The following is a 67,420-nucleotide window of genomic DNA, read 5'->3' as shown; positions in this document are numbered from 1 at the left end:
CGAAGAATTAGAGATGCTATAGCTGTTCGAGGAGGACACACACGATATTAGGGCACGGTTTCAAAACTGCTGCCATTTCAACTTGGGTACTACCAATCCTGACCTAGCGAAGTGACCTTTTCTTAAAAATCTCAAAACATTTAGAGGATGTTACATCAATATTCAATATTAACTATTACATATGAAATTTAGACATAATGCTCACAAGTATTATTTTATTAAACCTACAATTTGAAGTTGCGTTTCTTATTCGTTTCAGTATATATGTACATGGTATACGAATCGTAAAAAGGATGTATATTAAACACGGGTACAATGTTGACGGGACGTATTTATATATAACTCTCAAGGCATGTCTTCATCTTGCCACGTTTGACTAAATATTTCATCACCTATATGCCGATTTCTTTTGGAACCTCATGCGTGCCCTTAAATCTCTCGTACCTTCATTTCTAAACAGAGATAATAAATATTGACACCCAGCATATCTACCGGTGGGCAAGGTACGTATAATTGACAATTACGGATGAAACATTAGCAGTCCATACAACATTGAGAGGATGTAGAATTGGCCAAAAGATATTTAATCATGTTTTTTGTATCTTTGTATCAGTTAAGATAAAAATGGTTTTCTATAACCCGATCCTAAATCCTTGATGTTAGTATCAAAGATAATTAAGTTAAACTTCATATATTTTTACAACACTTCCGCAACATCACATACTGTTTGTGTCAATCACTCTTGTTAGCGCGGACGTAAGAGCACGAGAAGTCTGTGAGAGGAAACTGGAGTGACCAGGAAAGATCCACATGGTCGGGCAGGTGACCTATTTTCACGTCCGTTCGGAGATTAGAACTTCTAGTTGAAAGGCGATTGTGTAACCACTTTGCCGCCAAACTATCCAATTAGATAATTAAGTAACTGGAAAAAAATGAACACATTTCTACATAAAAGTCTTATTATATCAACATATCAGACATATTCATATCACAGGCGTAATTGATATTCTTAATCCATTTTCTATAGACTACAACACCATGCTTTCCTTGACGATTATGATACTGGCGGTTACCTTCCATACCAGTGTCTCAGAAAGCATGATGTCGGTGAAACGTGAGTCAAACTTCGATCATCTGTTACGCACCGATATTTGTATTCCGTCGGTTATAACTTACCCTATTAACAGTGCAATAACATCTATTTCATAAGATTTGTTATGACTGTGCAGAAGCAGAGCTGACAGATTCCATTTATTCCATTCTCACGTCGTGGCTTTAGATGCATTCTACAAGTATACCATCCCCCTATAAACAACTAAACCACAGATAAACAATCTCCGAGAAATATAGTTAGAATTCAATGTAAGTGTATATAAGATATGAATTAAGTCAATAGAACTACTTGCTAATTATTCAAAACGATGCTTTGTACATAAATTATATCACTATCATACTATTTGTGAAAAAAGAGTTTCATTAGAGGAACAGTTTTTTTCAAGACGTTGAAAAATATTGATTTCTATGACATAATACCAGGTGTAACGTTATATCAATCATTCGCTTGTTTGACCAGGAATGAATGCTTTCGAATCGGTTTCTGTTAGATCATCGGGACCACCCTTGCATCAGGACATGTGAAGTTAACTCTCCCATGTTCTGTGAATATGATTTCCAAGCCGAAACCTTCTATACTCTGACCAAGGCGTGCCGTGACTGTCCTCACAACATCACGGACTGTTACAGACCCGGGTGTATCCCAGCCGACGGTAATTCCCGGGCAATCCTTGTCGTCAACAGGATGTTGCCGGGACCAGCCATACATATCAAGCAGTGTATACGTATGGTTGTCTACTTGCTTTATGGATCTTTGCTACAATTGTATCTCTTCATCTGTTGTCTAATGATATGATCTAAATTTATAAAAAAAATAGTTGAGGTGAGGTAATAAAATATTAGAAAGATTAAAAACACTGTCAGCCCTTTCAGAAATTTGTTATACAAAACATTCAAGTGTAATGAAGTGATACAAAAATACACTCTTCCTTTTGCAAGTAATATTTATTGAAATTACGAATAGGAATTGATTGTTTAAACTTCTGGTACAAATGTTTTATTGATTTGTGCCAATATGTTTCCGTGCTGTCGTATCGACCTAGAACTCGATCAAATTGTCTTTACGTATGGCTGTCTATCAACTTAGTCCCCATATTTGTCGTATCGACCTAGAACTCGATCAGATTGTCTTTACGTATGACTATCAACTTAGTCCCTTTATGTCAATTTATTTATCTAGAAATCATCATATTTAACAGACTCACTATAAAGTTCATGTTATGTTGAAGGTTTGTGAGGGAGACACTGTAATGGTTAATGTTCATAACAAAATGAATGGAATGGGTATGTCAATTCATTGACACGGTATCCTACCGCGAGGCAGCCCTCACATGGACGGGGTTGGTATGCTTACCCCAGTGCCCCATACACGAGAATGCGATATCATTTTCTTGGATCTACCAAGTTTTACAGATGGCAGGTGTCGATAAAGTAGAAGACGGTAACTCTTTAAGAATACCTGGTCTTATTTTCCTAGTGTTTTTTCAGAAGTCTCCGTTTTGTTAATGTGTTCCCATAGTTTTTTTTCATTTTAGATTTGAAGATTATGGAAAAAATTGGAATTTTAAAAAAAATCATTATGCTATTGAACATGGCGATATGTTTTCGTGACATTTTTCAATAAATTGTAATCGTTCACAAACTTAAGTTAAAAGTTATGCAACGATCAAATTTATAGCTGAATTGTATTTCATTCTACAGATTTACAGTTAGCGGTCCTGGAACCCACTTTTGGCACGGACATTCAGGACAACATCGCTCTGATGTTGTTCGACAAGCTTCAGAACGCGAGTTCCATCACGGTGTCTATGACTAAGACTTACCCGAACATACCATGCTCGTCAACGATTGGTTGATGGAATTAACTCTAGATCGTTTTGCCAACCATCATCAAGCTCACGGTGACAAAAGCCGGCGTCAATTCTCATTAATGGTTATTCCAGTTATTACTTCATTCAATTGCCTTTAAAATATCTCAAAATATTGTTACCATTTTATTTTCCTAATAGAAGTCATTAATCCAAAAAATTGCATTATAATTTGCATTTTCTACTCATGAACATTAAAAAATGAAGGTGTTCTAAATATGTTAATGTATAATGATGCATTATTTTGAAATCTTGTGTGTAATCGAATTGAAACATGTAATGATAAAATATTAATACCTTATTCGATTTAGCGTATATATATATATATATATGTATATATATAATATCACTCTTCAGTCCGTAGACAAATATGCAAAAGCACAACCACAAAATGAGAGAACATGGAAAAGGTGTTTCAATGTTCAATATAATATTATTCACTATTTAGGAAATTAATGTTTGATGTATTTGACAATTTCGGGTGCTTACATGGCGTGTATTGGAGATCAATAGAATAAAACATGATTATGTTGGTCCATTATTGTGGAATAATGGATATTCTACTCGAACATTGTTCAAACGACACACAAGTGAATGGAACTTACTTATGCAAATTTAGAGATAGACAGAGTAGAGCCAAACACTGAGTGAAGCTATCATACAGTTGTTTCATCCGTCTAGGACTGGTCAGTGATGTTAGGGCCTAAATTTCAAAGCCAATGAGAAAATTGAGGAAAACCCAAAGCCCCATTATTCAATAAATTTCATAATTATCATGTATTAGAACAACGTAAAGTACGTGTATATTTTTTACCGTGCCACTATTCGAATTAATTCAAACATGGCATGCAGGATTTGGCAAACCTCGGGACTAAATGTCTACCAGCAGGGTCTACCAAGAGTGTATAAAAGACACACAAGTAAATGGTACATTTTAATGCAGTTGGAGTTAGATACGGTGAAACTAAACAATGAGTTAAACTTCATCATACAGCTATTTCGTCTTTCTATGCTAAAGCTTTGCCTCGGTTATGAATCCAAATTCTATACCCAAAGGTAGATTACCCAACATCCCACATATCAATATATGGTTGACTGTTTTTCTCCCATCTCTTACACAAATATTTGATAATTTGAAAAAAATACACAATGTTTTCTAAACAACTGCTGTGCTGGATATAGTATGCTTTCTCTTACATACATAGAAGGTAAAGCCATATTAGAAAAAAACACACACACAGGAACTTGTGTAATGACTTATTTTGTTTATGAGATGGAGATGACAAATCGTCATAACCAAGCAAGCAATAATAGGACAGGATTATGATTTTTGACGTCATAATGTGACTTCTCATGTCATTGTGACATCAGTATGGCAAAGTGGGTGTTCACATGAGATATACGTATTTCACATAGGTAGAGATAGGAGCGTAATAAATCCTTTCTTTTATCGACCATAATAGTTACGTTCATATTGCTATTTTCAATATCGAAAGAGTACATAAATAGATATTAATATTTCGTCTTTATTAATTATTCTATTAAGGAAGAGGAGCTCATCGTGTTTTCTACAACAGTGAACGAAGTGAGAACATCACAACACCATATGAAGTGTTTAATGTTGAGCACGGGCGGCGCTACAGGTTCCGGATAATAAGCAATGGTATATTTAACTGTCCAATACAGTTATCCGTTGACAACCATACACTTCGCGTTATCAGCAGTGACGGTAATCCATTCCAACCTATCGACGTTGAAAGCATCAATATTTTCGCCGGTGAGCGTTTTGATGTGGTCATTCTAGCCGATCAGCCTGTGGACAATTATTGGGTCAGGGCGCGGGGACAAGCTGGTTGTATTGCAAAAAGTGTCTACCAACAAGCTATCCTCCGTTACAGTGGTGCAGTCGAAGAGTTTCCGACTCGTCCAATAGGACACCAGTTTGGAGACCGAGAAGGAAAGGTGAAATCATGTCCATTAAACAACTAATGATAAGGAAAATATATCTTATTTATAAAGATTATTTCCTGCCATGGACAGTTAGAATCAAGCTTTTTTTCAAATTCTTTTATTATCAACAATCACATTGGATACTAGACAAAAGCACCTGCTTCTCTTCCTTTACTTTTCCCCCCTTGTCTTACTTCAATAACAAGTTATCATTATTACGAAAAAATAACATCAGATAGTAAGAGCTTTGGAATCTCGCATATTGCTATATTTATATATATACAAATTAGGTTAATTAACTTAAGAATATGTCAGTAGTATTGTTCTTAAATTTGTGAATGGTCTGTCCTATTTTCAGAAACTCAATCCATGGAATAAAAAAGCAACAGATATGCTGGTACCAGTAACGCATCTTGACAATATGCGTCCTTCAAACAAAGCACTTCAGGAAACACCAGACAAGAAGTTCTACCTCACAATGGACTTTAACAACATCGACAACTATAACTTCTATGTAGGGTCTGAATATGTTTCCCCTTCCACTGTCGTGGAGGCATACTACCACTTATTGTCACCGCAGATAAATCATATCAGCAATACCCTGCCACCTTCCCCTCCTCTGACACAATTCCATGACATACCACAGGTACGCAGTTACCAACTCTGACGCTAGGGTTATATATTTTTTTCTATTTATTTTTGTCTAATCATTTATCAATTTATTTATATTCTTTGTAATTCTTTATCGAAATTCTACGACATACGATGAGTACGGAGGGGTGAGAGAGAATATTAATATTGGAATTATCATTTGATACATCACAATAATCCTGATTGTAAAATGTAATATTAAATGAGGTATACATTTTCTTAATATCATCATCGGGATACTAAGTATCTTTTCACGATTAATTATATCCTTTTCTTCGGAAAAAACCATATAGATATATATTCTTGTTGGTTTGATCAATGACATTGTCGTTAAAGTTTATACAAAAGATTCATAAATATACAACATCTTTCAACAGAAATTTAGAATGGATTATATGTTAGCAAATAGCAACTTAATCTGCATCATACAGCTGAACTCGTCATAGCTGGTATTGGCATGCAGGCTCGGAAAGTTGAGTTCATCAGTAAAGCTAACCATCTACCAGTCTCAAAAATTGTACTAGGCACACAAACGAGCGACTCTTCAATAAAAAGTTAGCCATGCAATTTATTTATATAAATGAGGTTGTATATAGAATAGCCAGTGCGAAATCGTTTCAATTTACCTTCCACCTAATATGAAGTACATGAAACTTGTTGAAATTTTATTCGTTCAAATTCGGTTTACTGTTACATTCAACAGTGTTTTCGTTTTAGCTATGTTTTTCACAACAATCAAGTCACTGATTTTATTCTAAACGGAGGAAACCTAATCGCACTTAATATGTTATCATTACCATGACAAACGTGACAAAATTATTTGGTTAACTCTGTACGAATGCATGACCAGGTATGTAGGTTTATGATAGTTAAATTCGCATTAAGACCTGGAAGGACTCAATTGTCAAGGTGTGATCGTTATTGTGTTAAGATGTTTTAAATAACCTATTGACCCGTGAACATTAGTAAACATATAGTAAAAAAGTTGTTTACTCTATCTGTAGGAGATGTTCTGTAATGCTGACACTGTGAAAAGGAATTGCTCCGAGGAATTTTGTAAATGTATTCACACACTAAAGGTGGACCTGGATGACACTGTAGAGTTTATAGTTATCGATGAAGGAAAGATCTGGGATGCCAATCATCCAATGCATCTTCACGGTCATAAGTTTAGGGTGATAGGCATGGACAGGGTGTGTATATCAACACAGTATAAAATGTAAACACACGTGTATCTTTACCTGTATCACAGAATATTGTCTATGTTCAAAGTGAACCACTTAACAATAAAGGATGTTTTACAAAATTATTAGCTAATAAACACAATCTAAACCACTATCTAATTACATTTTAAATCAATATCCTTTCTGTTTTGTTTATATTAAGGAAAATTAATAACATTTAATGAAATTTTTAGTCAGCAAGGTTTCGTAATTTTGGTTGTAAATGAAAATCTGACGCATCATAATATTTTTTTCATTTCTTAAGTATTTATCATTTTACATCAACAATGTTTATGTTGTAAATTATGTACTTTCCGGCTCAGCAAGTGTACGACCCTTGAGGAGGTGAAACGTAACTTTTGGTTGTAAATGAAAATCTGACGCATCATTATATTTTTTCATTTCTTAAGTATTTATCATTTTACATCAACAATGTTTATGTTGTAAATTATGCATTTTCCAGCTCAGCAAGTCTACGACCCTTGAGGAGGTGAAACGTCTGGACAATGAAGGAAAGCTGATCAGAAACTTGACGTCTCCTGTTGATAAAGACACAGTTACCGTTCCAGATGGTGGTTATGTCATCCTCCGAGTCCATGCCAACAATCCAGGTACTCATCCCACTGATCAGCAAAAATGTGAAATAATAAAGGGGTCATTGATTTATCAATTTTAAGTATTCTCTCAGTATTAGCAAAGAAAACACATGAAGTTTTTGTTTGACGAATTCGATGGAACAATTTTCGAATAAACACGTTCATTTACAGATTTAAAACAAAATAATTGTCAGCATTTCGAGATGTTATTGTTCATATATAAACAAAGACTTTTAATTGATAGGTTAGCAAAGTCTGTGTCATACTTAAAATGTAGCTTTACCAAAGTAGTGTCATGTAAATGTTCTTTTGATGGCAATTTCATTACTTTCTGACAAACTTTAATTTTGTTATAGTAATACTATAGAGAATATATGGTCAGTGTCTTTAAATATAAGCTGTATTTTGCCGCGAAAGGAAGAAAGACTGAAGGAAGTGGTCAGCCTTTGTGGAACCACTTTTGTCTTTCTCTCCCGAGCCAAAATGCAGCTTATATTTTTAGACACTGGCTTTGTATTCTACTTATCCTGCAACACTTCTTGAAAATTCAGACTATAATTAGTTTGTTAGGACTATTCAATATTTGTTTACCTGACGTTCACGTAACCCTGAATGGTGCCTGATGACAAACGTCAAAATAATTGCTCTGTACGTAAATCTAGTTACACAATTTAATGGATATAAAATGCAAATTTATTATTTTTTGTGAAAAAAGCCGTCTTTGATACAACAAATACAATCGCTTATTTGATCTGTTATTTACATTTTCAAATGAAATATCTAAGGTAATCAGAAAACAAATTAATGCCGAATACCGCAAAACAACTTGCATTTCGGCAAAGGAAGAGCAGTTGCAAGATAAGATTGAATACATTCTTGAATCGAACCAAATTTAAACTAAAGTGATAAACTACGACTCTATCAAAAGGCAATTTCTCTATTTCAGGATTTTGGTTTATGCACTGTCACATTGAGTTTCATGCCAACATTGGAATGGGAGTTGTGATTCAGGTCGATGATTTCGACCAGATACCCTCCCCTCCCGCCAACTTTCCCCGGTGTGGGAGCTGGTCATATACATCGGCAACACCTGTACCTCCTGTTACAGGCGTTGCATCCTCTGTCAATTTCAGTCTTGCGAGTGTGATGACCATGCTCTTGTTTGAGCAAAAGTACCCTATACTGGGCATCATTCGTCCCAGTTGTTTTCACCCTCTTCGTTCAGGTTTTTAATTTTGCATAAGATTCATTTTTGACTAGTTTTTCATTCACCCTAAAAACTTGCATTTAAATTCTAATTCTACTGTTTCAGAACGTTTTTGCCCAATAGAGAAAGGCAGGTAATGGGTGAAAACTAAATTTCTGTGGAGGTCTCCGAGTACATAGTATATACTTACTAACAAAGTGCAATTTCGTTTGTTTACTGATACAAGGTCCGATTTATGTATTTGAAGTTTGCTGATTTGTATATCATTATCTATCTTTTTATAAAAGGTCAATATTCACATGAGCTTTTCTGTCTCATATTGTGATACATTTGATGGTAAGCGCAGCGGTGATATATTTTTATTTCTTACTTTGATAAAGTACTTGTTCCGTTATAAAATAGTTGCTGTTAAATAATGTTTTCAGAATCCATTTGAGAACAATTTTGAGATCTGATTTGTTAAAATGTTAAGAGTCATGGCTTGTGGATCATTATGTATGAAGTTATGACACGTGATTCACCAGTAATACAGTAAATCATGACATCTTTGCTGGGTATACATGTCACGTGACGCCGTATTATGACATTGCTGTTCTGTAGATTTTGAGAAAAAATATCTTCCAAATGACTAAGACTTTATGAACTATAACCTCAGCTCAGTAGCTTGTTGATCATGCTGAACTACATTGATTTGTTTAAAAATTAATAATTCAAAGCTTCACTTCTAACTTTCTAACGTGAATTTATCGTGAACGGTGCCATCTTAAGTTTGTATTTTAGAATCCACAAAGTTTTAATTGGTTACACGAGCTATTAGCAGAATGTATGAGATGTATTTATAGTCAATGATTTCGGAAATTGAATATACGAAATACTTGACGATAGTATTTTGGCTTACATCGGTGTATATGTGTAATGCAGTTTAAGCATGACTCCGTTCTCTTGTGTAATTGGTGTAATATTAACAGATAAATTTGATAAGGCAGGTTGTTGTTAACCGATCTGGAATTTATTTAACTTATGTTATATTTGAGTATCTGTTAAATTTGGTTAAGTTTATTTCTATATATATAACCAGTATGTTAGAATGACATTTATTTTTAATACTGTATTTTTTTCATTTTCCTTGGAAGTCAATCCTTTAAACTCCTGATTGATATATCATTATAGATTATAGATATAGCCAGTGATTATTTTATGTAACGTCTTAACACCTACTGTCGGGGTTTTTTGTTCCTGTTTTTGTTTTCAAATGCACCCCTATATCAGGATCAAATACCAATACAATATACTGAAATATCTTGAATATACATATATCTATATATAAATGGAGACACACATTTTTGAAACAAACCGACACTTTGTTCATTCTTTGTATGAATTTTAATTAACTGTATTTTTAGTTCATATTTTGTTGAATACAGTTTAAATGCCTGTATTTCTTTTATCAATATGGTTTTTATTTGTTTCCAAAAACAACTGTGAATACCAACAAAGACATAGGATGTAATTAGTTACATTTTAGAGGGTTTTTAACAGGTTTAATTATAAATCATAACAAATAATGTGATATGAAAGTAACATACTGTACATATTTTAAAACATTTTTTTGTTTTTATCTTACATTAATATATTTTCTCATTTGTCTTAAAAAGAGAATGACCCTATTACTATACCAATGCAATAGGTGGAGCGAAATAAAGCAAAAATTTTAAAATTCAATTATCATCAGAGAACGATATTACTTGATTTAGCCCTATACATATTTTCCATTGGTGCATCGTCAATGAGTTTTAGGCATTTTTTTCTATAATTATTGAAACTTGAAATTGATTCAGAATCAGATAATTAAATAGTATTAATAACATTTGTACATCATGTTGGAAGCAAATCGATATGCAACACGTGTCATGGTCACAGTTCATACCACCTCTTCAAGTAGCAAGGTGACAACATTTGTCGAAGCAATTAGCTAGTATAGTCGGAAAGCGTCTAGTGTTTATTTATTGTCACACGCTGCAAATGTGTCAGTAATCAGATCTTTGTTATAAGTCATGTTGATTTTTGCATATATATTGTGCATTACAATACAAATCGACTGTGTGAGGTATCAGGATTTTATGTTTGGTCATTAGTTTAATATGCTAATACCTGTGTGTTTATTTATACGGAATCATTTTTGACTACTAATAATGAAGAAGGACGTCATTAAAAATATAACAAATAAAGGTTGATGTAAAATTTATGTCTGTCAAGATATACATTTTTTATCAATTGTATTTTGGTTTTTAAGATGAATATATATATATGTACATGTATGTAACATAACCCGTGATATACATCTATGTCTTTAAGTACAAGATTTACAACGGCCAAACCCAAACTGATTCAAAAAGTCATATAGAGACTGAAGCTACCTGGAAACAATCTGTTCTAATATTAACCGTGAATCCCCCAACGAAGTATGTAGTTTTTCAGTAGTATGTAAAACATTTACAGAAACAGAAACGACACACTCCTTAGTTATCCATATAAGATATCATCAATATGGTCAACAACCGTGCTACAGATTGTGTTTATACCGAATGTTATTTGTCACTGATACCGGTGTATTCAGATATAAGTACACCGCATGTATTTCAGTAAACTGCGACGAGTGTACAAAAGAAACACAAATAAATGACACTTTATAATACAACTTTATAGTTAGATACAATAGAGCCAAAAATAGAATAAACTGCATCATTCAGTAGTTTCGTCCTCCTAGGACTCGTCCGTGATGCTAAGTCGAACGTTTGAAGCCAAGAAGGCGACTAAGGAAAAACTAAAGTAATCGAAAAAATACACTATTGCAGTAAACACAACAGAGCGTTTCAGTCGGGTAATTCAATCTTAATTTAATGTCAGTGACCCCGATGTTTACGTTTAAGATTACTTCTGATCTGCTGGATAATGTTTGCGCCTACACGTATACTTATTTAGAATCACAATAAAGCTAAATATGTACATGTATTGTTACAACTTGGGAATTTATATTTAAATGTTAGGAGTGACTGGTACACAGAATAAGACGTGGTACTTACAACTCTTTTCTATATCACCTGTACAAAAATCATCAAAAAAACAGAATTAAAATGGTTGTTATCCACATCCCAGATTTATATGAATTTTACCCGTTTTTCCAGTTATGACCTTTGTAACGAATACCCTTATAATATACTGACATAAGTCTTCCAGCAAGCTAATGACTATTTTATTTCAGCTCTCACAATCTATCTATCAATATACATCAAACATTTTAAATAATAAATGTAAGAATAATATTTTAAATTATGTCAAGACAAAATGTGTTGTTACCATATTCACTGTTAAAATATTAAATATTATAGCTTTTTCGAACCATTTTTATTGGTATCATGTCACCATAACCTGTACAAAAAATTTAATAGTGAAACGTCCATTATAAAACGTATTCATTTTGTACTACCATATCGCGTTGAAAAAATATATGTCAAGATTTTTTATAGTCTACATATTTTGTTAGATATAAAGAAAAGTCGCCATCCGTTCCCCCATTACCATTTGTTGCGTATTGTGTCGTTAACATATTAACTTATTTTATGGTAGTTATAATTACAACACATGACGAAAGTAACAGTATTAAAAAAACAAAACCAAAATAGACAAAACACAAAACAAAAATAAATAAAAAAAAAACAATTAAAAAAATAAAACAATGTTTTATTTGGTAAAATTTATTCAGATTGCAAACATATTATTACCTGTAGTTGATCTTTTTCCCATTTTCATTTCTTGCCAGTGACAATACACATTCAACTTTGCAAAAAAAACTAACTACCTTACTTTGCTCTTTAACACCACGAAAACGTTTCAAGAATGCATTTAAATATGTCTGCTCCTATACGTCTAACCACGTGGTATTATACTGTTCTTTAAGGACCATAACTTGAAAACATTGTGACATAAAAACATCTTAATATATTCAAAAGATCAAAAACGTGTTGAATTAGTGCACGTGATTATTTATCCTCATTGTGATTACTAATCGCTATAGGACGGCGATTGAGGAAAACTCGATCGAAAGAAAAGACAAAATCTAGATGAGAAAATGCACAAGCACCAATATTCAATAGATTTAGCAATTTTATATCAGGTAACTCTAGAACAACATTTTGTGCATGCGTATATTCCGAACCGTGCCAATGAGTGAATTAAAACGTGGTATACATGTTAAGATTATGAAAATAACGGGGGTGTAGAAACGATAAAGATCCTTTAAGGTAAAATCTAGCCATACCAAGACACTGACGGCAATGTTGGTGTGATATCGATTACAGGAATACATATTAATTAGGATTGTGTTTCACACTGCTACATTTTTACATTTTTCGAGATCAAGTACAGAGTTACAGATACATATTTGTTTTATTCATTGTCTTACAAAAGTCAATTTTATGTCTCCGAGCGAAATCGATGTATATGGTGGAGATGGCTGTCTTATTCCTTGAGCAGGTTCGGTCATACTTAACCCTAGCGTTTATGTGAAAGTCTAACTGAACAGAAATCTGTAACGTAGGAAGTTGGTAAATGACAAATCGTTGCCTTGGTGTTAACAATGGTGTTTGATGACGGAATTTAATTAGTATGTCTGTTATATAATTCTGGAAATAACTTTTTCAGTTTGTGTATTTGCGGACTTGTGTATTATGTATATAATACACTGCATGAATTCTAGCACTAACCCCAGCATAATCAGTATTGACAGTTTCTCACCATGTGTGACTTTACCCTGTGACAATCTCCCTTCGGTCTATCATGCCTCATTTCTAGAGAATGGAGGGCAATATAAACTTCGCCATCAGCTATAGGACACGTCCTGTCCCGATTTCCTATCCACCGACCTGCACTTCATGCCTCCGACATGAAAACTTTGTCAATCACTAACTGCATCGTGGGGTTAGTGAACTAAAAGGAAAATGTTTGTAATCGTTTTTGTCAAATGAAAATAAGCGTGTGTGCTTTAGGCGACTGATTGTTGAGATATTGTTCTTAGTTTGAAACACAATTTCGGAAAGGGTTGATTTTCCACGTCTTCAATTCATTCTTATCTGACTGTGCGATTGAAATATTGTGGTTTGATAATAAACGAAGCATTTAGGCAACATTTAATGAACACCCTCTTCCCCCTTCTATATCATTTCATTATGAAGACCAATGTGAATGACAATTGTAACGGGAATGTATCATTGTTGAGTACTTTTCAGTTATCATTATTTTTATTTCAGAAGAAAAGTCGTCTACAGTCCTCTAATAATGAACCATGCATTAGGAAGCAGAGTGAAATGAGAAGGTGAGAAGTAAAGTGTAAAAGACCATAAATCATCTGATTACATTAAAACTTAGGTATGTAAAATGATGTTTCAATGCCGAATCAGGAAACTTCACGTACGCATTTATAATATAGATGATAGATCATCACTTATTTTCAATATTTCCTAGTAATTATAACCAGTAGCCATACTGATTTCGTTTTTGATGAGTAATAAAACGAGAAGATTAATTAAAAATAAAAGTATCACAGTAGCTTTTAACCTTCTAACGGTTTTATCACGATTACCCTTGCCCAGTAATAGTCTTATCACAGTAGCTATAAACCTACTAACAGTTTTATCACGATAACCCTTACCCATTTATAGTCTTATCGCAGTAGCTGTAAATCTATTAACGGTTTTATCACGACAACTCTTACCCATTAATAATCTTATCACAGTAGCTATAAACCTACTAACAGTTTTGTAACGACAACTCCAATACCACCATTAATGAATGACATTAAAAGACTGTCTCGACTTTAAACCCAAATCCTGCAACTAACTTTAAATGACTTCATGTCAAATGCCTCCATAATATATTGTACTCTTTAGCTGTTGCTCTCAAAAGTACCTTTGGCTTGTGTATTAATGTGCTACTAGATGTCGTGTAAATAGAAAAAGATTATCAATGCTAAGAGTAATTTTCACAAGATAATGTGACATGCACACTTATAGACAAAGGTAAACTTTTATATTAAAATTTTGTCAAGAAAATTGAAGGAACTAGGCCATTCAAAATCTAAAGAGACGGACCCTGTTGAAGAATTATTTCGCTTTACGACATATCTTCGAACAACAATAACATTTTTCGGAAAAAAATTTAGTGAGAAGATATAAATTTCCGTCTTGATGTTTTATGAAAGGAAAACCATTTTATACTTTAAATTATTCTTATAAATCATCCTTATATATCTGAACGCAATACACTTAATGTCTGCTATAAATGAAGGGGAAATGTGGCATCGCCACTCATATTGAAGACCGTATATCTTCAAGTTCGACCAGCGTTCTACCTGAAAATAGCAATCGCATAGGAAGCAACCTATATTGATTATGAAAATATAATCTTTCATTTGAAGTCAAACACAGTTCACGACTAGAGAGGGGAACAAGAAAAAGAAAATTACTTTGTTGATGAAGGAATGAAACCCTAAAAATCAAAAAGAAAAACTAGAACAAAAAGAAATACCTATATGTCAACATAGTCATCAAACAAACTCAAATTTAATAAAACTGAGGCAAAAAATGAACAAAAGAATGATTAACGATGACTCATGAAGAAGGGAGAAGAATCGACGACACCTGCCGGGTAGATTTTAACGAATCCCAGTAAGTAATGCTACGTTTTGAAATGAGAACAATGTGTACAACAACGGAACCAGCATGATACTGATTCAGAGTAAAACCTCATGAAAGGCTCTGGCTTGAAAGTAACAGCTTGGAAAAGTTATCATTGTCACACGAAGCGGCCAACCTGTTAAGCATGAGATATAAAATTGTGATAAAGATATTGCGTATGAAGCGTTGGTCTTATCGTATTGACATAGAGAGGAGATCTATATTACTAAGAGCACCTGATATATTGGCATACAATGTATTCTGTTAGGTATAGATGTGTTGTCACAGCAGGAATATCTGTGATTCTGCTGTGTTGTTTTTATATGTTTGGACATTACTATAATGATGGTGAGTACATTTTGCATATTTAAGCTCGCCAAACATACTGATAAATATTTACATCTTATATATTGTCATATATGGGTACGTCGCAACGGTGATAATAACAATACTAAATTACAGCAGGTATTTCAATACTGTCGAACATACCAGACAACTTTACCATAAAGTCATATCATATCGAGGACGAGCACATGTTTCAGTAGTCGCAAGTATGATTTATGGATTATCACAACATTAAATCACACTCAATATACAACAATATCAATAGTCCGCTCTGTTCAATGAACATGGACAAATGATAGTGGACGTATATTGATAGGGTAAATCACAATTGATATACAACACTCAGTGAGTACATCAGCGGCAGAAACCATTACACAGGATAACTGATGATTGCGTTTCTTGTAATTATTTTGGTATAACTAGTTCAAAATCAAAGTATAATTATTGTAAACGCTAAGATTGTCACAGAACATTCTCTGAGAGATATATCAGAAATGTTTAAAAAATATATACGGAAAGAAACTCATGTAAGATTTTGTTTCCTATGTTTTAAAGAGATTGTTATTAACGATAAAAACCGTCTTGTCTTGTATCATTGTGAAGCTATCTGCCATCTAGGTATCAGTGTCCACCTATACGTAATATCCGTAACACCACGAAAAAGCCTGGATGATCACATACTAGATGAATGGAAAGCAGTGTATATGACACGTGTCACTTATGTGATACATGTGGACTATTAGAAAACATAATACTTTTCAGATGATTTTAAATACAATTTAGCGGGTTTTTTTTAGATCTAGCAAGTCGGTTTCACGAGCCAGGGTCCCAAGTGCGACATATTCAATCATCAATACTATTTCAAATTTTAATAACGAAACTAAATCAGAACATCTCGAAACATGCAAATTCGAAAGGTAACATAATACTTTTCTTCTCGGACAACTTCAAATTTAATGCTTGCCACATTTAAATTCACTCGAATAGTGACACGGTTCAGAAATCACACATGTACTTGTCGTTGTTGTAAAATGGTCTAATGTATGACAATTACGAAATTTATGTAATTATGCGGTTTTTTTCACCTCCTCGTCTTGATCTGACTTTGGACATTCCTTAGTCGCCTCTTAAGCTCCAAATTGTGTACCCTTAGAATCACTGACGTGCCCGTAGAAGGACGAAACAGCTGTATGATGCGGTTAATTAGTTGTTCGGCTCTACTGTATCTCACTCTAAATTACGAAAATGTGCTATGCACTTGTATGTCTTTTGTACAATCTTCTGAAGTATATCTTTAGTTCTTATTCTGTTATAATCTTATATATTCAAGATTATGCTCTGATGCTCTGTTATTCACCATATGATATATTTTTTATATTTCTGGTGTGTTTCGATTGTCCTCCTTTATTTATCATTTTCTACAGACTTACTTATCATTTTTCAGACAAACACATGGCATTGAAAGAGAATCAGATCTCGGGACATCACAATGCCTACGATACTGGACTAAAGGATACATGGAATGATCGCATCCATCATTTACAGAAAGGATGTCACCAAAGTGGCAAAAAAGACAAATATAAAATCAAATATCAACAAACCCATGGAATTTTCTTCCAGTCTATGAAACTAAATATAAGTGTTTGTAAAGTAGCAAAGGCAGGTAGCACGTTTTGGGCTATTGTGTTTTTAATTGTAGAAAAAGGTATGGCAGCTTCAAAGGCGTTTAGCATCCCAAGACATAAGATACATGCTGTCAGCGGTGGACTTACCAAAAGTTTACCCACTGAGCATGAACAACTGAAGACAAATGGTGTTGTCGTTTCCCGTGACCCATACTCAAGATTATTTTCAGCGTTCATAGACAAATATTACTTATTAAGGTTTGTACGGAATGCTAAATCACTGGCGAAATCCTTAGGAAAAGGATTTTTTATGACAGAAGTTGGTAAGTGTGGGTACAATGTTTCTTTTCAAGATTTCGTAGACAGTGTAACAACAACAGCTCTACAAGGAAGAGGTATCAACCGACATTGGAGTCCTGTTTACACCATGTGTAGAGTGTGTGACGTGGAATATCAATATGTCATACAACAGGAAACTTTGACAAGGGATACAGAGTACATCATTAATCAGCTTGAGATAAGTAACGAAACAAAAACAACACTGACACGGATGTTTCACGGATCCGGTACGAATAAAACCATGGCGGGAGTGATAGAGACTATGTGGAGTGCTATTGACGGCCCCGCTATGAGAGCATGTTGCAGCAACAAACTTGCCTACTTCATGAAAATGTGGGAAGGATTCAAAATACAAGGCTACATTAGAACAAATATAGCATTTCCTTTGTCAACATTTCAAGGTACAAACAGCGTTAACGTCAAAAACATTACAAATGCTGTTTTGAAAGCGATGAGTACTAATCCTTTATCAAGTACAGAACGAAAGACACAGCGAAGACAGGCTTTAGTTGATGCATATGTAGGTATGCCAAAACGTATCATCTCTCAGGTACAAGAAATGTACAAAATGGATTTTTATTTATTTGGTTATGATATTAATCCGCCCTCTTAAATGCTTACCAAGAATGGCATAGAAACAAACAAATGTTAAATACATGTCATAATGATGTGCTTGTATCTGTAGGCTTGCATTTTGTAAACCATGGTTTGAAACCTTTATACAAATACTAAAACGAATTTACAGCATTGAAGCAATGCGACTGGTAGAACCCGGCAATGGTGATAGAAGAAAATAATTTACCCGTATTTCCTGCCCTTATATCTATCTATCTCATCGTTTAGGTTTCCCTAGAGAATAATTGCAGGTTCACTTGGAATACATCATTATACCATATTTACTATACATTATGTGAATAAATGGATTCATCAGCCTTAAATTAAAAAAACGTGCAAGTAAATACCGGAGAACTCGTATCAATCTAATGTTAAGTCAATAATCGTTCTATGATCAGTCATATATCATACACTAATGCCTGTAGCACCATCTGAATCAAATCAAATACATTAGTACGTTCGACCAATCAGAGAAGGGCAAACCAAGAGGTCGCACAATAAGGTATAGTTGTAGTACTTTCCAATAAGTTGTTATACTAGGCTTTTCCTCCACATAGTTTAGTGGTGTCGTTAATGATACCGATAGTTCAGCTGAAGATTGTCAATCGCTACTTCTAAAGTCAATGCACTCAATGTCCTTTTTCTCATTGAATCTGATTTTAAGTGATGCAGTTGTGAGGAAATGTTTGGAATGACACATAATGTTGTTTTTAACATTTTGCAGTTAAACGGGGAATTAAACGATGTGATTTAATAAAGCCTTGGAATTTCTTGGGTTTTTGTTTTTCAAATATACGTGTAACCGTAATTATTTTCTATTTCTTTTATGACAAGATACAAAACGCATCAGCGCAGGGGAGGGGGGATCGTGCATATATTCCATCGGTGTCAAAAAAGTCTATTAGATGATCTGTTAAACAGCAAGTCAAGATATAAGAACGATTATCATATTAAATTTTGTAACAATAATACTAATGCGAGACACCAAACCTATATTTTCGTGACTTGGTCAGAGAATCAAATGGTTGCTGAAATACACAAGAGTTAAATTAATGCAAACCATAATTTGATTTCTAAGTGTTCATGTATATAAACGTTTTTAAAGGAATACCCCAAGTGTACGAAGCTTTAGCGGAGAAGACCACTTCATCACACTGACAACAGAGAGAAGATTATGAAAGATGATTTAACCACGTACCAATCTCAAACTCACTTTAAGTAACAAAAAAGATCAAATACAGTGATGCGTGTTCAAATACTACAAGAATCTGTGGACGATAACTTTTCTACAAAGAGACTAAATTTACATATTTTATAGCTAACCATATGGTGGAGATAAACATCACTTTGAGCGGATTTACAGGATAATAAGACATACACGTCTACACACACAGCATATGCCGCAGACATATTATACTTACTTAGTAATACAGAAACGTGTCACATTTTCTCTCAGTGTGTGTACATTATAATCCGGATGGCGACATCGCCGAAATAAAAATATACGTAAGTAAGTGCGCTTATCCTTTATTCTAAAAAGGATCTTTTCTATCGTTGTCTTAGCTTTAGAAATCAATGTACATACGCGTAGAGCATTTTATATAAGCCAAGGTATGATTGATAAAACATGGGCCATTAAAGATTGTACGCTTTTATTTTGGATTTGAATAAGAACATTTTGCACAAAAAATGTAATTATTTTTATAAACAAATTACTCAGCTGTGTTAAGTGTTATCAATTTTAATACTTTCCAGATTAAATCCCGAAGTACATTGCAAGGATTACCCTGCCATCGACATTGTGAATGGCTTGATATCCATGAGACCCTGTCCTAATCACATGAAATGATGACTTCCTGCTTTTTTGACAAGATAATCTTGTGCTGAATGGTGATCAAATACCTTCGCTTTAATTAAAGCACAGTTAATTTATAAATGCTATAGGCAATCTTTATCCCGCCTACGTGATTTTCAATTCATTACCGAGGTCGATTCATATCCAGTTGATTAAAAGATATCATGACACAGGTAAAACATACGAATTTCAATGCCGTCAGAACCAAATGATTGGTAAGAGGAGACTAATTACGCAATCTAGTCTTTCTTTTCCCTCAACATTTTTTCCTTGCGTCTCCCTTGTTACTGTTCGCACATACCAAAGGTTTTTAATTTGCATCTGCCACTACCACTAACGTTAAGCGTTGTAAAGTTTAAAAACTTGTTTTCCATTGTCACTCCATCATAATATAGGGATGTTCCTATGTATACTGAAATGTGGTATTGGTATAGACCCGACTTGGATACCGTACCTTGTCAAGGATGTTACAACAAGCATATCACATCCCCTCACAAAGACATGTACTCAACACATGCATTCATTTCGCTGATCCTAGTTGGTGATAGGACGTCAAGCCACATAAAACTGAAATAAACCTTACAAGCGTGATTTGGCGACAAGCCAGTTTTTACTTTCTTCCCCAAAATAAACTTGACATTACATTTTCAGGCGTTGTCTTCTCCACAACCATGTTTCACTGAGAATGTAAAGTAACTTAAGCTTACACATTTAGATTTTGAAACGAAAGATTTCAGATTTGACTGTTCTCCCTATAGCATGATTGGTTGGAGGCGACATAATAGGGCATCTAACATATTTCATTTTTTATTAAAAATGTTTTTTCCTTCATGTCTTTACACTGTCTCCATTCTGGTTTCTAGTAGTAATTCGCAGCTGCGAGGAAGGTTTTGTATTATCCCCTGACCGAGACATATTAGAGTCTTTAAAAAACAATAGTTATTTAGCAATATGGTAGAGTAACGACCAGTTAGCCCGCTATCATTTTAATTTGACCGGGAAGGGTACATCCTGCAGTATACTTCAGAATGGTAACACTATAAAGTTGATTTCACCTCCGCATTATAACAATGATGATACAAGAAAAGATAAAAGGAATCATACTGATGACACTAGCTGTTGATAGGTCGTTAAGCAATATAAAACCGAACCATCAAAACTGACCGGCATGACTTTTGACGAGCCTATGGCGAGTCACATTTTGCCCATCTGGTCTGAACCAAAACCAGGTTGTATGTATTTAAAGAGACTGACATAATCGTGTTTACTCTCTACTGGTGTTTCATTTAGAGTGTGTATGTGCGTTGATTATGGAACGATAGCTCAAAATCAAGAAATATGGAGCTTTGAAGGTGGTTTTTGACCCGACTTTCGTTAATAAGATGCCGTTGGATTTCTCACTTATAGAGCCCCCTATTGACAATTGAAATGCCTACCCTAGTTTTAAGTAATGGTCTTGTTGCCAGAACACGTAGAGTCATACACATTGCAAGTGCCTTGATATCGACTAGACCCTACCATCCAGTAATTAATTCAAACAAATCACATGAAATAACGACTTCTATTACTTTATCCAACATAATCTGAGACCAAGTGATAATTAGGTATACCTTAGTGTTCAGTATGACATAATCACTGAATTAATAACTACATGACGTACATGACAATCATTGTTACCATGTCTTGCTTTATTCTTAGTATCATGGCAGTGTAAAGACTGGTTGTTTTTTACATAATGTGACCGAGTGCTTCGGGCCTCTAATATGATGTAGTGTGCTATGGAGTCGGCATCAGTACCACACAACCATATAGAGGCTTGAAAGAACATTAGCCTCCCATAAACACACGCACATTCATAATATTAACTCAATCGTTGACCTAAACTGTTGAGTGGGCGTTAACATATGTAAACCCGAGTGATGCAGAATCCCTTCTGCAAGGGAGTTAATTCTGTACGCTCTTTTGCAGATGATTATACATGTATATGTACATAGTGTATTCAGTAAAGGAATCATTGATGCAATGTGTTTCATTAAGTAACGTTGTGTACAATGACAGATGGAAGTTTCCGCCAAGTGACATGTCCCTTGCATTGTTTACTTTATCTATGGTTTCTTATCGTTTTATTAAGTTAATATGGTTATAACACGAACTACCATTCGAACTTAAACATCAGCGCGGCTATAGCAGAAACTATCGTATATGCAGTACATTTATCACAAAACTTGATTCTTGTATTGAAAAAGTTATCGGGGATGTCCTTTTTCTGCTCTGCCATTCCCTGATTATGTGTACCCGAAGACTGGTGTCATTTGGTCCGTTGATATCGAAGAGGTAGCACTCTAAAGTAAACAAGGTAAGTGACTTTTGCAAAATGGACAAAATCACGGAAAAAGCAGTGATTTAATATTTGCATAAGAAAGGTTTGACACCAAAGGATATCCATACTGATATGGTAGCAACACTAAGGAATGATGCCCCTTTATATGCTACAGGGAAAGATGGATGACGGAAGTTAGGCATGGCAGGCAGAGCCTTGGGGATGATGCCCATCCTGGAAGACCTTTCACTGTTTCAACCCCAGAAATGGTAAATAAAGGCCATGATAATATGGCTGACAGGCAAAATATCAGAGGCAGAAAGCATCCTTGTTTATCCCCGCCAAATAAGGCAAGACTGTTCTATCAGCTAGGAAGATTATGGCCCCGGTTTTCTGGGATGCTGATGGTATTCTGATGGTAGATCATCTGAAAAAGGATAACCAATCAATGGCATATATCATATATCACTTCTCAGGTGGAAGTAAAGATTAACTATTTGACTGGCGGAAAAATCAGTAAAGATGTTCCACCAGGACAATGTCCCTGTTCAAAAGTCTGTCATTGCCATGGCTGCCAGGATCGATTGTGGCGCTATATATTAATATGCCTTATTCGCTTGATCTCGCTCCATCTGACTTTCATCTATTTCCAAGGTTGAAGAAAGCCATTTCCCAGTACCCACTTTCGGTCAGATAATGACGTCATCCATGCAGTAGGGGACTCTCTGAACGGTTTGAAAATTGAATTCTTTATAATTGATATTGAGGCCCTTAAACATCGTTGGGAAAAATGTAACGGATAATGTTGAAAAATAAAAAGATATATCCTCCAAAAGTCAAATCCTTAAATACAAGGTCAAAACTTATCAATTAAGCTCTCATAGAATATTGATAACAGCAATAAATGATTTTATAGGAATACTATTGATATTAAGGTCAACCGTATTTGCCTAACCATATCTATTCCCTAGAGTTTTTACCAAACCCGACGTTAAACAATTTCATGATATTTGATGTTACATTAGTCCTAGCCGTATTTAAGTTTGGGGGCACCCGTGTCATCCCAGTTAGATAATAAATAGGTAGTCAGATGGCTCAGTGGTAACACACTCGCCTTTCACCTGGCCGTCTAAGGTTCGATTCCCGGAACAGACATGTACAGTTTCCTTCCACAATAAGACCCCTCGGGTGCTCATATCAGTGCCAACAAGAGTGAAAAGGATAAGTTGAAATAACATACTTTGCTAGTGTTTTGAAATAAATAAAGTTGATGTTACGTGTGTGTATGGTGGCACTCCTCCACAATTGTTGAGGTCCTATAAAACAATTGAAAAAATGCCGACGAGAAAGCAGAATTTTGCAGACGTACCAATTTAAACAAAATTTAATATGTCATTTATCGCACATTGAGGCTAATCCCGCCATATGCTTTGAAATATAACCCGTTAAAAAATGCCTTTAAATAATATTTCGTACTGAAAATAATATCGCCATTCGAGAATTTGTCATATCAGAACCAGTACTTAGGACTGAACAATAAAAACGAAGTTTATATGGTCAACTATTTCACTTACAATATAATAAACATTCAAACATGTAAGGGTGGGAAATGAGATAAAATAATTCCAATCAATTCTAGCCAGAGACAAACCTGAAAAATCAGCATTGGAAATAATTAATGATTTTTATGTGTAGCAAATGACACAAATTTGAATCAACAGTGACGATCAGATACTGTTGAGCTTCGTTGGTAATTACGAAACTATGAATTCGATTATAGTGATACAAAGTAGAAAGTTTTTCGTGGTTTTGTCTTATTCGCCTAGGTCGCCTAATTTGAAATGGGAAATTATGTACTTGGAAAAGTAAACAATAACAAACGCCAGACATACCAGGCACACCAGATTGCTCAGCAAATTATAAATCGACTCTACAGATATTCATCAAATGTAGGATTGCGTGCGCAGACTATTTCTATGAGGAAGGAAGACAACTCCATGAAGAAAGTAGGACTGATAACGTTTTGGAAAAGATTGAAATCAGACAGTATGTAAAATGTATGTAAAGTAGATGATGATTATTTTCATTTAGAAAATTTGCATGGAAGTCACTAGTTACAATTATATAAGATATTGTGGTGTCAAAATCAAGATCTGTAGAATACACAATGGAATTTGAAAAGAAATAAAATGATATAAGAAAAGAAATGAGAGATAAAACTGTCATGTCTTCTTTATTTATACTGTGACTTTTAACTTGACAGTTTTGTTATAAGAAAACTAAAAGTTAATAAATATTCATATAATGTTGCATGAAATTGAATGATCGTTCAATTATTGTACGTGATATTTAGCAGGAAGAATTGCTATTAGCACATCTATATAACAATGCTATAAAAGAAAGGAATTTGACTATCGATAATGACCAAGACAAAACCAAAATCGCTGATCGATAATCACAACCATTCGGACTTAGAAAACATCACATAATCCACACATGTAACATTTATGTGTTTTTGACGAATGAATATAAACCTAGGGATGTCAGCGAGTATTTTAGTATAGTTCCGTAGGGCGGTATTCCGATGGTTTATGTTCGAATATACGTTCCGTAGGGCGGTATTCCGATGGCTAATATTCGAATATACGTTCCATAGGGCGGTATTTCGATGGTTAATGTTCGAATATTCGTTTTCACAACTTTTGAAGGATCGCTAAAAATAATCAGTTTACTGTCGACGAATTGTCCAATTTTCTTTCCGAATAGAATTTTGTCAGCTGTAAATCATCAAGGTATTACTTGAAGTTGTTCACCTGTACAAATTCATCATGACGCTAATTAGCCTAACACCAGAGGACATGTATTTATCCCTAACTTTGCTGGTATTTAATGAGTTTCGCACCTTGAGTGCGGGAGACAACAAAGATCAAAGCCGTTGCTGTTATGTCGTCGTGGAGATGGGTCATACTTGATTGTCGGTCTCTTTAATAGGCATTTAATTAGGTCATTCCTATTGAATGTTTATGGACGGTAATATTCATATATGTTCGTGCAGATATTATCAAATCATCGTATGCCAACATGAGAACTTCGATTCGTGAATGGCGAAGAACATATATATTTTCACAATCCTTTGACTATTTCAATATTTATTTTCGTTCACATTTAGTTTGAGTTCACGTTGTTCTGGGCCTCATATTTGCGGTACAAGGCAACTTATATGTACAAATGTATATATACTTTGAACTATAAACCATCCCCTAATCAAAATGTGGTACCCGGTAAACACAAAAAAAAATTCAAATAAGTTAATATATAGTTAATATGTATGTAGAATGCAGCCAAGTATGAAAGTAATAAGCTATAATGGTGATGATGATAATGAGGGTTTTTCGCCTCCGTTGACTCTTTCTCTACCAGGCGTTGTCCAATCGACTGGAGTTGATTCTATGGCGACGTGATGGGGGTGCTCCCCTCATGGGGTGTAGTCGCCTGTGGATGGGATTATCTATAATTTGAAGACTACTTCCTGAAATAATGGTTCCTAACTTATCTTGATGTTGAGTGACTGTACTTCCTGTGGTAGAAGGATCCTATTCTTGATGTCATGCCGATAACCGCAGGATGATCTTTTACGTGTGGGATTGGACGCTTGAACTGTGTAATAAAGCGGAACCTCAGTAGCCGCCTGGTGCCTATCCAACGACTCCATTATCCCTGTGTAGGACAGAATGCATCTATACGAAGACAGTTTCCGCAATTATTACCACCAACTCTGAGGAAATATACAAAATTATATTTGTGTCCTGACGATGAGTATTTGAATTTGTCTCTTCTGTACCATGAACATAATAAGTTTATGACGCCGTACCCATCTAATTCTGTAACCAGAACTGGATCTTATTTTGTTACATTTGCCTTCGAACTTCAGTGAAACCTCAACATGTTTACGTAGGAGGTCAGTTGTGATGATAGTGAGTTATAGTCTGATGCAGAATTGTTGTACAGGGAACTTGTTCAGGTAAATCAGATAATCCAATCCCTAGCTGTTCAATGGTAAATGTATAAAAGCCAAGTACATTTTGGAGAAATATCATATTTCAATCTGCACTTTGAAGCATCAATTTCTCATTGCTTGATTTATTACTTAAATTTTGTCACACATATATTATTTAATCTTGTAGTTTTTTAGTTTAGTGTATATTTGATAACTTTTGTCATATATGTTAGTTAATCTTTTTCAGCTTAGTGTAAAATGTGTTTAATTTAAATGATATTATTATCTGTGTTGTTTGATACAAGTACAGGATGGCTAACGCTCAGATCAACGTTAAGTTCATTACCAACAGAAGAGGCGGACAGAACCTTTCGCATAATGTATTCATCTACAGACAGATTCGAAGGTTCGACCTCAGGCTGATCAGCATCCCTATCGACAGTAGACAACATACCAGCTAAGTTTTGAAGAAATCAACACAACCACGCCTCACACCCAGCCAGTGTTGTAGCCAAACAGATCATGAACCAGATCACCAACAAAACAGAATCTCCAACTCATTCCGTCCACCTTTGCGGAGGAGCTCAACCAACTCAGAGACAACGACTGGGATGACACTTGCGAGACCGTGGTCCAGCGACTGCCAACATTCTATACAGTCAAATCGTCTCTCTACCGTGCTCGCCGCAACCATTTCTCCTCTTTGACGACGGTGAACAGAACAACAGGATGGTCGCATTCGCTACATCAGAGAACCTGGCCGAACTTGCAGCATCTGACACATTCTTCTGTCATGGCACATTCTACACCTGTCCAACTATGTTTCACCAGATTTACAGCATCCATGTACAAAAGGCTTCATGACCCCAGTTGTATATGCACTACTTCCTGGAAAGAGTCATGTTATCTACAACCGTTTCGTCATGTTACTACAGGATCACATGGCACGCTTCCAGATTCCATTCCGACCCACTATAGCATTCGTTGATTCTGAGGTAGCCGCACACAATGCCATCCGAGATGTATTTCAAGGTTTGACCATTAAAGGATGTTTATTCCACTACGCCCAGTGCATTAGGTGAAATGCCTAGTCAACCGGACTGCAGACACTGTACCGTGACAACGATGACGTCAAAATACTTGTACGCCGAGCAGCTGTTCTGCAACTCATTCCCTTAAACCGCATTGAGGACATCTGGTTACAAGCCCTTGAGGAAGCTGATGATGATGACATCCCACATCCCGTGTTGTCATTCACAGATTACGTCACAGAGCAATGGATAGAGGGGGATCGAACAACCTGGAACCACTTCTCAACAGAGGGACCCCGAACTACCAACCATCTTGAAGATTGCCACGGGAAACTGAAAAAGAAGGTTTAATTTGGACGAGCCCATTTCCCACACCCAGTGACACCTGGTTCAAGAAATTGATTACGTAGTGTTCGGGGACTAATTCTTCTAATGCCAGGGATACTTCTAGCCGTCAAAGAAGCATTTCTGAGTTGTTCACGGAGATGAACGACCCGGACCTACGTATCCTGGCGATTAGATGTTACGTGTGGACGTCCTGACCGAGGTAGGTCTCTGGTTATCCCGAACTGTTGGTACCGTCTCCACAAGGCGTTTAAAAGTATTTCGGTTCACACCAAATTGTCTGGCAACATCAAATGACGTATACTAGCTTCGGTCATGCCTTCGACGCGGCGTCTGTCAGTTTCATTCAACCTTGGCATGGCTTATCACAGCGAGTTTTTTTTCAAATGTGTTTGCAATTGACTACTGGCCGGAAAAGAACGTGAAAACAAAAACGTGGACCAGACAGACAAACTATCCATGCAAGTCAGGCACTGATCAGTGTAAATGACGGAGATGCATACATAACTTACCTGTGTAAAGTTTCAAGTTTTAGTTAATGAAATCGAGCAACACATTTTACACATGCTCAGTTTATTTTTTTCCACTAGTATATATAGCTGTATTTACTTCAACTCAATCTTTACATCGCTCAAGAGCATGGGTTCTTTTTACCATGAAATAGTAACACATTCCATGTTATTAATCAGAACACCTGAAATGAAAAACAATCCACCAAAACAATGCATTGTATATCTAACGACAAATACTTAACAAAACCAACCGCCCGTCTAAGCAAATAAAAAAACTGAACATGCGAAAACCTGCCAAAGCATACTCGTAATGCCAAATACAATGTCTTTCTCGCTTTTGTTAATTTTCGTTATTTCGCCATGTCCCCTAGTACTTTTACCCAGGCAACAAATATAAACGACGAACGGCTACATATCAACCACCATACGTCAGCATAATTGTGATATTGCACAACGTACCAAAAATAGCGTGCGCACATCGTCTGTGTATCGTGCGCACAAATGTGCAATGTGCGATTCTCTGTGCGGTTTAGTTCGAACGGTTGATTGATATTGCGAAATTGTAAAAGAAAAACGGAATGTGTCGTATGAAATCGAAAACAAGGCGTGCATCATCTCGTATGCGGAAATGGATGCTGATCGACGATTGTCATCTTTTGCAAAGGGAAAGACCGTTATATACCACACCAATGGACTCTCTGGCCCGAAAATAGTTGGAAAGCTGAGGGATGGTCATCAGATTGTAACAACACGTCAATAAATAAATTACTGTATCAGCTAGGTTGAACTCCTCTTGTAATGTTGTACTTATCGTTGCACGCCATTATAATGTAATTATATATGTATGTGCCAGAGTGATCAATAAAAGACTTCAACCTTAAAAACATATTATAGTGCTACATGTAACATAAGAAAAACTATTAATTACAAGTATTATTATACAAGTGTGATTTTAGCAGTACATGTATATACTTTACACATTACTATTTTAGTTTCATATCATTATTCTCAAGTATAATTATAACTGCTATGATTTAAAAAATTGAATATTGTTGCTCGGTACTGGTTCATCTCATGAGAGATGTGTTTTTAGTAAAAGTTTTGTGATTATTTAATTTTAGGCTCGAGAGTCTGTACAAAGTATGTGTACTTGATCAATGTACTTTTATGCTTCTAAAACAAGTGTCACTTAAATGAAATATATCTTATCTGTCTTTACATTTTTATGGTCTCTATAGAATTACAAGCTATTTTATTCTTCAAAAGGATTTTATTAACTGTATCTTTAACTACACTTTTATAAAATAAATTATTGATTGATCAACTTTGATTGATGGCAAAAGCAATCATATCAGTAGTTTAAATTGTCGTTGACATGATAATATAATGACATACATGATATACTGTAAAAATAAAAAAATAAAAATAAAACAAAATAATGGAAAAACGATGGCCCCAGTTTCACAAATCTTCCTTAAGGAATTTTCCTTAGCTTATAATTATCATGCATTGCTCATCGAAAAACATTTCATACTGTAAGTTAAGGAATGGAGCTTCTTTAATTGTAAGTTTTTCATTAACTTATGTAAATGGTTATGTTATTTGGGAGTTAAGATTTCTTAAAAGTAAAGGAAGATTGGTGAAACTGGGGCCTGGATGTAACAAAATAACTTTTAATGTGAAATAAATTCAAAGTGTATTTTACCAATAGGATTATGTGTTGCAAAATTTAACAAAATTTACCTACAAAATATAGTTAAAATGAAACTTCTGCAACTTATTTATCTCTGGTTAAAAATAAACCAACAGTTCAAAACATTTTGGAATATTGTGTGGTATAGATAGAGTAACACTCCTAATACACGCTGTAAAAAGTCAAATGATAAACTTCAGGCAGAGACGTATACATCACGTCTCTGCTTCAGGTGTTTGTAATTTTAATCAGTGCAGTTGACGAGTCCTATCTACTTGACGTTGTATATTGAAATTGCAGGCCAATAATAAGTTAATTGCTGATCGAACAATTACACATATTGGATTCTTCAATTATCTGCAAAGTTATGCACATGTGCAATAAAATATAATATTAAAAGCTATACTTACCAGCAGTTATCAGTAGGTCTAATCTATCTAGCTGCGAGTCAGGGAATAAATTGTGACCTTGACCGATTGGTGTCGCAGCACTGGCTATTCCATTGTTATAAAAACACAACATGGCATGTATAATATTCTTGTGTGTTCTGACGTTGATAGTATATAATTGCGCTTGGAACGTATACTCTAAACAATATGCAGCATGGCTTCTCATTGTGACACCTTTCTTAGGCCTAATTAGGTCTCGCGCCTCGTGTTGTGAGTGTCACAGATCGAAGCGGTCCGTCTAAGAGCCCCGGTCGTGTGTTCACAAGCGACTGCCTAAATGCGAGATCTTGTTGATCAGTTTACCTTGGTCACGACAACACATGAAGTATATTAATATCATAATCGTTCCGCGCATTTGAACTTTATTCATAACCAATTCCTAAATTTATATCAACCACGATAGCTATCGTTTAGATCGTCCATCTTTCGCACATTCGCCTGCACGATGCAATCGCACATCGTGCAGACATCGTGCGCACACCGCACATCGTGTAACGTTGTGCGATCCCACCACTGTAATTTAACTTCTTCATTTTTTACTTATTGACCGCCTCGTCTGATACCGGTTTTATGATTTACTGATATGACTGGACAGGGTTTTACTCTGCTACTTGTCCAGAGATAACGAGGGAGAGAGGAACAAACACCGATTGTTTACATTTTAGCTGTAATTATGTATACATTGTCAATTGCTAATTTGAATTCATGATTATAGGCGACAGAGAAAATCGCTTCTGTAATTGTAATATGGCCAAGCTTGACATACCATTCGTAGTTATCTTAAGTAACTTGGATTTCATTTAAACCCATTCTGTCAGAAATGAGAAATTATCCAGATACCTGTAAATATACATAAAAATATACATGTATGTCACTTAATGGTGTAGGTAATGCCTCGTTTCACCAGAGCACGAACTGTGTTTGAGAGGCCACTTCTGTTTTGACCCGGTGTGTTTACATGGTATACATATAAATATTTCCTTTTCTACCTCCTGAAAAGTTAAGATCTGAATTGACATTTTAAAAAACATTTTATCTTTAAGTACAACAAATAAAGAAGTCATTTTTACCAAGATAATAATAATTCAGTAGGGTTCCAAGTGGACCCTGCCTTAAACACGACATCTGCCCGTTTAAATAATTTGTACGCTGATTACTAATTCATGGTTTTCCCCACGGTTTTCTTTAAATGTTTCAAAATTGGTGAAGAATTTTAGAGAAGACTCGAAAAAAATCATTGTTTACGAACTGATGATACGGACGAAGTATGGCGATGACATACAATGACGACAAAACACAGGAAAACACGATACCTCTGCTACGTCACACAGAAACGCGATTTCAATAGTTATCACTAATAATTTATTCTGTATCACAGGTTACCAAGTTTTATATATTCTACAGGGCTGTCCTTTTTAAGCAAACATTGACCTAAACCCTCAAACCACTGAGCACCATTTACACAGACCTGGGTCGGTCCGAATCACCTGAACTGTAAGGAGAAGCCAGGACCACATGTTCTGGATTGCTGTGTAACATTGTTATACAACTTACTTCGCTCCACTGAACATTTCGTGTTTATCAAGTTTCTGTGTTAACGTTTGTGCCTATTGGTGATCGCCCAGTGACAAGAAGCAGATAGGTCGGTCACGTGACATAATACAGGTAGACAGTGAAAATTTATGAAACATTTCGTGTGTAAAATCTGACTGCTTACTTCGCCGAAAACCAGGTATGTTGTCTACTTATTTTTTGTTTACACATCTTTCAGTAACACTTGTAAATTTGTGGTATTTGTTGCTACTGAGAATGACGGAACATTGGGAACTTTTCTGTAAGGATGAGGATATAACCTGTTAATATATTACTACAGTTATTTATAGCGGATCCAAAGCCCGCATTGTATGAATGAATCTTTGAATTTGTGATCCCGCAGGTATTTTATAATGTATACCTATTACCTCTTCATAGACACTACTTGTTAACTTATCTCAGCTAATTGAGGCGCATTTTGTTGAGTCAACTCATTGTCCAGTTGTGCCACATAAACACTAGGATAAAACTTGAACGGTACTTGTTGCTAGTTTATTCAAAAGACTCTTAAAAGTGTTTATGGTAGGGGCTTCTATTTCGGTGTTTGGAAGAGAATTCCAAAGATCCACTACCCGTCGACTAAAAGTCCCTCTAGTGACATTTGTCCTGCTATGCTTCTTGAAAATTTTTTGACTATTACATCTAGTAGTGGCTGTGCACATAGTAAATAGTTTGTCTTTGTCAAGTTTGTCAATGTTGTTTAGCTTTTTATATACCTCAGCCATATCGTTTCTTTTATGTCTATACTCTAAAGTTGGAAGACCTAGCTTTTTTAACCTGACATGATATGGTATGTTCTCTATGGAGTGTACTCTCAGAGTGACCCTGCACTGAACATTCTCTATTGCAATCTGATCTTTTACTAAGACAGGTGACCATACCTGAGTAGCATACTCTAAATTGGGGCGTATTAAACTTTTGTAAAAGTTTAAAAACATAGCAATGTCCATGAAGACAAAAGTTCTAAAGATTAATCCAGCAACACGATTCCCTTTGTTAACGGCTTGACCCACATGTTCACTAAATTTTAATTTGTTGTCGAACGCTACACCTAAATATTTTTCTTTGTTAACCTTTTCTATTTGTTTGTTAGATGGAAAATAATATTTCATTGTGTTCAAAGATATTTTCCAGTCTTTTGTCCAAATACATGTATTTCGAAAATTTAAGAAAATATCAGCCTTAAAATTCAATATAGATGTTTGCTGAGAGGTAAAGTGACAATTCGGTTGCACGTTGCTGGTACATTGATGAGTTAATTTAATTTAAAGTCTTATTCCAAATTACCAATTCCAAATCAAACTTCGCTGTTTCGAAGTTCAAGGGACTATAAAAAAATCACGTGTTACAGTAATTATTTTAAGACTGATAAATAAACGTTATAGGCACTAATGGAATAAAAGAAAGCACATTAATATCATAATGTATTCTGTTCAGAAACGACAGCATTAACATCACACCTCTTCGGTCTTTGAAATTACAAGAGTGTATGCCAATGTTCTGACCCCGGCTAGTCTGAATCGATCGGAGAACGCATGATTGACAAATAAAGCACCGTGTTTCACTTGTTTTTATGTTTGAAACTGATAAGTGACGCTTTGGGAATGAGTGAAATTCTCATACATGTGATAGGATTTCCTCCGATTGTTTTCAAAATTCCGTGAACTAGACCTAACCACATGCCATCACCACAATGGTTGCGGTGACCATCACACGACGTCCCATTATCTGTTATTAAATATCATGGCTTGTTAGTGAGCAGTTAAATTTTAATCTATGTCAAATCATTAATTAACCTCGTAACACAGAGCTAATGATAGCGGGCTATCGTAATCTCATTGTCAGGTAGTGCTTTGTAGGAATGTGTGAAATTTTGCAGCGGGGCAAGGAGGTAGATTAGTAGTAATATATAGAAATAGATTTGAGACCGAAAAAATACTTCGATACATGAAGAAATTTGAATCATTCATAGAAGCTTGACTGTAACTTGCTCGAATACAGTTCATGTATTTTTAGCGAACTCGTATTTAACGTTTGAATCGTAAAACACGTTCTTAATGTTAACTTAACCTATATACACACTAAAGGTATGTAGATTTACAAAGGATTTGGAATGTTTAAAGATTTCACTAGAGTTGAGAGAGTAGGATACATTAATTTGTTATCTAAAATTTGTCTATATATTTCAAACACTTTTTCCAAGGCGTTTTATACATTTATCTCCAGGTTTCATGACGAATTCATCACAATAATGAATGGTTTTATGGGCTGCTGTAACCTGCACGCCACGTTTCAATTCAGAACACATATCCTTGACGTTGTTTTAAAATTACACGAAAATTTACGAAATTTATTTAATTATATACTAGCGGAAAAAAGAAACGCAAGTTATGTTTTGGTAATATAACTTTTTTATCCGCAGACCAAATGTTGTGAAATGTGACACATAAATACCTCAGTGTACTGTCTAAATTATCGTCGGTTTAAAGTGTACCCTGAGAGTAATTTTATATTTAAATATAATGTTAAGAATGCCGTAAAAATAATAATAATGAAAACCTCGTCAAAATCCGTTGCCCCAGTGTCGAGTTATTAAAGCTCAAAGTTGTCGATTTTCACCTGTCCGCCCAGACCTAATCAGCCGAATCGTCATTTCCGCGGAATCGAGGCTCTTCTACTCGTGACGTCATAAGTTCAACAGAAATGGCAGTCAACATGACTGACAGTGACAACGACACCGCAACTGAGAGCGATTTGAGCATGAGTTTTGAGGAGTCTGATTATGGTGTGAATGATATGTCTGAAGACGGAATCCAGCCCTACCGATTTGAACTGGAATTACAAGTGAGGAGGAAAATGACCCTTCGAAAAGTGACGATCGCTTGGGCAACATAGATTGGCACGTACTTCACTGGGTCTCACCAGTAGTCGTGAAAGAAGTCGAACAGTGAATCGTCGTTTCAAAGAAACAAAATAAAATTGGGTGTGGTTTTGGACTAATTTTACTATCTTCAAGTCTCGATCAACAATTTCTGACGTCGGGAAATCGCGTTTGTGCAAGACTATGCATACATTCACGAAGTGTCGGGAATTTTCTTACTGAAGAAGTTTCGTCCGAGGGGAATTTTTCTTTCCAGGGAATTTTCGTAGCACTATGGATATATAGAGATAGGGTGTCAACAACCAATTATAACACCCTCCGCTGTGTTAATAATAAAAAATTGATGTTTTAGAAGTTTAAACAATTATTTGACTGGTTTTTACCCTAGCACTGGTACGCGTCTGTTGTTAGCCGACAGGCGTGTCGCCTCACAGGCGTCACAATTGTTTTTTCCAGCCACAGAGGTGCTAATTACCTAACCTGGCGCAGGTGTGATTATGAGTTTAGATGACATCTCTACACTGTGAACTGTGTTTTCAAATCAAGATTGGTGATCTTATTGTTATTTTTATTTTTAAGATCTAAAAACCAAATACACCTTATACAAACAACATACACACATAACCTATTCTATAAATTCTAATAATTCTATTCTATACTATATAATAGTAGTATGAAAATTCTCGGGGTGAAAATTCCCGTGACCCATTCACGACTAGGCCTTCTCCGAGTATTAGGCGTTCACGATTACGAAAATAATATTCCTATGACCGCCCAAGTCATAGGCTAATCAATTTAAAATGTTTAGTTGTAGAATTAATAACAAAATATCAACCTGACAAATATACTTTTATTTAATCAACAATCAGTTTTATTTATCGACGTCATGCATCGACACCCCATCCGTGTAAGTGTTAGGACAACCATACACACCGCTTCCCTCCTCGATAGGAAGCCATTTTAGCGGATTTAAGCGCTAATTCACCGACCCCTCGTTCACTACCTTAGATATTGCGAGGATGTGAAGTACTTTCACGTAAATAAACAAAGAAATTACCACGGAAAATCCCAAAATAGATCACAATCATATGTAGCACAGTAAAGACAATATGGCTGCATCAACAAAAGCGTTGAACTTATGACGTCACAGGTTTGGGTGCCCGAAAACGAGGTCAACGCCTCTCAGCCAAAGGTGCGTTTTTCAGAAAAGTCGCAATTTCTCAGTAACGGAACATTCCACGGCATTCGCGTTTTCGGCATAGTGTATTTTATGTGCAGAACTATTTTTCAAGGTCAACATAGCTGACCTCTCAGGGTACACTTTAAGTTCGGTCAACCGTGACCACGGGCGACGCTGCCCGATTTGAACAGATTTTCCAACAAAGCGTGCGTCCGTAGCACTACCACGTGCTGTCAACTTGAAAACCATACTAAATCCAAGTTTTGAACAGCACACATCCAGTGCACAACATTTCATTCCAAGGCGATTAAAAAGCAGCATGCCGCAAATGTCCGAAGTTGATAGGGGTAGGGCTATTGCCCGAATTCTACAGGGCCAATCGCAACGTCTCGTCGCTCAGCAATTTGGAGTCCATGAGTCAACGATAGCTCGATTAGTTTTGCGTCTCAGGGCCACGGAAAGATAAGCTGACCGTCCCAGGTGCGGACGTCCACGCGTTACGACGCCACGTCAAGATCAGGGCATACGTCTATCACACCTACGTAACCGATTTCAGACAGCGACGGAGACGGCAAGTCATATTGTAGGCACTCATGGTCGCCGTGTGTGTCCAAGAACAGTTAGAAATCGGTTGCGGGAGTTCAATTTAAGGCCACGACGTCCTCACGTTGGTCTGCAACTTACACCCAGGCGACTTCAACGTCGAATGCAATGGCTGCGTGCACATGCACCAAATCGGTTTCGCTTGGCCCGCTGGAGACGTGTGTTATTCACGGACGAGTCTCGGTTCACGTTGTACAGGTCAGATGGACGAAAACGTTGCTATCGAGGTCGCGGTGAGCGATATTTTGATGCATGCGTTAAAGAAAACGACAGATTCGTGGAAGGGTCTGTTACGGTTTGGGCGGGGATTGCTCATGGCGTGAAAACACCTCTCGTGATCATCCAAGGCAATCTTACAGCCGTCCGATATCGGGATCAGGTCCTCATTCCTCATGGCATTCCATTAATCCAAGCGCGAAACCTTACGTTGCGGCAGGATAATGCGCACGTTGCTATGATGTGTCGTAACTTCCTCAACCAAAACAATGTCCCAGTACTCGACGGGCCACCCTACAGTCCAGATCTGTCCCCGATCGAGCATTTGTAGGACGAGCTAGACAGGAGGCTCAGGAAGCTCGTCAACGTCCCAAACAACGTCGCTCAGCTCACGCAGACCCTTCTTCAGGTGTGGAATAACATCCCACAAAGGACCATAAACAATTTGATGGGGTCAGTGGTAAGGAGAGTTAGAGCAGCGACTGCAGCTCGAGGTGAGCACACCCGCTATTGATTTTGATCAGGAAATGGCGTAGGGTATCCACGTTTTATATGCTATCCATGCCAACGCCGTCTGTGTTAAGACAACAGAACTTCTCAAATTTTAATCAGTAACGAGGAATTAATATAAACATCTTAACAATGATATGATCATCCATAACACATTTGAAATGTTTACCACCGGACAAAAACTTGCGTTTCTTTTTTTCGTTAGTAGATTTACACTTGCGTTGCATTCTCTCTAGATGAAGTAAGCTCAACCCAATATTAATAATTTTCGATATTTACGTACGGTGATTAGGCTTGCGCATAGATATCAAATAAAATGTTAGAACTACTTGTCCATGTTGCGAACGCTACAAAACGAGATTATAGCTTATGTCGTTCGGAAAAGTAAAGAAAAATGTCAATCCACCGATGCCCTCAGAAAATACACAACCTAACCTCAGTATGAATTATTCTGCTGCAGCCTTTCAGTCAAACATGTCATCAGTGTTTCTATCTAACTCATCCTTCCATGGATGCAAGTTCACATTCAACAACACGCACTAGCATTATCAACGTGGAGAAAATGGCGTGTCATGTTCATCGTTTTCCCGCTCTTTCGATCAGCTGATCGGGCGGCCTCATCACGTATTTATAGATATATACCTGCGCGGTGTTAAATAATGAATTTGTGTACTATGATAGAGGAATATTGTGTAAGTGATGAACTATTGATTCTTAAAACTTAAAGAAGATGCCTAAATATTTAAATAAATATTATAAAACATGTTGATTGTACTCTTATCTTTGAGAACTATTTTGTTTACTGTATTGTCAACGGCAGCGCCACCTAGTGTTTTTGGATTTACTTGGCTGTTCTATAAAGCGGGCGGCTGTTCGAACAATGTGTATAAGGTGATTTTTTAAAACAAAAAATTTTAATTTCAAAGTGACCAAGTATAAATATAAAGATTGTTTCTTATTGTCTGTAGCTGTATCGAATAGTATTTACATAGGGCTAAGTACATATTTAACAATCCTTAAATGGGGCTGCTGCACCTCCCAGTCTAGGTTTTGACTTCTCTTTCGATCGCTTTTAGATTCTCCTCATTCGCCTCCTAGGTTTCAAAATTTAGCATTACTGATCATATCTAAAAGGATGAAGCAGCTGTATGATGCAGTTTAATTCATTGTTTGGCTCAACTCTATCTCACTCTAAATTACTATCAAAAATTCTATGCACAAATCAAGTTTTGTATGGTTTGCCTAAAATTTATAAAATCTCATAAAAAAACAAATGAAGCAATATTGAAAAGCCTTTTTTCATTTACCTCAACAGGTCCAATTCAATGCTAAGCTTGTTTAACAAAGCCGAAGGAATGATCGATTCACGACTTAGTAATAAATATATACTAAATGCGTTTGACATTGTTCTCAATCGAAATTCACTTATTTTGATTAGTAACATTTTCAGCAAATCATGTATACAGTCATGGGTACTGAGGTGGCCCCCTACATATGCTACCTCAGTTTTAGGATATTTATGTATATATAATTAAAGATATATGCTCAGCATTATACATATATATTGTAATAAAACCAGGGATGTGTATACACCAGTACAATACACGAGGGGACCGTATAGATAGTCTTATCGCTATTTACTCAGATTTCATTATATGAGGATTTTGACTATAGACTCATTCCTTTAATTTTGCCAACACTTGGAGTAAAGAATGAGGCATCATTGTGGGATATGATTGTACTTCTTCCTCCTTTTTCAGTTTTTTTTTCACAATTTCCAGCCGTAATGACTCGGCGTTTATTAAATCGACGCAATTTTCTTTTCACGTGACAATGCCGTATTAACTGATATGTCTTAATTTTTAAATGATAGTAGTGTTTATGAAGACTTCATCAAATTGGTTATATTTTATTAAATAAGCATGTCCGGCACCATAAAACGACTAAAAAGTAAAGTTTGTTATAAGACCATAACAGTTTGAGCCTCAAAGTAGCTTAATGATGTCCAGTAATGATAATTCAGCGATGAATCGTATCCTGGCTTGGCTGACGCTGGCAAAAAATATAGGCATATAGTATTTTGATGAATAGTAAGGTGAACCTCGCATACTTTAACTTTTGTTTGTTTACTGCACATCTATATCTACATAAAAGTTACAATTTCCTTGTAACTGAAGACAACAACATTATATATAAATCTGTTCGTTTTACGATTTTCGCCTTGTACTATCTATATCATGCACGCATTGACACAAAAAAATTGTTTGTATTTTTTACAAGTCATCAAAGCATGAAGTTAGTTAACTAAATTATATGTATATCAACTTCAAACATTTGACTTATAAGAAGTGGCTTAAACTTTTTCGTCACAATAACTTCCAAGTATACTGTAGTTCTCAAAATATATAAACATGATACAAATCGTTACCGTACCTTATTTAATGTTCATATATATTAAAATCGATACATCTTGCATAAATCGCTTGTAAATTAATATATAACAAATATATATAGACCGTAGTTTTCTACTGTCAACCTTTGATCTCATTTCACAAATGCATTTAGGTAAAAGATAACGCTGAAAAGCAATCAGATTCGGTACATTTGGCAAATTTAATAAAAGATTTTACAATATGATTTTTCACAAACGGAAGTTTGTCATTTTACAATAATTTGCATATCGCCTTTTAATCCTTTTATACTAAGGACGCGATACAGAATATTGCAGAAATACATATTTATGTATGTCCCAGTATGTGGGTTACTGACATACGGGTGACATTCATCAACAATTAAATGTCTGGAGTTTGAGGTTCAATGGATGCAAATATATGAAAAGAAAATTTAAAGTGAATATTCTAAAACTTGTATGCACCGTATAAACCCGACCGTGTAGGTGATGAATTCATGTTCATTTAATATGCATTTTTTTGCATATTGGGAAAGGTAACCATCATATCTTTACTTGTATAAAGTAAATCACAATGACTTAATATTAAGTGAAGGTTATAGGGTACATAATCATGCCAGCTAAACTCATTACATGCAACGTTCTTTATTTGAATGAATGATGCGCTATATTAATTAAATAAGTAATATTTATTTGATCATGGTGACAGAAGTGACGGAGGAAAACAGTAATGTTTTACCCCTGCCCTCGTACCAACGATCTACAACACCAAATCGCCTAGCCAAGACATTCGACAACTGCCTAGCCAACTCCACCACCCCGACATCCCTAAAAAAGGATGTCTGGAAGTTGTAGTGATAGACCTCTGGAAATTCTTGACATAATCATAGTGGCAAAGTGTCTATAGCATTATATGAATACCCGGATCGCAATGTATATTTATGTACATGGTATACGAATCGTAAAAAGGATGTATATTAAACACGGGTACAATTTTGACGGGACGTATTTATATATAACTCTCAAGGCATGTCTTCATCTTGCCACGTTTGACTAAATATTTCATCACGTATATGCCGATTTCTTTTGGTACCTCATGTGTGCCCTTAAATCTCTCGTACCTTCATTTCTAAACACAGATAATAAATATTGACACCCAGCATATCTACCGGTGGGCAAGGTACGTATAATTGACAATTACGGATGAAACATTAGCAGTCCATACAACATTGGGAGGATGTAGAATTGGCCAAAAGATATTTAATCATGTTTTTTGTATCTTTGTATCAGTTAAGATAAAAATGGTTTTCTATAACCCAATCCTAAATCCTTGATGTTAGTATCAAGGATAGTTAAGTTAAACTTCATTTTTTACAACACTTGCGCAACGTCATACTACTTATGTCAATTACTCCTGTTAGCACGGACGTAAGAGCACGAGAAGCCTGTGAGAGGAAACTGGAGTGACCAGGAAAGATCCACGTGGTCGGGCAGGTGACCACGTTCGTGCGGAGATCAGAACTTCTAGTTGAAAGGCGATTGTGTAACCACTTTGCCGTCAAACTATCCAATTAGATAATTAAGTTATTGAAAAAAAATCTGAACCTATTCCTACGTAAAACTTTTCTTATACAATAAGGCGTAATTAATTCTTAGTCCATTTTCTATAGACTACAAGACCATGCTTTCCTTGACGATTATGATACTGGCGGTTACCTTCCATACCAGTGTCTCAGAAGGCATGATGTCGATGAAACGTGAGTCAAACTTCCATCATCTGTTACGCACTGATATCGGTATTCCGTCGATCATAAATTACCCTATTAACAGTGCAATAACATCTATTGCATAAGTTTTTGTTATGACGGTGCAGAAGCGAAGCTGACAGATTCCATTTATTCCATTGTCACGTCGTTGTTTTCATATGTATTTTATAAGTATACCATTCCCCTATCAACAACTAAACCACAGATAAACAATCTTCGAAAAAGCAAGATTGAATTTAATGTAAATATATATCAGATATGAATGAAGTCAATAGAACTACTTGCTAATGATTCAAAACGATGCTTTGTAAATAAATTATATCAGTGTCATACTATATGTGAAAAAAAGGTTTCATTAGAGGAACCATTTTGTTTAAGACGTTGAAAAATATTGATTTCTATGACATAATACCAGATGTAACGTTATATGAATCATTCGCTTGTTTGTCAGAAATGAATGCTTTCGAATCGGTTTCTGTTAGATTATCGGGACCACCCCTGCATCAGAACCTGTGAAGTTAACTCTCCAATGGCCTGTGAATATGATTTCCAAGCCGAAACATTCTACACTCTGACCAAGGCGTGCCGTGACTGTCCTCACAACATCACGGACTGTTACAGACCCGGGTGTATCCCAGCCGACGGTAATTCCCGGGCAATCCTTGTCGTCAACAGGATGTTGCCGGGACCAGCCATACATGTAAGGCAGTGTATCCGTTTGGTTGTATATTTGCTTTAAGGATTTTTACTACAATTGTATCACTTCATCCGTTGTCAAATGATAGAATCTAAATATATATATATATAACATAGCTGAGGTGTGGTGATTAAAAAATATCAGAAATATTAAAAAAAACTATGTCAGTTCTGCAGAAATTTGTTATAAAAACATTCTGTTGAAGTGATACAAAAAATAAACCCTTCCTTAAGCAAGTAATATTTATTGAAATTAGGAATAGGAATTGATTGTTTAAACTTCTGGTACAATTTTTATTGAAAAAAATATTTTCGTTGAGGTCGATCAGATTGTCTTTACGTATAAAATATTAGAAAGATTAAAAACACTGTCAGCCCTTTCAGAAATTTGTTATACAAAACATTCAAGTGTAATGAAGTGATACAAAAATACACTCTTCCTTTTGCAAGTAATATTTATTGAAATTAGGAATAGGAATTGATTGTTTAAATTTCTGGTACAAATGTTTTATTGATTTGTGCCAATATGTTTCCGTGCTGCTGTCGTATCGACCTAGAACTCGATCAAATTGTCTTTACGTATGGCTGTCTATCAACTTAGTCCCCATATTTGTCGTATCGACCTAGAACTCGATCAGATTGTCTTTACGTATGACTGTCTATCAACTTAGTCCCTTTATGTCAATTTATTTATCTAGAAATCATCATATTTAACAGACTCACTATAAAGTTCATGTTATGTTGAAGGTTTGTGAGGGAGACACTGTAATGGTTAATGTTCATAACAAAATGAATGGAATGGGTATGTCAATTCATTGACACGGTATCCTACCGCGAGGCAGCCCTCACATGGACGGGGTTGGTATGCTTACCCAGTGCCCCATACACGACTTCGCTACATTTCAATATCGGTAAGGCAATCATCCATAAGGTACCATTTACGAGGTACCAATCTCGTATATCAGTATCGGTAGGTTAGCTGTAAATAGTAGGTACTGTTTTCTCCATTATATGCATCGATAGTTTGACTGTTGGTTCCGTTGATGTATACCATGTTCTATCTGAGAATGCGATATCATTTTCTTGGATCTACCAAGTTTTATAGATGGCAGGTGTCGATAAAGTAGAAGACGCTAACTCTTTAAGAATACCTGGTCTTATTTTCCTAGTGTTTTTTCAGAAGTCTCCGTTTTGTTAATGTGTTCCCATAGTTTTTTTTTCATTTTAGTTTTGAAGATTATGGAAAAAATTGGAATTTTAAAAAAATCATTATGTTATTGAACATGGCGATATGTTTTCGTGACATTTTTCAATAAATTGTAATCGTTCACAAACTTAAGTTAAAAGTTATGCAACGATCAAATTTATAGCTGAATTGTATTTCATTCTACAGATTTACAGTTAGCGGTCCTGGAACCCACTTTTGGCACGGACATTCAGGACAACATCGCTCTGATGTTGTTCGACAAGCTTCAGAACGCGAGTTCCATCACGGTGTCTATGACTAAGACTTACCCGAACATACCATGCTCGTCAACGATTGGTTGATGGAATTAACTCTAGATCGTTTTGCCAACCATCATCAAGCTCACGGTGACAAAAAGCCGGCGTCAATTCTCATTAATGGTTATTCCAGTTATTACTTCATTCAATTGCCTTTAAAATATCTCAAAATATTGTTACCATTTTATTTTCCTAATAGAAGTCATTAATCCAAAAATTTGCATTATAATTTGCATTTTCTACTCATGAACATTAAAAAATGAAGGTGTTCTAAATATGTTAATGTATAATGATGCATTATTTTGAAATCTTGTGTGTAATCGAATTGAAACATGTAATGATAAAATATTAATACCTTATTCGATTTAGCGTATATATATATGTGTGTGTGTATATATATAATATCACTCTTAAGTCCATAGGCAAATATGCAAAAGCACAACCACAAAATGAGAGAACATGGAAAAGGTGTTTCAATGTTCAATATAATATTATTCACTAGTTAGGAAATTAATGTTTGATGTATTTGACAATTTCGGGTGCTTACATGGCGTGTATTGGAGATCAATAGAATAAAACATGATTATGTTGGTCCATTATTGTGGAATAATGGATATTCTACTCGAACATTGTTCAAACGACACACAAGTGAATGGAACTTACTTATGCAAATTTAGAGATAGACAGAGTAGAGCCAAACACTGAGTGAAGCTATCATACAGTTGTTTCATCCGTCTAGGACTGGTCAGTGATGTTAAGGGCCTAAATTTCAAAGCCAATGAGAAAATTGAGGAAAACCCAAAGCCCCATTATTCAATAAATTTCATAATTATCATGTATTAGAACAACGTAAAGTACGTGTATATTTTTTACCGTGCCACTATTCGAATTAATTCAAACATGGCATGCAGGATTTGGCAAACCTCGGGACTAAATGTCTACCAGCAGGGTCTACCAAGAGTGTATAAAAGACACACAAGTAAATGGTACATTTTAATGCAGTTGGAGTTAGATACGGTGAAACTAAACAATGAGTTAAACTTCATCATACAGCTATTTCGTCTTTCTATGCTAAGGCTTTGCCTCGGTTATGAATCCAAATTCTATACCCAAAGGTAGATTATCCAACATCCCACATATCAATATATGGTTGACTGTTTTTCTCCCATCTCTTACACAAATATTTGATAATTTGAAAAAAATAAACAATGTTTTCTAAACAACTGCTGTGCTGGATATAGTATGCTTTCTCTTACATACATATAAGGTAAAGCCATATTAGAAAAAAACACACACACACAGGAACTTGTGTAATGACTTATTTTGTTTATGAGATGGAGATGACAAATCGTCATAACCAAGCAAGCAATAATAGGACAGGATTATGATTTTTGACGTCATAATGTGACTTCTCATGTCATTGTGACATCAGTATGGCAAAGTGGGTGTTCACATGAGATATACGTATTTCACATAGGTAGAGATAGGAGCGTAATAAATCCTTTCTTTTATCGACCATAATAGTTACGTTCATATTGCTATTTTCAATATCGAAAGAGTACATGAATATATATTAATATTTCGTCTTTATTAATTATTCTATTAAGGAAGAGGAGCTCATCGTGTTTTCTACAACAGTGAACGAAGTGAGAACATCACAACACCATATGAAGTGTTTAATGTTGAGCACGGGCGGCGCTACAGGTTCCGGATAATAAGCAATGGTATATTTAACTGTCCAATACAGTTATCCGTTGACAACCATACACTTCGCGTTATCAGCAGTGACGGTAATCCATTCCAACCTATCGACGTTGAAAGCATAAATATTTTCGCCGGTGAGCGTTTTGATGTGGTCATTCTAGCCGATCAGCCTATGGACAATTATTGGGTCAGGGCGCGGGGACAAGCTGGTTGTATTGCAAAAAGTGCCTACCAACAAGCTATCCTCCGTTACAGTGGTGCAGTCGAAGAGTTTCCGACTCGTCCAATAGGACACCAGTTTGGAGACCGAGAAGGAAAGGTGAAATCATGTCCATTAAACAACTAATGATAAGGAAAATATATCTTATTTATAAAGATTATTTCCTGCCATGGACAGTTAGAATCAAGCTTTTTTTCAAATTCTTTTATTATCAACAATCACATTGGATACTAGACAAAAGCACCTGCTTCTCTTCCTTTACTTTTCCCCCCTTGTCTTACTTCAATAACAAGTTATCATTATTACGAAAAAATTACATCAGATAGTAAGAGCTTTGGAATCTCGCATATTGCTATATTTATATATATACAAATTAGGTTAATTAACTTAAGAATATGTCAGTAGTATTGTTCTTAAATTTGTGAATGGTCTGTCCTATTTTCAGAAACTCAATCCATGGAATAAAAAAGCAACAGATATGCTGGTACCAGTAACGCATCTTGACAATATGCGTCCTTCAAACAAAGCACTTCAGGAAACACCAGACAAGAAGTTCTACCTCACAATGGACTTTAACAACATCGACAACTGGGCCTGAATATGTTTCCCCTTCCACTGTCGTGGAGGCATACTACCACTTATTGCCACCGCAGATAAATCATATCAGCAATACCCTGCCACCTTCCCCTCCTCTGACACAATTCCATGACATACCACAAGTACGCAGTTACCAACTCTGACGCTAGGGTTATATATATTTTTCTATTTATTTTTGTCTAATCATTTATCAATTTATTTATATTCTTCGTAATTCTTTATCGAAATTCTACGACATACGATGAGTACGGAGGGGTGAGAGAGAATGTTAATATTGGAATTATCATTTGATACATCACAATAATCCTGATTGTAAAATGTAATATTAAATGAGGTATACATTTTCTTAATATCATTATCGGGATACTAAGTATCTTTTCACGATTAATTATATCCTTTTCTTCGGAAAAAACCATATAGATATATATTCTTGTTGGTTTAATCAATGACATTGTCGTTAAAGTTTATACAAAAGATTCATAAATATACAACATCTTTCAACAGAAATTTAGAATGGATTATATGTTAGCAAATAGCAACTTAATCTGCATCATACAGCTGAACTCGTCATTGCTGGTATTGGCATGCAGGCTCGGAAAGTTGAGTTCATCAGTAAAGCCAACCATCTACCAGTCTCAAAAATTGTACTAGGCACACAAATGAGCGACTCTTCAATAAAAAGTTAGCCATGCAATTTATTTATATAAATGAGGTTGTATATAGAATAGCCAGTGCGAAATCGTTTCAATTTACCTTCCACCTAATATGAAGTACATGAAACTTGTTGAAATTTTATTCGTTCAAATTCGGTTTACTCTTACATTCAACAGTGTTTTCGTTTTAGCTATGTTTTTCACAACAATAAAGTCACTGATTTTATTCTAAACGGAGGAAACCTAATCGCACTTAATATGTTATCATTACCATGACAAAGGTGACAAAATTATTTGGTTAACTCTGTACGAATGCATGACCAGGTATGTAGGTTTATGATAGTTAAATTCGCATTAAGACCTGGAAGGACTCAATTGTCAAGGTGTGATCGTTATTGTGTTAAGATGTTTTAAATAACCTATTGACCCGTGAACATTAGTAAACATATAGTAAAAAAGTTGTTTACTCTGTCTGTAGGAGATGTTCTGTAATGCTGACACTGTGAAAAGGAATTGCTCCGAGGAATTTTGTAAATGTATTCACACACTAAAGGTGGACCTGGATGACACTGTAGAGTTTATAGTTATCGATGAAGGAAAGATCTGGGATGCCAATCATCCAATGCATCTTTACGGTCATAAGTTTAGGGTGATAGGCATGGACAGGGTGTGTATATCAACACAGTATAAAATGTAAACACACGTGTATCTCTTTACCTGTATCACAGAATAATGTCTATGTTCAAAGTGAACCACTTAACAATAAAGGATGTTTTACAAAATTATTAGCTAATAAACACAATCTAAACCACTATCTAATTACATTTTAAATCAATATCCTTTCTGTTTTGTTTATATTAAGGAAAATTAATAACATTTAGTGAAATTTTTAGTCAGCAAGGTTTCGTAATTTTGGTTGTAAATGAAAATCTGACGCATCATTATATTTTTTCATTTCTTAAGTATTTATCATTTTACATCAACAATGTTTATATTGTAAATTATGCACTTTCCGGCTCAGCAAGTGTACGACCCTTGAGGAGGTGATACGTAACTTTTGGTTGTAAATGAAAATCTGACGCATCATTATATTTTTTCATTTCTTAAGTATTTATCATTTTACATCAACAATGTTTATGTTGTAAATTATGCATTTTCCAGCTCAGCAAGTCTACGACCCTTGAGGAGGTGAAACGTCTGGACAATGAAGGAAAGCTGATCAGAAACTTGACGTCTCCTGCTGATAAAGACACAGTTACCGTTCCAGATGGTGGTTATGTCATCCTCCGAGTCCATGCCAACAATCCAGGTACTCATCCCACTGATCAGCAAAAATGTGAAATAATAAAGGGGTCATTGATTTATCAATTTTAAGTATTCTCTCAGTATTAGCAAAGAAAACACATGAAGTTTTTGTTTGACGAATTCGATGGAACAATTTCCGAATAAACACGTTCATTTACAGATTTAAAACAAAAATAATTGTCAGCATTTCGAGATGTTATTGTTCATATATAAACAAAGACTTTTAATTGATAGGTTAGCAAAGTCTGTGTCATACTTAACATGTAGCTTTACCAAAGTAGTGTCATGTAAATGTTCTTTTGGTGGCAATTTCATTACTTTCTGACAAACTTTAATTTTGTTATAGTAATACTATAGAGAATATATGGTCAGTGTCTTGAAATATAAGCTGTATTTTGCCGCGAAAGGAAGAAAGACTGAAGGAAGTGGTCAGCTTAGTTTAAACATATTTTATTGACAAAGAAAAGTCAAAGGGATTGGTCAGTAAGTTTTGCCAACTTATAGACGACTTCTCCCAACAATATATATACAATATAGTACAAAAACAAGTCACATGGTGGCATATATAAATGAATGCGTATCATACACAAGAGATGAAAAAAACTAATTGAATAGCCACTTAAGTTATAATATTGATAATGAGAGAGAGGGAGAGAGAGAGGCGAGAGGTAGAGGGAGAGAGGTGGGGGAGAGACGGGAAAGAGGGGGAGGGAGAGAGAGAGAAACTCCTTATTTTGTATATAGAAGTATAATTATATATCAGTCGAACCTACCCGACCTGTTGAGGAAATGCTGTGAAGCCTTTGCAATTTTTGCATTGTTAACATCAGATATATTCGGGTCACCTTTGCATAGAAGATCTATTGTAATATTACCTTCAAACCATGCTAGTTCTGTTAATAGAGATCGACGCAGATTGGCATAAACAGGACAGATTAGAAAGAAGTGATAGGAATCTTCACAGGGATGCCCACAACGGCACTCAGCACTAGCTAGTAAATTGGCTCTAAAAAGGTCATAATTTAGGGGACTTGCTCGATTTCTGAGTCTACAATGAAGAATACTTAGTTTCCTAGGACCATGATTTACAAAAGTTTTACAGATATTAGTATCTATTAGTATGGATTTTTTAACATTATTCTTGAATGAGTTAAGGGATGGAGAATTTCTGATAGTAACATTTAAATCGTTCCAAAGTTTTGATGTAGAAGGAAAAAAAGAAAGTTGTGATAGTTGTAAACGAAGAGGCTGTTCTCTGAGTAAATGGTTGTTACGTAGATTATAAGGAGTAGCATTTCCTACAGTATTTGGCAATAAGTCTATTAGAAAATTCGGTGCTGTGTTATTAATAATAGTGAAAAATAGAGCAAGTTTTCGAGCTTCTCGTCTTATGGAAAGAGGAACCCATCCAGTTTCTTGATATAAAAAATCTATTTTTGTGTATATGGGCAGCCCTGTGACTATTCTTGCAGCTTCTAGTTGGATATTTTCCAGAATTAAAGAATTTACTACACCGCAGTTGTCCCATAGCTCACATGAATATTCAAGTAAGGGACGGATATAGGTAAGATACAACTTTTCCAAATTATTTCTATTTAAAATAAGTTTAAGCTTTCGGAGGGTTGCTACATATTTGGTTACTTTGCTTAGAATATACTGAATATGGGCATTCCATTTACCATCGTTAGAAAGAATAACTCCGAGGTGTTTGTGTTGATTTGTAATTTGAATTGGGGTGTTATCAAAGGTAAGGGATGGGATAAAAGGAAGTTGCCGATTAGAGATAATCATTGCTTCAGTTTTTTTAGGGTTGAAGGACATAAGCCAATCATTGGACCAAATTTCAAGTTTCCTCAAATCAGATTTGGCTACATTTTCAATATAGATTAAGTCTTGTGATGAATATGAGAGGGAAGTGTCATCAGCAAAAAGTCTAGATAAAGAAGAAAGATTATGTGAAATATCGTTTATATATATTAAGAAGAAGAGAGGGCCTAGTACAGAACCTTGAGGGACGCCAGCATTAATAGTCTTGAACGAGGATAATGAATCCTTAATAAAGACGGCCTGCTTTCTGTTAGACAAATAGCTGGTTATCCATCGGAGAAGTGATCCAGAAATACCGTAGTTGTTTAGTTTAAATATAAGGCCTTTGTGCCAGACTCTGTCAAACGCCTTGGAAAAGTCACAAAAAATTAAAATAGAATGTTCAAATTTTTCTAAGGAGGTAATTATAGAGTGATATAACTCAATTAGTTGATGAGTTGTGGAATGATTAGGTAGGAATCCTGACTGATACTTGTAAATAAGATCATTTTCAATCAAAAAATTGTAGATGTGCTTATATATCACACGTTCAAACAGTTTACCTATACAACTTATGAGTGAAATTGGTCTATAATTAGAAGTGACACTTGGATCGTTGGCTTTAAATACGGGCATTACGTGGGCAATTTTCCACAAATCAGGAAATACAGAGGAAGATAGTGATCGATTAAATATAATAGACAGTGGTACAGAAACTTCATTGGCTACAAGTTTGAGCATTTTATGACTTATACCATCATGACCTGTTGCTTTATTTAAATTAAGAATATTTATAATATCTTCAACTTCACCAGGAGCTATATGGATTTCAGATAAAACGGAGTTGGTGCGCCGTTCAAAAAAAGGTAAATCTTTGTCTATGTCATTTTCTGATAGATTACATACAGAACTAAAATAGTTATTCAACAATTCACATTTACTGTCATTGTCATATAAAATTTCGTTTGTAAAAGAGTCTAGTAGGGGGGAAATTTCAGTATTTGTTTTGCCCTTAAGAATACTTCGTAGAAGTTTCCAATACGTTTTGGGATTGCTATTACTTTTGTCAATCACCGTATTTACATTTTCATAAAATAATTCCTTGGCTCTTTTAATCATATTGTTTACTCTGTTTCTCATGTACTTATAATTATTTTTATTACGCTCAGTACTATTATTAAACATTATTCTTTTAAGTCTATCCCTTTTTCTGATATTACGTCTTAGCAGACCATTCATCCAGGGCTTGTCACCATCACGCACTAATACTTCTCTCGAGGGTATACACGTATTTACAGCATTTAAGAATTTCTCGGTGAAATAATTACACATTTCGTTAACGTTTAACATATGGGTGAAATTTTCTAGCCACGGAATACTATTGATCATATTTTTAAGTTCGTCCACATTGGATTGATTGTACAGCCATACTTTTCTTCTGAAGTTGTGTTTAATTGTTACAGGAATATTAATGACGACGAAAGCAGCATCATGGTCACTAATTGCTCGCTCAATTTCGATCACATCAGAGAAAACTACATCTACAGTATCACTAACAATAATGGGGTCAAGGAGTGTAGAAGAAGTATCAGTACGTCTGGTTGGTTCGGTAATAACATTTGTTAGATTATATTGGGAAAGAATATTACTTAGATCAACTCTATCATTTTTCAAAAAATCGATATTTAAATCACCTGTAATTATTACGTTTGGTGTTTCTTCGAGTGCTATATCAACTGAATGTCGAAGATGCTGCCATAAGACATTGGCGTTGGATGAGGGAGGTCTGTAAATATTACATATTAAATAAAGAAAATTTTGGAGTTTGACTTGTGACCATATCATTTCAGAGTTTCCAAATTCAAGATCAGTTCTACGCTTGGCGATAAGGGATTCAGAAAAATACATGGCAACTCCACCACCAAACATATTCCTATCTTTCCGGAATGGTTCAGAGAAACCATCAATTATGATGTCGGAGTTTGGTACAGAGTTGTCGAGATGTGTTTCAGTAATGGCTAAAATATCAACATCGTCTACTAGTGAGGACATATAATTTAATTTGTTACGTAAGCTACGAATGTTTAGGTGTAATATACTAAGAGCACTGATAGATGAACTACTATTAGAACTAGGTCCGGGGTTTGGATGAATATCGCCCGCTATCAATAAAACAATTAAAGCTGAATTATAAGGATTGTGGATGCAATGGGACAACTGCAAAAGCAAAAGATAGATCCGATGGAGGCAATTTAGATTGGAGAGCAATGCTAGAAATAAAAATAAACAATTTTTAACTTTAAGAACAAAGGTGATTGAAATACACGATAATTTACTATAAAAACAACCTATGGCAGCCCTCCATGCACACACGTCGTTACCTGTCATGGAGGTTGGAAGTTGACAAAAAATAGAAATAGGTGGAGGACTACCAACGAAAAAAGGGGTGCACAGACATATCCTAAGGTTGGGGAGGAATCGAGAAAAGAGAATAACTGTGGAGAGGAAGGATGACAATGCGCCATTGGAAAGATGAAGCTATAGTATAGTAGACAGCAAAGGGAAGGTATAACAATGAAACAGATAAGTATCATGTCGAATACCGAGGAATGAGGGGTAGGTATTGGGTATATTAACGTATGTAAAGACATATAACAAAATTGTATGTTTATATACTGGATATCCGTAAGGAATAGTTGATAATACTAAAGGCAAAACTATATACATGGGTTACATTAGAAAAACGCATATGCGCAAAGTATATATCCATCCGATGAATATCACACATGTATAAATATAAGTTCGTATTAATAATACCACACTATAAACAATTGATTTTTTTAACATGTGAGGAATGTACGCAAAATGAACACAGATGGTAAGTATATATACAGTATAATGTATGGATTCGTAAGCGCACATGAACGAAAAAATAACTCCATAGCCATGATTCAAAAGGGGAAAAAAAAAAAAAAAAATTTTTTTTTTTTTTTAATCATGTGAGGAATGTACGCTAAATGAACACAGATGGTATGTATATATTCAGTATGAATATAGTATAATGTATGCATTCGTAAGCGCACATGTACAAAAATGTAATAACTCCATATTCATGATTCAAAAAAAGCATTTGGATTTTTCTTATCGTGTGATAAATGTACGCAGAATGAAGACAGATGGTATTTATATATTCAGTATATGTATAGTATATTGTATGCGCTCGTAAGCGCTCATGTACAAAAATATCACTCCGTATTCATGATTAAAAAAAAAAAAAAAAAAAAAAACTTTTTTGATTATTTTTAACATGTGAGTAAAGTACGCCGAATGAACACAGATGGTAAGTATATATTTAGTATATATTTGTATTACGTATGCATTCGTAAGCGCACTTGTACAAAAGTGTAATAACTCAAAAAAAAAAAAAAAAAAAAAAAGCATGAGAGTAATGTACGCATATAAAGTTAAACTTGTCACCAGAAGACCAAGTTTGGTACTTGTAAATACAAATAGATATATACGCATAATGGCATAATGGGCATTAATTGCATGAATATATTCAGTATAGGTATGTGTACTCGTTTTTCCTTTCAATTTTTTCAAAGTGATGTATAATCAAGGTTAGCCTTATTTCCAGAAGACATTGTTACTTATTAACACAATAGAATGTCCACATGATGATAGACACGTGATGTCAGGTACAATGTACTAGTATATGAATTGGCTCAACTAGAGGAAGTCAAGTGAGATATATCCTCGTACTGCTTCACTTGGATTTTCGCGGAATTGTATGTAGCCCTGTAGAATACTCGACCGTCGTTCGTCCAAAATGAGTGGATTTTCTTCTCTCTTTTGGCTTTTGACAAACCCGCGATGATCTTTTGTCGGAATGATGTCAGGTCTTCAGTTATAAAAACACGAAACTGGTCGGATTGGAGATTCTTTAATTTGAGACGCGACTGGTATATGCTGTTCTTGATTTTCCAGTTGCGCAATCTACATATGATTTGAGACTTTCCATTACGTATGTCACCAATCACGTGAGACCTGTTGATGTCATCGGTAGAGATATTTACATCAATACGTTTACAAATCTCAACGACCTTCGCATCGGTGGTTTGTTTTTCATTTTCCCGTAAGGGTACGCCATGAAACCGGAGGCTGGTACGGCGCCCATACTGCTCAAGATCCTCTAAAGAGGACTCCAGATGCTTAACTGTGGTTTCCAACTGCTGAACTTTGTTTGTAAGTTGGCGATTACATTGGGTCACCGTATTCAGTTGATCAGTTAGAGTTTTGATTTGTTCAGTATAAGGGGCCATGGCAGAAGAAATTTGTTGGCTGATAGCTGGTCCAAGAGCAGTAGCCAGGCTCGGGACGAGCGCGCTTATAAATGTAGGTGACGTGACCGAGGCATGTATAAGTTCAGTTAGGTTGATAGGATCACTCTCATTAGTAATTGTAGAGGTCATGCTGGGCAAATCGGGTAGGGACGATCTCCTACGACTCGACACTGGGGCACCTGCTACTAATGAGTCGGGGCTTACACTTTCCTCAATTTTGCGTTTGGAAATTGTAGATGGCGTTGAAAATTTGCCGGCCATACGATACTAAATGGTATACACTAGGCATGCAGTATAGGCGTGTATAGAAATGTACGTGTTCCACAGGTAACACAGTTCACGTGTACAACCAGGGAGGTTGAACAGTGTAAATCACTATTACGCAGAAATACACGTATTATAGTTGAAAAAGTTCATCAAGCACAACAATGACAATGCTTAAGGACAACTGTTGGTAGATTTCATGTCAATACTCTGCTTAAATATTACAATAATACCCCACCTCACCTGGGAGCTCTTTCAAGTATGTGTGTCCATTACACCATCACGTGACCTCCTATCGTTTATCCTACACTACAAAGGAGGTCATCAACGAAGGAGTTGGAAAGATGCTAGTAATGAATGTCATAGAGCCTTCAACTTCACCTTATTCATCACCAGTAGTGATGGTAAAGAAGAAGGACGGATCGAACAGGTTCTGTATCGATTTTCAGGGACTCAATCGTGTCAACATATTTGATGCGGAACCAATGCCTAACACAGAGGACATTTTTGCGCGTCTTGGGAACGCCAAATACTTCTCGAAATTGGACCTCAGTAAAGCTTATTGGCAAGTTCCGCTGGCCGATGAAGCGAAGAAAAGGACGGCTTTCACGACACCCCAAGGGTTATTCCAGTTCCGTGTGATGCCCTTTGGACTCGTCAACGCCCGGCAACATTTAGTCGTTTAATGAGGAAACTTCTTCGTGGAATGGAACATCTAGACGACTTCATTGATGATATCATCATATGCACGGATACCTAGGGGGAACACCTGGAAGTTTTGAGCGAGCTATTGTCACGTTTGACGAACGCTGGACTTACAGCGAGACCGACCAAGTGTTCTATTGATTTGGAAGTCTTTCGTGTTTGGGACGCATTGTGGGAGCGAGGAGACTTCAATGGAGGACGACAAAGTAGAGGCAATCGCCCAAAGACCGGAGACAAAGAAACAAGTCCGTTCATTCCTTGGGTTGACAGGTTTCTATCGCCGGTTCATCCCCAACTTTGCCGCTATTGCAGTGCCGCTTACAGACCTTACAAAGAAGGGTTCACCAAACAAATAAGAATGGCTGGACAGTCATGAGCGTGCTTACAACAAAAACCAGTTTTGAAACTGCCAGATTTGCAGCAGGACTTTATCTTGAGAACTGATGCGCCCGACACCGGGTTTGGAGCCATATTATTACAGGAGGAAGACGGTCAGAAGTGGCCAATTGCGTACACCAGCCGGAAACTTCTTCCCCGAGAACAGAACTACGCAGTCATTGAGAAGGAGTGTCTTGGGATTGTATAGGGAATACAGAAGTTCGAATCGTACATTTACGGATGAGAATTTCTCCTCGGGACTGATCACCAGCCATTGTCCTACCAGGACAAGTCTATGGCAGCCAATGCGAGACTTATGAGGTGGGCACTACTACTCCAGCCATATTGGTTCAAAGTTCGTGCCGTCAAAGGTGTGGATAATGTGGGAGCGGATTACTTGAGCAGGATATAGTGACTTCATGCTCCGTGATTTTTTTTTCCGGAACCCGGGGATGTTTTCACGCTCGCATGTACTCAATATGTTTTTTCATATGTTGTTTTTCGTGTTTAGATGTTTATTGTCGTGTACGAATATGTTATGGTATGTATGAAATATATTGTTGATATGTTGATATTGCTGTACCGGACATTCTTGCGGAACGCTTGTCCGTGTGCCTGGATTGCGGTTCTGGTGTTGACCTTAGTGATGTTTGTCGTGTGGGAAACTTGTGACTGTCGTGTCGTGTGGATAACGAACTATGAACTTTGAACTTTTGTGTTGGAGTGAGTGTGAATGTGTCTTAATGTGAAATTTATATGTATCTGTACATAATTTATGTAGTAAATCGTTTCATGTAAAACCGTTTGTTGTCTTCAATCCCAAACACCCTACTCGACCGCTTGTCCTACATTACACGTATCAATAATCGGCAATCTAAATGATTGAATACTGAAGCATGATAAGCCAAGATTTCTTCTTTGGAAATATTTCATCATATGTTAGGGTTTCATTCGGTATCAAGCAAGCCTAGTTCTTTTTGTATACATGGAATGTAATAATGTGTATTGAAAAGGATAAAGTTTTGAACGCCTAATCTCCAGGCAGAATAACTGTCGTAGGCATAGTCTTGTTGTATGTCAAAATATTTTGTTTTGGACGTTGCCACCTACCGTCACTGTATCATTGTAATCACGCTGTTCACTGGTCCGTGTATAATAGTGGAATATAACACAATACTGTAGAAACAACCAGGCGTCATCTGTAGATATATCTAAACTTCAAATTGATAGTCGAGTTCATTTTTTCTACGAATACTTTGTATTAGGAAAAGAATCATATAAGATATTTGAGAGATATAATTCTACTTTTGACAAAAATATACACCTGTAAATGTCTGTTGATAAGAACATTTCAAAAATACATTGCCATTCATGAGAATGACTGTTAGATACATAGCCAACGCAAAAGACATGTCCGGAAGTCATACTGATACATATTAATCAAGTGAGATTAAAAATTAATAATTTTACCACATTTTATTAATGACCAATGTACGTAATGTGATACGTTTGATGAGCGGCATCATTTACAACTATAACATCATCCATAAACAGAAACTTACATCATAAATTTATTTTATATTTGAACATATATTAATTCATTGGCAAATGAATATCAACAAATTAACGATCATATATAAGACTTTAAAAAACCTGTGCAATGTATCAGACATGGTCAGTGTGATATTGTTACTTCAGGCAGACATTATTTAACGCCCAAATAACCCTCGTACTGGACGCAGTAAACATGTCCAAATGGAATCACGTATCTGCTCACTGGTGCGTTTTAAACGTTTTAAAAAGAACAGGAGACAACAGATTTCAATTCAATTTGATCAAGCAACTCGGTGACCCACGTATTCCTCGTATATTCGATTTCGTTCCATTCTTACAATTACCGTTGAAGGGCAGGTAAGTACCAACCTTGAACATTTAACTACCAACAAAAATGGATATAACTCTTTTAATATTATACAGTTTTTATTCCATTATGGGATATATTATTGTTCCTCGTTGCTTGACTTTCTGCCCTTTACTTCTACTTTCATTCCTCTGTGTGTGTTAATAATTACTGACGTAAAATTGATTCCGCGTGAATTGCACTTTGTTTAGTTTCAAAAGGAAGAGTTATGTTTCATGTCATGTGTTTGATTGAACCTGTTGTTAACATATAGGATTTAATAAACTGAAAGAAAAATAGTTTGTTAATATAGTAATTAAAGGGAAAATCCTATATACTTCAAGCATCATACATCTGATTTTGTTGTTAGCATATATGATTTTAATTAACTGAAAAATATAGATATCACTATCAGTGACAACAATTCATTAGTTAATGTAGTAATAAAGGGAAAAAATTTAATACTCCTTGCATCATACATCTGCATTTATCTTAATAAATGGTATTTTGAGACTTAATTTGCATTAAATAAACATTTACCTTCGAGCCGATTAAACTATTTGTAAATTTCATGTATTTGCCATAGCTGATGAAATGGTTTTAATTCCAATAATAAGTTTGAAATTCATCCTTGGTGATAGTTTTCATAATTCTGCTATTTCAAAGTTACACTATAGAGTTTTTGCAATATAGGTGTTTAAAAACAATATCTTATTTTATATTAAAAAACATATCACACAGATAAACTACATATGAGATGAGAAAAAACTTAGAGTCTATATTAATTACTTTACCTTTATCAAACACATACAAACGATATTGAATCTTCGGAATTGGAAACACCTTACTTCAATATGTAATGACTAATTAAATAAATTCTAACAATTAATATACAGGTATATTCATATGGTGATCAGAATTGGTTGTATTGGTTTGTTTCGAAAATGATGCAAATTTCCAATGCATTTTGTACATGTCATTTACAACTGTATACTCACTCCAAACCCGAAGTTTAGAACTATTAAACTTTATTTACAATCGAACTTACTGACCATCCGCCCACAACATTTCATGGTCAAATGACCCTTGTTCCGGATCTAGTACACAAGCACCTATAAACGCTACCAGCCAATCATAAGTGCGGTTGAAACGTTTAAGGTAAAAGGTTGGCGACAGAAGATTTTGTTTCGATAGTTTAATCAAGCAATTTGCTGATGTAGATACCTTGTCATTATTGCTTACACAGGGAATTCGGTTTAGTTTGACATGAGAGAGTATTTACCGAACCTGAACGTATGCCTGGAGATCATACAGTATCTACTTTTAGCGGATTCAGTGTTTTATTGCTATTGTATAACTGTAATTTCAGTGAGCTCAAGCTCGTCAGAATTTATTAATTTCTGTACATTGCCTTCGTAGACTTCATTTTTACGTTTAAAAGATTAAAACCTGCTAAGTCTTTCTTACATTTTAAGTTATTAAAAAAAATGTACAAGTTAAAGTTCATTAATCTACTTTTGTAGGATTCAGCGGTGTATCGCATGATATAACGTGTTGAAATCATGATAACATTATTGCAACGACAGTTGCATTTAGCGCTTGGCATTTTATGCTTTGTGACGTCAGCAATCACGTGTCCACATGATGACGTTACTCTATCGCGATGGAGTGATGTATCTACCTGGCCTAACAATAAGGTAAATATATCTAAATTTTTAAAGGAATGTATCTTAAGATATTAACCAGGATACACGAAAAGTTCCTAATATTGGTTTTTAAACAAATAAACATGAAACAACCTACAACTATAATTAGTTTTCAAATTTAACACGGTGAATCTTTTGAGTATATGTCAATGTAATATGTTACAAAATATTCTGAAATTTTGTTTCACTTTTGAAAGCTTCCAGAAGCTGGGGCTAACGTCAGTATAACTGGCGATGTACTCTTGGACATGTCACCTCCCGCATTTTTTGGAGTAACGGTTGAAACAAACGCCAAACTCGTGTGGAGTCCGGGGGGAGATTTCCAGTTGATTACAAACTTCATCCACTTAAAAGGAGCACTCCACATTGGTTCTGAGACCTGTCCATTCCAGGCAAATGCTCGGATTTCTTTGACAGGCAAGTAAATTCAGACAGATAACTGCAAGAGCCAAACACATATTTCATTTCAATTTGAAACCGTTCTCTTATGGCAGATATTTTTTCAAAACAGAACACACACAGGTGTTTATTTATTCGTTTTGTCATGTGATATAATTACCATGATGAAAAGTTTATAAAATGTGCTAAACTGTATTATTAACCTACACATGCACGTGTATCTGGATTGTAATTATCACAAGTCAAAATTAACAGTGCACTGTAGATTAGGTGACGAAACGAAGAGATAAACACATGTATATGCTCTGTTACCTCAGTGTGTGTATGGGGTGCAGTTTCTAATAACATATACGATGGATTTATATATCTGACATAATATACATGTGTAAAAAAGACTAATTGTATTAAGTAAAATCTATAGGTTGACTGTAGAGATCTTGAAAGCAGATGTATGTATATTTGTGTGAACCAAATTCATGAACTAAAGTATTCCAGGTGATCGTCAAGAGTATACGGTACCGAAGTTTGGTCAAAAATTCGTGGGAGTGGACAACGGGGGAACGCTGGAAATCCACGGGAAGAAGAAGCTGTCGTGGACCAAGTTAACTCGTACGGTTCCTCGACTACAGAAGACCAATGGACTGGTCTTTTCCTCGACCTCTGACCAAGTGAGTATTTTAATATCCTTTTCCTTCAGTATATAATCATCTTACTTGAGAGCGTTTTATTTTTTGATGCTCATTCGATATTTTCTAGAGAACATACAGTCATCGGCATGTCCGTTCGTCCGTCCGGATCATAACTTTGCCTACAGATAAGCAAGGATTAAGAAACTTAGTGTATGCATTGATCATAGTAAGACAATGTGTTGTGTATTAAATTAAAGGTCCTTGACCCCTCAATTACAAAGTTATTACCCTTTGTTTAAGGCGATGTGCAGTCACAATTCAGGGTCCTCGACCTCAAAAATTACAGAGTTACTGCCCTTTGTTATAATTTCATGTTCGGATTCATTGGTTGCATTTAAGTTAGGATAATGAAACTTGTTGTGTATATTGATCATTCTAAGACGATGCACAGTGTACCAATGTCAGGGCGCATAACCCCTTAATTAAAGAATTATCGTCCTTTTTTAGAATTTCATGTCAACAGCACACATAAAATTGCTTGCATTTAAACAAGGAAAGGTTTTAATAAGAAGTCAGTATAACCTGCTAGCTTGTAACAAATCAAAAATATTTGTTACGGCGTTGTCGTATCAGATATTAAATACAGTTATACGTTACCATTTGTGTTTTGATTGGTTGTTGGCATTGATAATAAGTTTCTGGAATTTATTTTCAAAGCCAATAGGACACCATCAAGAAGGAATGGCCATTTACACGTTTAATTCTAATGGCGGACTCAACAGTTTTAAGATGTTTTCCACTAGTGGAGTATCAAAAGCAGCTGCGGATTTGGCTGTTGGCGATATCGTCTCCCACCTGTCTGGTAAGTTGGTCTTTATAAAACTTAAGGTGAGACATCATATTTTAAGTCGATATTATTGGTGGTATGAATTTGTGTTATTTCAACAACTGTTTGTAACTTGAACGGTGACAGGAACAAAAGCATGGTAATTCAAACCTACAATCGATTGGATAATCGAATGTGATTAAAGAGTGGAAATGTTTTCTCTTTACAAGTGCGAGCAAACACATTGCTCGAATCTATTTATTCGAGTAATATTAATTATATTTGACGTTCAGAAGGTGATACAGTTTGTATTTTAAACTGGATTTCAATGATACGTCTATTCTATATTAAAACGTTTTTGAATGGATTTTTTTCTATAGATTTTTCACGACATTTCTGTACTTCGTTTACTTGCAAACAGAATGCAAGTGTTAATGTAGTAAAATAGAACGAAATAAAACAGGTTTCTTTCACCTTTATTTTGTTTTACTCATTGCAGGTATCCCCGATGGCAAAGTTGTCCTGATTGGGGTCCAGTACACTATGTTATCGGACCAAAATCAGGTAGACTTCTCTGCTGTCTTCGACGCTATTGAGACAGTTGCTGGTATTTCGCAAGGTCAAGGTCAAATAAGACGTATTGGAAGATTCGACGCTTACGCTCTTGCTACTGTTAAAGGTAAATTAAAGATAACTTTGATCATTGGACAGGAATCTGGATGTAACATAGTGACGTCCTTTAGCTACATATGGAAGAGAAGACAAGCAATAATGATTTCGATTAAGCATATATAAATGTTGTAGAACTCCCCTTGGGAATTTGTGTGAATGATCAACTCGATGATTCCATATTTGAGCTTATATTTTAATGTCCTGTTACATGAACTTTTTATATTTATTTCAAAACCTGGTTTAAAACATTATGGTATCACGCCGAATATCTCACATTGGCAAAAAATATATCTAAAAAAGAAAGGCCATAAACTTTTTTGTCATTTTACACTTTTCATACATTGAAGGGGATGCCTCAAAAACAATGGAGACGTTGAGCCCTGTTCAACACTACCACCAAAGAGCTGAGGCCAGGGTGGACGTTAACGATCTCGTGATGGTAGCAATAAGCAAAACTACATCAAAACAAATCAAATTCTGGGAAAATCACAGAGTTGAGTTTAAGGTCGTGAGAAAATCAAATGCCGCTATCATTTTGGACTTGATTGATGATGTCAGCTCCTGGGATGAAGGTACCGGTCACATGATCACACGTATATCTTAACACGTTGTGTACTAAGTTATCGGTATACAAAAATAAGATTTGTCTACTAAAAATTCGGGGTTCGATTCCCCGAACAGACGCGAAGAGATAACGGAATAAATGACCGATCATGTGGGGTTTTTCCTTGGATTTTCTGGTTTCCTACCACAGTTATGCTCCTCGCACGCTTTGATAAGGGGCTTTAGACGTAATTAATATAATAATAAAAAAAAACATGCCTCTCAAATAAATAAAGTTTCAAAATAAAAAAAACAGTGAATTATATTTTCCTAACGGCATTCACAGGTGACCGCTTGTTGCTGACCTCAACTGATTATGATATGGAAAAAGCTGAGGTGGCCACCATTGTCAAATGTACAACTTGCACCAGTACGCAAGTTAAGGTGTCGTGTAAGTGTACAGTTTGCTTTGCGTCTACCCATTATATGTGACGATATAAAATGGTAGTGAAAGACTTGATTTAAGTGTTGCTTTGTATAATGGATATCTTTTCTTGGTTTTGCGTGACTTAACCCATTCAGGTCAACAGTCATGTTTTATCAGTCAGATCATATATTAAGAAAGTAATAAAAATGTTTTACATTACGTTTTTCTGAAATTATCCGATATGTATATGAAAAAAAACGAAGTTAATCCAATTTTGTTTTATTCATCTGTTCTCATCATCTTCAGTTATCTCTCAGATTTGAAAAAAAATTAAACCCTTTCCATCACTGACGGGTCCTAGAATAATTCCCAGATGTATGATGCAGTTTGATCCATATTATAACGCTGTCTAAAATGTATTAAAAGGAGCTCTAAATTTATGGTCTTTTACAATCATTAATACTATACTGAATTCCAATTCGTATAATACTTTCAATGTGATACCAGAATCGCGTGTCATACGGTCCAAAGTGATGCCACGATAAATGAGTATTGACATTAGCGAACTTTGTATGTTGTATTTAAAACATCAAGAAACACTTGGATATCCATGGAGAATAAGCAACATCTGACATTGTAACTTGTACTTGCCATTTTATTTTTTGCTAATCGATCACACGTCATGTTGTCTTAAATTTTTATCAAATGTTACTTATCTCTGTATGTCCCTAAAATCATTATTTTATCTCACATTTTCTCAACCAAAACAATTATTTTACTTCAGTTCCCTCTTTCATTCCATCTATCATCTCCTTATATTGTGAGCCTGTATAAGGTTTTAGATGTAAATAATCGGGTAAAACATATTGTTCTTCCACAGTCCTTCCACAATTCATGCACTACGGTGAAGTTGAATATAACGTTGATATGAGAGGCGAAGTGGCCCTACTGTCTCGAAATATCGTTATAGAAGGCGTTATGAACGCATTTTGCCCTTCTGTAAACGGTAACTGCAACGACTACGCCTACGATACATTTGGTGGTCACGTAAAGGTAGGCATCATCATCTGTGTCGCTCGCCTTTTTAGAAGTGTTGCGTAACTAATTACTTTTCGTTCTGTTGAATGATAAATGCTTTTTGTAGAAAAATATTTTCCATTATAAACATTTTGAATGTGATACTTAATTTTTTTTTTTTGGAATGATCAAGATTTACAAAAGCCCTCAATAAAGAAGAGGATGCTTACCGTTCTGGAATACATGGTCTTATGATCACTGTACGTTTTTTCAAATGTATTTATACAAAAGTTTAAGGTATGTTCTTATATTTTCCTTGTTTCATCGATTTGAAATTGAACTTCGATCATGCCAATATTGTTATCATCATACAAATTTCTCATCCATACCATCGTATTTTACAGGCCGTTATAGGATTTAAGGACGTACATATTGAAGGAGCAGAATTTTACCACCTAGGCAAACAGACAGACCTAGGTATATATCATTGACTTTTTTGACAATAATGCAAAATTTGATAAAATTTTGGGTGTAATCGTTAAGAAAATTTTTGACTTTGGAATATTACAAGTGTAATAAATTTTATTTTGATTATGTAATTGTCAAAATTAGATGTTATAGGTTAGAAATGCTTTTGAATTCAGGTCACTATCCCATTCATTTTCACATGTGTGAGGACGTGGATGGTTCACACTATCCCAATCCTCCCTACTTGCGGGAAAACTCTATCCATCACACCTTCGCGAGATGTATAACAATCCATGGAACACACGGTGTCACGGTAAGAACTATTGGAGAAACGTTCTTTGGACATGGATATAGAAGTAAACACAAAATTTCGAGATTTAAAATGCATTATAACAACAAATCTGTCTTATAAAGCTTAAAAGGTGTTTGTGCAACACAGAAACATAATAGAAATAATAATTCTAAATGTATTTGATGTTAAGTTTTAGGAAAAAAGAAAAGAACTAGGGAAGAGAGATGAGAGATATCAAAACAATATATCTTTTAGGTTATGGACAATGTCGGATACGAATCTCTCGGTCATTGCTTTTTCCTTGAGGATGGTGGGGAGAAGAGGACCGTGTTTGATGGCAATCTCGGGGCCAGCACCAGGACCGGCAAGCTTATACCTTCTGATAGGTTAATATAATTTTGTCGGTATTCGTCAGTGATTTTGTAGGTTGCCTTCCAGAGAAAATGTGGGGCATTTATCTATTTCATTATCACGTAAAATATTTAAGCGAAGCTTCGTACTCATGAAAATATCTGAGAACTTGCTGTATTTGAAAAACAATCAAAACATTGTTGAGTAGAGTAAAAAATTGATGTAAACACAAATAAATAAAGATACCATAGGATCTAAGAATCTATTTTCTATTCCATCAGCCAAGCAACCACGTTTTGGATCACGAATCCCAATACAGTAGTAAGGAACAATGTCGCCGCCGGAAGTAAGGTATATCAGTTTTCGCATTAATGAGGATATCGCATGTTACTGTCCTTTTCAACAATGTAATCGCACATGTTCTTTAACACTTCTAGAAGTTAATTTTTTTGTGAATAACCATTTTATCATCATAGGCCAAGGGATATTGGTTTATCTACCCAGATATCCCACTCGCTGGGTCCGCTACCAAAGGTTTCATGCAAAGGAATGAGGCCCGTCATACAGCCATTATGGAGTTCTATAACAATGTCGCTCATTCAAATAAGGTAACATTTTTGATGTACTTACATTTCAAACATGTATAATGATTTAAGAAAAGAAATTACGTTTCAAATATTGAAAGGATTAGTCTGGTTGCCATGTCTAATGTATATATATAGTAATATGATTGAATTTTAGAGCCCAACCCATTCATACGTAGTTGTTTGACTCTATCTTATACATTTTAGAACTTAAACTTTTCCTTTTATCAATGTAAAATTTATTTATATATATTTTTATTTAATGTCTCACTAACTGAAAATTTCAAGATTGGACTTTTTGTGGATGACCGACTGGACGAAAATACTGGCCAAATCATTGCAGACAATTTTTACCATCCAAGGGAAAATCCGTTCGATGATAAATCTGCCGACAAACATGTAATTATCGAAAGACTCACTGGTATGTATTTATGAATAGACGGTGTTTAATGAGAGCATCAACTTTGAAGTTGCTAATTGAACTATTATTATATATCAATGATCTCCTTATTAGCAATTATATATCGAAACGTTTCAAAATGTTTGAGTAGTCTCAACTGCGCTGTCGAATTAGAAACTGATTAAAATGTGACTATACTAGTTGTGTTACAGGTGAAAATGCAATTACAAATTTAAGAAAACATGTCATCAACATTATTTAAGAATTAAGACTTAAGTGATATCTGTGGGCGGTCACGAGTAAAGGGTTATAATATTTATCTGGCTTTCATCAGAATTATATGTGAGTCAATGCCTTCAATGGAAAGGTAATTAAACAAAAGTTTATACCTATTAAAGAACCATAAAGGTTGTCAGTTTCATTCTGTTTATGAAATATCATCACACTTATAGGTTAATTGCTACCCCCACTTCCACACACGTCCCACCCAACAAGTTTGGCCCTTACTATTGCCTTCCCACGTAGGTTAAACTTCACGCTCAGGAAACAAAAAAAAAAAAAAAACAAAAAAACAAAAAAACAAACAAACAAACAAAAAACATGACCTGTAGCAATAATTATCGAAAACTTTCTGGGTAATGTAAGATGCTTAGGTATTAATAGGTGGTAGAAAATATGTAATCATAATTGTTTTATTTCATCTGATATAAAAACAATCTTGAAAATTATCAAAGCACATGTAAGCACAGTTTAATAGGTAAACACAGTGTGAAGGACACGAGAAGTTGTTACAATAGCTTCCTTTACCATGTCCTTGATAATTTGTTTACTGAAAAATACATTCTCGTTTAACAAAAAATGCTTGGTTTTTATAAACAGTTTAGTGGCACTTGGTTTCCTAGATGAATTCGTATGCACTTATATAGTAAATTATGTATATACAAAATAAACAGTCATTTTCAGACATACGTAAACATTCTCGTGTGATCAATAAATGTGGGACCCAAATAGTAATTGTTTGCTTTCGGTTCTGGATGAATGTCAGTAGGTCTTAATAAGTTTAAACAGTTTTAATCGTGGGGTTCAAGGTTCAATTATTGATAATTAAAGTTCAGGAATTCAGATAATTTTGTTTCATAATGTTTACTTTATTGATACATTAATTGAACTTTATCTAATTCGTAGACTTGCTGGAAGTTCCACGTCTCTCCTTTTTATACGGGTAAGACCATTGATTTACATGTTGTTAGTAGTACATGTTATTGGGAGGCAGACAATCCCACTAAACTCTGCTCTGAATTAACCTCACTAATTGGATTTTTGTACTCATCTTTATATAGAATGAACATAGATAGAATCAATATATAGGAGTATTTTGTTGTTTATGTTGCAGAAACACTGTCATTAT

The 67,420-nt window shown here is 35.4% G+C and overlaps 3 protein-coding genes and 1 pseudogene across 3 annotated transcripts; all 4 read left to right on the top strand.

Moving 5' to 3' along the window:
* The first annotated feature begins 1,101 nt into the window (after nt 1-1,101).
* LOC132555918 (uncharacterized) lies at nt 1,102-8,634 on the top strand. Its single transcript, XM_060220294.1, is given in 10 exon segments — nt 1,102-1,114; nt 1,605-1,843; nt 2,343-2,524; nt 2,803-3,017; nt 3,020-3,046; nt 4,528-4,943; nt 5,290-5,577; nt 6,587-6,775; nt 7,269-7,416; nt 8,348-8,634. Coding segments are annotated over 10 exon segments (2,004 nt in total).
* A 6,959-nt stretch (nt 8,635-15,593) lies between these two features.
* LOC132555915 (carbohydrate sulfotransferase 9-like) lies at nt 15,594-18,261 on the top strand. The gene is made up of 2 exons (XM_060220293.1): nt 15,594-15,687; nt 17,129-18,261. The coding sequence occupies exons 1-2, from the start codon at nt 15,594-15,596 to the stop codon at nt 18,259-18,261; spliced, it is 1,227 nt and encodes a 408-aa protein (XP_060076276.1).
* Nucleotides 18,262-41,602: 23,341 nt separating this feature from the next.
* Nucleotides 41,603-52,164, top strand: LOC132555917 (uncharacterized; annotated as a pseudogene).
* A 7,096-nt stretch (nt 52,165-59,260) lies between these two features.
* LOC132555914 (cell surface hyaluronidase-like) lies at nt 59,261-66,033 on the top strand (the record flags this gene model as incomplete). Its single annotated transcript, XM_060220292.1, has 14 exons — nt 59,261-59,395; nt 59,602-59,821; nt 60,299-60,471; nt 61,150-61,294; nt 61,758-61,937; nt 62,278-62,502; nt 62,820-62,924; nt 63,781-63,953; nt 64,322-64,394; nt 64,562-64,698; nt 64,933-65,063; nt 65,310-65,379; nt 65,505-65,636; nt 65,901-66,033. Coding segments are annotated over exons 1-14 (2,032 nt in total), but the record flags the coding sequence as incomplete, so codon positions are not given.
* Between the last annotated feature and the right edge of the window lie 1,387 nt (nt 66,034-67,420).

The sequence above is a fragment of the Ylistrum balloti genome, unplaced genomic scaffold, assembly GCF_031769215.1.
Source record: "Ylistrum balloti isolate Yb309-2 unplaced genomic scaffold, AGI_CSIRO_Ybal_v1 Utg370526, whole genome shotgun sequence".
NCBI classification, from domain to species: Eukaryota; Metazoa; Mollusca; class Bivalvia; order Pectinida; family Pectinidae; genus Ylistrum; species Ylistrum balloti.
This window is presented reverse-complemented; position numbering and strand designations above follow the sequence as displayed.

Bases quoted from the DNA above. Each gene is read 5' to 3' on its own strand.
- LOC132555915 (XM_060220293.1), top strand. From the start codon at position 15,594: ATGTATTCTGTTAGGTATAGATGTGTTGTCACAGCAGGAATATCTGTG. The intron at 15,688-17,128 runs GTGAGTACATTT...ATCATTTTTCAG, and splicing joins TGGACATTACTATAATGATG to ACAAACACATGGCATTGAAA.